Source organism: Oncorhynchus masou, chromosome 21 (assembly GCF_036934945.1).
Source record: "Oncorhynchus masou masou isolate Uvic2021 chromosome 21, UVic_Omas_1.1, whole genome shotgun sequence".
NCBI lineage: Eukaryota > Metazoa > Chordata > Actinopteri > Salmoniformes > Salmonidae > Oncorhynchus > Oncorhynchus masou.
The window spans coordinates 46,631,882-46,702,465 of record NC_088232.1 but is presented as its reverse complement, the minus strand read 5'-3'; the positions used below and the strand labels follow the sequence as shown (position 1 = coordinate 46,702,465).

General features: G+C 42.1%; 6 protein-coding genes and 1 non-coding gene across 13 annotated transcripts in view; 4 read left to right on the top strand and 3 right to left on the bottom strand.

Moving 5' to 3' along the window:
• The first annotated feature begins 368 nt into the window (after positions 1-368).
• LOC135507420 (cannabinoid receptor type 1A-like) lies at positions 369-3,421 on the top strand. Its single transcript, XM_064926962.1, has 2 exons — positions 369-592; positions 1,604-3,421. Exon 2 carries the CDS (start codon positions 1,648-1,650, stop codon positions 3,043-3,045), a length of 1,398 nt encoding a protein of 465 aa, XP_064783034.1. The 5' UTR covers positions 369-592; positions 1,604-1,647; the 3' UTR covers positions 3,046-3,421.
• Positions 3,422-7,188: 3,767 nt separating this feature from the next.
• LOC135508422 (akirin-2-like) lies at positions 7,189-9,882 on the top strand. 5 transcript variants are annotated; one of them, XM_064928590.1, is made up of 6 exons: positions 7,189-7,327; positions 7,648-7,846; positions 8,351-8,485; positions 8,780-8,929; positions 9,043-9,114; positions 9,270-9,882. In XM_064928590.1, the coding sequence occupies exons 2-6, from the start codon at positions 7,672-7,674 to the stop codon at positions 9,278-9,280; spliced, it is 543 nt and encodes a 180-aa protein (XP_064784662.1). In that variant the 5' UTR covers positions 7,189-7,327; positions 7,648-7,671; the 3' UTR covers positions 9,281-9,882. The 5 variants fall into 5 exon arrangements, with proteins under 5 accessions (XP_064784662.1, XP_064784661.1, XP_064784660.1 ...); XM_064928589.1 differs by having other exon boundaries at positions 7,189-7,403; XM_064928588.1 differs by having other exon boundaries at positions 7,189-7,527.
• A 5,248-nt stretch (positions 9,883-15,130) lies between these two features.
• On the bottom strand, positions 15,131-23,694 carry orc3 (origin recognition complex, subunit 3). Its single transcript, XM_064928584.1, has 20 exons — positions 23,531-23,694; positions 23,265-23,319; positions 23,041-23,138; positions 22,626-22,770; positions 22,262-22,366; positions 21,987-22,147; positions 21,693-21,832; positions 21,192-21,351; positions 20,814-20,927; positions 20,478-20,611; positions 20,303-20,366; positions 20,086-20,202; positions 19,892-19,971; positions 19,609-19,742; positions 19,431-19,516; positions 19,196-19,293; positions 18,910-19,051; positions 18,550-18,666; positions 16,495-16,574; positions 15,131-15,307 (listed from the first exon to the last, which is right to left on the bottom strand). Exons 1-20 carry the CDS (start codon positions 23,549-23,551, stop codon positions 15,202-15,204), a joined length of 2,157 nt encoding a protein of 718 aa, XP_064784656.1. The 5' UTR covers positions 23,552-23,694; the 3' UTR covers positions 15,131-15,201.
• Positions 23,695-24,106: 412 nt separating this feature from the next.
• LOC135508420 (zinc finger protein 292-like) lies at positions 24,107-36,527 on the bottom strand. The gene is made up of 8 exons (XM_064928583.1): positions 36,233-36,527; positions 33,187-33,341; positions 32,792-32,870; positions 32,398-32,533; positions 32,064-32,266; positions 31,550-31,686; positions 31,063-31,204; positions 24,107-30,962 (listed from the first exon to the last, which is right to left on the bottom strand). Exons 1-8 carry the CDS (start codon positions 36,380-36,382, stop codon positions 24,828-24,830), a joined length of 7,137 nt encoding a protein of 2,378 aa, XP_064784655.1. The 5' UTR covers positions 36,383-36,527; the 3' UTR covers positions 24,107-24,827.
• Positions 31,823-31,892, top strand: trnaa-cgc (transfer RNA alanine (anticodon CGC)). Its single transcript has one exon. It is a non-coding gene; the product is annotated as a tRNA-Ala (tRNA).
• Positions 36,528-41,961: 5,434 nt separating the features above from the next.
• On the bottom strand, positions 41,962-44,308 carry LOC135508419 (glycoprotein hormones alpha chain 1). Its single transcript, XM_064928582.1, has 4 exons — positions 44,206-44,308; positions 43,964-44,076; positions 43,538-43,725; positions 41,962-43,335 (listed from the first exon to the last, which is right to left on the bottom strand). Exons 2-4 carry the CDS (start codon positions 44,055-44,057, stop codon positions 43,261-43,263), a joined length of 357 nt encoding a protein of 118 aa, XP_064784654.1. The 5' UTR covers positions 44,058-44,076; positions 44,206-44,308; the 3' UTR covers positions 41,962-43,260.
• A 22,556-nt stretch (positions 44,309-66,864) lies between these two features.
• LOC135508418 (heterogeneous nuclear ribonucleoprotein Q) overlaps positions 66,865-70,584 on the top strand; it is an 8,167-nt gene continuing 4,447 nt past the window's right edge. The window contains exons 1-6 of one of the 3 annotated variants that reach the window (XM_064928579.1): positions 66,865-67,013; positions 68,479-68,638; positions 69,380-69,498; positions 69,927-70,034; positions 70,161-70,274; positions 70,517-70,584. The exon at positions 70,517-70,584 is cut by the window's right edge and continues 109 nt beyond it. In XM_064928579.1, the coding sequence (XP_064784651.1) occupies positions 68,491-68,638; positions 69,380-69,498; positions 69,927-70,034; positions 70,161-70,274; positions 70,517-70,584 (557 nt within the window). In that variant the 5' untranslated portion in view covers positions 66,865-67,013; positions 68,479-68,490. The remainder of the gene's footprint in view (positions 67,014-68,478; positions 68,639-69,379; positions 69,499-69,926; positions 70,035-70,160; positions 70,275-70,516) is intronic. The other 2 variants (XM_064928580.1, XM_064928581.1) reach the window with 2 other exon arrangements.

Sequence of the window (70,584 nt, the reverse complement as noted above, 5' to 3'; positions counted from 1 at the left end):
CATACGTACATCATACATACACACACATACACACACCCGGAGAAGCTGGGAGGAGGTCATAATTGCTTATAGGTTGAAGTGAGAGTCTAAACTACAATAGTAATGAAAATACGTCTACGAAATAAATTATAGTGTTTTAACATTAAATAGAATAATAGTTTCGTTTTCCTGAATCACGCTGGCCGATGATGATGGGGTATGGGTTCAAAATGATGGAGTGTCTCGTTACTGAGTGAGCGTGAATGTAGGATGCGATGCGAGCGCACGACTCTGGTCCAAGGCGCTGTGGCACCTCGGAGCACGTGACACAGAAGCGCACAAAGCGAATCCTTATAAAAAATAATTGCGTAGCTCAGACAGACAGACAGACACATCGCTGTTACTATACAGGGATGCGAGGCTCATTATGACACATTCACTCTGCTAAAAATAATTTTCAACGATTTGATACACTTTGATCAAAGCAACTGTTGACATCAATATAATACAATTCCTGAGATTGGATTAGTGGACACACTTCCTCTTGTCTTTATGTCATAAATTAAATCTGGCATAGGGAACAACGCACATTCTTTGTGCAAAGAATATGAAGGTAAGAACTATTTTTTGTTTACTCAAATGGAATAGAAATGTGGCATTAATGCATAATCTATTTATTTGTTGATTTTGCTGTACCCTTAGTGAGAGTTTATCGAGTCTAATTACTTGCTTGCAGCCTCTCCATAACCTTCCTTGTTGTTGGTCTGTTTTACTAATTCATAAATGGGACAAGGGGCATCGTCACATTGTTGTATAGCCTCCATCACTACCAGATTTTTTTTTGCCTATCTATAAACAGGGTTATGCGCCGCTTATCTATGTGTTTTGCGTTTCGTTAGTCGTATGGACGGGATACGCATGGTATACATCGAAATGCTTACTTGCACGTTCCTTTTCGACAATGCAAAAACAATAAGAAATAATAATAGAATACGAACAAAAAGTAAATAGCTCAGTAGAATAGGATAAACATTTTAGCATACGTATAATAGACCACATGCTAGGTTATAGTTATAGTCCAAGGTTTACTCTTGTATTGGGGATGGGGGCAGTGAATAAACTGAGCCATATAATAAGAGTCTGAGAGAAAATAATAGTCCTGTCAAAAATCTATAGATTGATTCTACAAAATCAATTCACTCTTCTCTTGAGAGAATATAACTACCTCCTTTGATGCATCATTCATTGAATCATTATTTTTTTTTTAAACCTAATCCTGTATTACCCCTTAATTAATAGGAAAGATTGACCTACATTGGCATCTTAATACAATGTTTTTGTTCTGGGGGGCAGCACAGAAGGTTAGATATGGGTCTCAATCATTTGTCATTGACTGTTAATTCTCTCACCATTGTCTGAGACACATCTGCTGTAGAGTCAGCTGGCTGGTACAGGGATACCAATAACGTCACCCAGCAACATTCCTATATCACCCACAGTTAAAGTTCCCCACAGTTAAATACATACGCATTTGCCTACCCCCACATTTGTCACAATTAAACTGACCAAATAATAGAAAGTATTAATGATTTCAAAATGTTCTTGAACTCTCTTTTCTGTCTAGACACGCATCTAATGCTACATAATTTACCAGTCAGCTGAGTAGCCATGAAGTCTGCTCTGGATGGAATAGCTGACACCACTTTCCGAACAATGACTACTGGTTTGCAGTATCTTGGCTCCAACGATGTGAGCTATGATGACCCGTCCATTGATTCTGGCTTCGCCAAGACTGGATTCCACTTACAGAAGACTCACTCTGCCCCACTTAGTAACTCCTTCCCTGTACAAGTACCTGGGGACAAGGAGCTCATCTATAATGGCAACTCCATTTACCCGACCAACTTCTCTGAAATGCTTGGCAATGGGACCCGATGGGAGGTCGGGGGTTCTCTCCAATGCGGGGAGAACATTGTGGACATGGAGTGCTTCATGATTCTGACCCCCAGCCAGCAGTTAGTAGTAGCGGTCATGGCACTCACCCTGGGAACCTTCACAGTGCTGGAGAACCTTATCGTATTGTGTGTGATCCTCCACTCCCACATCCTGCGCTGTCGGCCCTCATACCACTTCATAGGAAGCCTGGCTGTAGCCGACCTTCTGGGCAGTGTCATATTTGTGTACAGTTTCTTGGACTTCCATGTGCTGCACCGGAAGGACAGTCCCAATGTGTTTCTATTTAAACTCAGTGGAGTCATCGCCTCTTTCACTGCCTCTGTGGGAAGTCTCTTTCTCACGGCCATCGACCGCTATATCTCTATCCACAGGCCGATGGCTTACAAGCGGATCGTCACCAAGAACAAGGCTGTCATTGCCTTCTGCATGATGTGGACTATCTCCATCGTCATTGCGATTCTCCCCCTACTGGGCTGGAACTGTAAGCAACTGAACTCGGTGTGCTCAGACATTTTCCCGCTCATCGACGAGAAGTACCTGATGTTCTGGATAGGGATGACCAGTGTGCTGCTTCTGTTCATCATCTACGCCTACATGTTCATCCTGTGGAAGGCCCACCACCACACTGTGCGCATGATGAGCCGCAGCTCCCAGAAGAGCATCATTGTCTACACGGCAGATGGAACCAAGGCTCAGACCATGCGACCCGAGCAGACTCGAATGGACATCCGCCTGGCCAAGACCTTGGTGCTGATCCTGGTGGTCCTCATCATCTGCTGGGGCCCTGTGCTAGCCATCATGGTCTACGACCTCTTCTGGAAGATGAACAACGTTATCAAGACGGTCTTTGCCTTCTGCAGCATGCTCTGCCTGCTCAACTCCACCGTCAACCCCGTCATCTATGCACTGAGGAGTAAGGACCTGCGCCGGGCCTTCCTTAACATCTGCCGGACGTGCAGGGGATCTTCTCAACCACTGGACAACAGTGCTGAGTCTGATTGCCATAGCAGGAGCATCAAAGGCACAGCCTACAAATCCACGGCTAGCTATGCAAACACCACTGTAAAAGTGGCCAAAGTCACCCTGTCGGTCTCCGCAGAGATGGTCTGAGAACCTTTCTGCCATCATGTGACTGTGAAGGTATCGACTGTGAAGAATTCATCTAGAATAGACACTACCCCAATTAGCGCTGCCCAGAAAGTTAGCCAACAATGAACTTTAAATTGAGCTTTGAAGTCTATGTAGCTGTAGCATAAAATAATGTGGATTATTATACTGAACAAAAATATAAATGCAACATGTAAAGTGTTGGCCCCATGTTTCATGAGCTGAAATAAAAAATCCCAGACATTTTCCATACACACAAAAACCTTATTTCTCTCAAATTTAGTGCACAAATTTGTTTACATCCCTGTTAGTAAGCATTTCTCCATTGCCAATATAATCCATCCACTTGAGAGGTGTGGCATATCAAGAAGCTGATTAAACAGCATGATCATTACACAGGTGCACCTTGTACTGGCGACAATAAAAGGCCACTCTAAAATGTGCAGTTTTGTCACACAACACAATGTCACAGATGCCTCAATTTTTGAGGAAGCGTGCAATTGGCATTTTGACTGTAGGAATGTCCACCAGAGCTGTTGCCAGTAAGCTGCCTCCAACGTTGTTTTAGAGAATTTGGCAGTACTTCCAACAGCCTCACAACCGCAGACCATGTGAACCACGCAAGCCCAGGACCTCCACATCCAGCTTCTTTGATGGCCACTGGCACGCTGGAGAAGTGTGCTCTTTGCGGATGAATCCCGGTTTCAACTTTACCAGGCAGATGGCAGACAGCATGTATAGCATTGTGTGGGAGAGCGGTTTAGTGATGTCAACGTTGTGAACAGATTGCCCCATGGTGGCAGTGGGGTTATGGTATGGGCAGGCATACGCTACGGACAACGAACACAATGGCATTTTATCGAAGGGAATTTCAATGCACAGAGATACCGTGACGAGATCCTGAGGCCCATTGTCGTGCCAGTCATCATCACCTCATGTTTCAGCATGATAATGCATGGCCCCATATCGCAAGGATCTGTACACATTTCATGGAATCTGAACATTTCCCAGTTCGTCCATGGCCTGCATACTCACCAGACATATCACCCATTGAGCATGTTTTGGACGATCTGGATCGACATCGTGTTCCAGTTCCTGCCAATATCTAGCAACTTCGCACAGCCATTGAAGAGGAGTGAGACAACATTCCACAGGACACAATCAACAGCCTGATAAACTCTATGCGAAGGAGATGTGTCGCTCTACATGAGGCAAATGGTGGTCACAGCAGATACTGACTGGTTTTCTGATCCACAACCCTACCTTTTTTTAAAGCATCTGTGACCAAGAGATGCGTATCTGTATTCCCAGTCATGTGAAATCCATAGATTAGGGCCTAATTTATTTATTTAAATTGACTGATTTACTTATATGACCTGTAACTTAGTAAAATCTTTGAAATTGTTGTATGTTGTATTTATATTTTTGTTCAGCATAATTCAATGTTTTCAGAACCACTTCATTAATTTATTTTCATAGGGAAATCGTGACAATAAGCATTGTTTAACTGTACAGTTGTGTATTTAGTGTCATGCTGATCTGCCCTGACTGTATGGTTTGAGCCGTTAAAATGCTTCTAGGTGAAATTGGCTGCTCTTTCCACTGTAAATTATACTGTAAATTATTACATTGTGATAGTTTGTTTTGTGAAACTGTTTTGATTGCCTTATTTTTTAAATTATGTATAATTGAGGGTCAGGTTATTCCATACAAGAGTAGATAATGTACATCTTTTCAATGAGTCACATTATTTCAACTAACTGGGAGACAGATTTCCCCAAAGAAGAACCACAACCATAAAGACATGTAATGTATTAAATACGTCACGTCCCCCCGTCCATCTCTTCATATATGTTAAGTATTTTTCTGTGACTGAACATCTTAATTTCTGTTTTGATTCAATAAAAATATTCAGGAAAGAACCTTGTGAACTTATCTCATGACACTCCAGAGAGAGAAAAAACATGTTGTATTTGTGTAGTTACTCATCTTATTTATGACCAGACTAATTTAGTAATAAGCAATGTATGTATATCATGTACACAAATGCTTTCATCTGAACACATCAATAGAAAAACAATAGCCATTGTATTCTATTGCAGCTGTACATATAGCAAAAATGTCATCATCTACACTACATTACCAAAAGTATGTGGACAACTGCTCGTCAAACATCTCATTCCAAGATCATGGCTATTAATATTTAGTTGGTCCCCCCCTCTGCTGTATAACAGCCTCCACTAGATGTTGTAGCATTCCTGAGGGGACTTGCTTCCATTCAGCAATAAGAGCATTAGTGAGGTCGGCACTGATGTTGGGCGATGAGGCCTGGCTTGCAGTCGGCGTTACAATTTATCCCAAAGGTGTTCGATGGAGTTGAGGTCAGGGCTCTGTGCAGGCCAGTCAAGCTCTTCCACACTGATCTCAACAAACCATTTCTGTATGGACCTCGATTTGTGCATGGGGGCATTGCCATGCTGAAACAGGAAAGAGCCTTCCCCAAACTGATGCCACAAAGTTGGAAGCACAGAATCATCTAGAATTGTATTGCAGTATAAAGATTTCCCATCACTGGAACTAAGGGACCTAGCCCGAACCATGAAAAACAGCCCGAGAACATTATTCCTCTTCCACCAAAATGTACAGCTGGCACTATGCATTCGGGCAAGTAGCATTCTCCTGGCATCCGCCAAACCCAGATACATCCTTTGAACTGTCAGATGGTGAAGCATGATTAATCACTCCAGAGAACGAGAATGGGTTTCCACTGCTCCAGAGTCCAATGGCGGTGAGTGTTACACCACTCCAGCCAACACTTTGCACATGGTGATTGTGTGCGGCTACTCGGCCATGGAAACCCATTTCATGAAACTCCTGACAAACAGTTATTGTGCTGATGTTGCTTCTGATCCAACCGAGGACAGACAATTTACAGAGGACAGATGATTTTTACGCGCTTCGCTTCCTGTTCTGTGAGCTTGTGTGGCCTACCACTTCTCGTTGTTTCTCCTCGACTTGACCAGGGCAGCTCTAGCAGGGCAGAAATTTGACAAACTGACTTGTTGGAAAGGTGGCATCCTATGATGGTGCCACGTTGAATGTCACTGAGCTCTTTGATTGTATACATCTGTCAGCAACTAGTGTGGTTGAAATAGCTGAATCTGCTCATTTGAAGGGGTGTCCACATACTTTTGTATATATAGTGTTTCACCAACCAAGAACTGTCAAATCAACAGAAGATCTTTAAGTAAGTATAAAACCAGAGGAATTAGAATTTTTCAGTTGTCTCTGCTAAGATAAAAAATGAGCAAATATTGCATGTATAATTTATATTCAAAAGTATTGTGGTTTCCCCATTCAAACACCTGTGTATGGTTTGGTTTCCAAGCTTCTGAATAAAGTCAAATTTACACAATACTCATAAGGCATGTACGATATCCCTGAGCTGACAAGGTAAAAATCTGTCCTTCTGCCCATGAGCAAGGCGGTTAACCCACTGTTCCCCGGGCACCGAAGACGTGGATGTTGATTAAGACAACTCCCGCACCTCTCTGATTCAGAGGTTTTGGGTTAAATTAATGAGGAAGACACATTTCAACTGAAGGCATTCAGTTGTACAACTGACTAGGATCCCCATTTCCCTTATATTCAGATATGGGCTTTGGTGGTATGTTTTTCAGTCTCTGGAGGAGGAGAAAGAGTTGGCAGTGGCACATGGGACGATGTGCCGTGTGTTGTGTGAGGTACTTTACTGCCCTCTTGTGGAATCAGAGTATAGTATGATGGGGCTTGTTAGAAAGGTAAAACCACAACGTTTTTACCCCAAGTGAAAAAAATGTAACAGAAAAGGCAAAAAAACGTATAAGTGTAACAATCCATTTTACATTATGGGCCCATGGACTTGCAGAACAAAAAGTGGCAAAGGCTATCAAAATACATTAATTTCCAATAATGTAACAATAATGTGAATGAAGAACAGGCCTACTGCTAATGTTTATAGATATAGCAGCGCAAAATCATGGCAGCACCAAAAAATTATAGCAGCGAAAATGATTAAATGTGATTTCGAACCACACAAACCACCACCTCTGTCTTGACTGCACTACAAATCCCACCATCATCAGCGCATGCCCACCGGCATGCGCTCCAATTTTTTGACGTCTTCAACCCTAGAACCAGACCGCTCGGAGATCAAAAACAAGAAGCTAGCTGGCTTTCAAGCTGGTAGGCAGGTTGTTATAGCTTCGTCTGCATTTATAACGTAGCTAAGGACATTCGAATAGAGGTAAGATATAAGTGAAACAAACGTCAAAGACACACGAGCGTCGGATAGGAACGGAGGGCAACTTTTCCCCGGAAAGGTGGGAATTTGTTTTCATTTGATTTTGTTGGCTAACGCTAGCTTAACCTAATAACGTTATACTGTACGTTAGCCAACAACAGTCGCAAGACTCCTTCCTGGACTTGTCGAAGTTGCAAAGCTAGGTAACTAGCCAGCTAGCTGAAAATACATAATCGGTATAATAAGCTCCTTCCTATCTCGAAAGCCATTTTCTTTTGTTTCGCAGTAGCTACTATACACTGTTCCTCGTTCGTTCTTTGTAGCTGGACCCTCCTTAAATCAAAATCATGGCGTGTGGCGCGACCCTGAAAAGAACCATGGAGTTTGATCCATTGATGAGTCCAACGTCGCCTAAAAGGAGAAGGTGTATCCCGGTTTCCCCATCATCCTCCTCATCCCCACGGAAATACCTTCGCATGGAGCCGTCGCCATTTGGAGAGGTGTCGTCAAGACTATCAGCTGGTAATTAACGTTAGTTAACTAATTTACCGGATGAACCCAATTTGGTACCATACATCTAACGTTAGCTACCCAGGCCAGTGTGCTAGCTTTCTGCATTGCCAGCTAACCATTAACTTAGCATACTATTTTCCAAGACCACATTAGATGTTAGCCAATAGTTAGGTAGATATGCTGCAATAACATGTGTAACTATCTTGAAAAGATAACATGATGTCGATATAGCATGTTGACATTGGGAAGATCTCAATTGCATACTTCTTGCAACCTCTGAAACCGCAGACTTTCTCATCCAATGGGTTTTGAGAAGGAGACGAGGAGAGAGGATGCGAGGTGTATGCAATTGAGATCTTCCCATGGTGTCATCTTGACCCTTTTTGTGTTACACAGCATAATAGGAGCTATAACGATTGCACTATAACGTGAGGCCTCCATTAGATGTGACAAGTTGTTTGACTAACTTCCTCCCTGAATGATTTTGACTCATGCTGTGTACTCTCATTCAAGAGACAATTCTGAACAACATCAAGCAGGAGTACAAGCGCATTCAGAAGAGAAAACACATCGATGGAGTTTACCAACAGACAGAGGGTTGCTACTCCCCAGAGGCTCCACCCCCTCTAGGTGGATCCAGTATGCCAGGTTTGTTGTAGTGTACTGTTAGCCTAGCCAGGTTCAATGTCGGTCCTTGAGGGCCAAAAACACTTATTGTTTTCATCTTCTGCTTCTGAGAGACTAATTCAGACCTGGGACACCAGTAGAGTGCAATGAACTACCAGGTAGAAACAAAAAAGAGGTGTTTTGGCCCTCCAGGACCGGAATTGAACAGCTCAAATCCTAAACCTAGGTGAGGAGGGGAGATCCAGAGTGCAGGATGAACTAGACCCCCCCCTCAACATGCAAATGACCTCATTTCTCTCCTCGTGTCATCTGCAGGCACATCGGCTGGAGGTTCTTCTCCATCAAGGAAAGAACAGCCCTTATTTACTCTTAGACAAGTTGGAATTATTTGTGAACGTCTACTGAAGGAGCGTGAAGATAAAGTTCGGGAGGAATATGAGGAGACCATGACTTCCAAGTTGGCAGGTGTGGACTGCAAAAATACAGGATTCAGAAAGTGCAACATAAGGTGGTATGTGATTTTTACAGTTAGACTTATTAAACCCCTCCCTCCCTTTCCTCCCACATTTCTATTACAGAACAATATGACACTTTTGTGAAGTTTACACATGACCAGCTGATGAGAAGATTTGGAGAGCAACCTGCAAGCTGTGAGTTTTATTTTCCTCTCCTTTTTATATAAGATTCTCAGTGCATGTACCATCCCATTGTGGAATACAAGAAGGCTACCGTTACACCTGAATGGAAAACCTCTAAAGGTTATGGTAACATGGCTGGTTTTCTGTTTTTATCCCTTCTTCGCCAGATGTTTCCTGAAAGCGTCCCAGTCTGCCAGGTGACCTGTTGCTGCAAGCTATCAAGTTTAAGTCTTGGGAAATCACCGCAAGAGATTTGGTTTATTTAAACTTTTCTTACTGTGCCATATTTCTCCTTTGGACAAAGGTTTATAAGCCGTTGTCAGTGGTTATCACTCTCTCTCGCAAGCAGCTAGGTGCTTCCTAATGTAAATGTATAGGCCCTCTCTACCAGTGGCCTACGTTTCTCCTGCTGTACTTGTATCGATAAGGCCTCACTCTTACAAGGAATTCCAAACTTTATTCATTGTTTTATTTCTTTGTTACATGTATATATATCATATAGATATATGTATATGAGATAAAGCAATGTAGAAATCCATGTAAGGTTTGCTGGTCAATCTATGAGCAAGTGGAAGATGCAAGTTAGTACAGTTTGGAGGAGAGAATATGCGGATGCACCAGTTACTTTTTTTTGTATGGGACTTTACAAAGTGTAAGTTAGATTATTATTTTTTCCCCTTTCAAAATGTTTATTTTATTTTGTCATTTTTGTTTTCCTGGTATTACTTTCAAACCTATGTACTTAGTGGAAAACCGAACAATAAAATGTTTTAAGGCTTATGATTTAAGTTTCATGCTGTCACAACAGGGTAATGCTCTAAGTCAAGTACTACCAGTGTTTCCCCCATACGGCACACCGCCGCTGCTAAATTGTGACGCCACTGCAAATTAAAGTGCAACTCTCTTTAAAACCATGAATGCCTTTGGCCGTTTTCAACGTGGCCTTGAAATAAATCAGAAACCGTTATTCTAGATCCAAAGGCTACGTGTAAATAGGTTCGTTTGGTCAAAGTCTCATCTAAAATGTGAGTTTGGTAAATGAAGGTTGGGTTTTGATTTGACGATGTCTATTTGCCCCCTAACATGGGGTGAACAGTTGCGTTAATGGCTCTCTATCCAATAGCATAGACCGTATGAAAGACCTGCACAGCAGCTCCAACTGTTTACATAAGACAACACGTTGCACACTTTTTTTACTTGAGAAATACTGCACCAAACACCCTAGTTAATGTAAAATTGTGCTACTAAAATGTCAATTAATTACAGATTTTGAGTTCTCTTAAATTCATTCTGGGGGTCAGACACTGACGTTTTGCTTCCTTCGCCCGCTTTGAGGATAACACTGTGCCACTGACGCAGCCTGCTCCCAAGGTCTGTGGGTATACAGAAGATAGCCCTATTTGGTAAAATACCAAGTCCATATTATGGCAAGAACAGCTCAAATAAGCAAAGAGAAACGACAGTCCATCATTACTTTGAGACATGAAGGTCAGTCAATCCGGAAAATGTCAAGAACTTCAAGTGCAGTCGCAAAAACCATCAAGCGCTATGATGAAACTGGCTCTCACGAGGACCGCCACAGGAAAGGAAGACCCAGAGTTACCTCTGCTGCAGAGGATAAGTTCGTAAGTTACCAGCCTCAGAAATCAGCAATTAACTACCTCAGATTGCAGCCCAAATAAACGCTTCACAGAGTTCAAGTAACAGACACCACTCAACATCAACTGTTCAGAGACTGTGAATCAGGCCTTCGTGGTCGAATTTCTGCAAAGAAACCACTACTAAAGAACACCAATAAGAAACACGAGCAATGGACATTAGACCGGTGGAAATCTGTCCTTTTGTCTGAGGAGTCAAAATGTAAGATTTCTGGTTCAACGGCTGTGTATTTTAGAGACGCAGAGTAGGTGAACAGATGATCTCTGCATATGTGGCTCCCACTGTGAAGCATGGAGGTGTGATGGTGCTTTGCTGGTGACACTCCAGTGATTTATTTAGAATTCAAGGCACACTTAACCAGCATGGCTACCACAGCATTCTGCAGCGATACGCCATCCCATCTGGTTTGCACTTAGTGGGACTATAATTTGTTTTTCAACAGGACATTGACCCCAAAACACGCCTTCGGGCTGTGTAAGGGCTATTTGACCAAGAAGGAGAGTGATGGAGCGCTGCATCAGATGACCTTGCATCCACAATCACCAAACCTCAACCCAATTGAGATGGTTCGGGATGAGTTGGACGGCAGAGCGAAGGAAAAGCAGCCAACAAGTGCTCAGCATATGTGGAACTCGAAGACGGTTGGAAAAGCATTCCAGGTGACTACCTCATGAGACTGGTTGAGAGAATGCCAAGAGTGTGCAAAGCTGTCATCAAGGAAAAGGGTGGCTACTTTTAAGAATATCAAATATTTTGAATTGTTAAACCTTTTTTTTTAACAACATGATTCTATGTGTTATTTCATAGTGTTGTCTTCTACAATGTTGAAAATAGTCCAAATTAAGAAACTGTTGAATGAGTAGGTGTGTCCAAATTTGACTGGTACCGTATTATTACTTTTAGATGTGTTGTTGTGAATTGTTAGATACTACTGCACTGTTAGAGCTAGGAACACAAGTATTTCACTACACCCGCAATAACATCTGCTAAAAATGTGTGTGACCAATAACATTTGAGGTGAAACCTCATTAACCAAACATGGAATCGGTCAGGAAACACACCTTCAAGACTGACATCTCGTTTTTTTCTAATGAGCACAGAAAAACACGCCAATTGACATGTGCAGTGGTTCTTTAAAGAAAAGAGGACAAAGCAATGCAACATTTAATTATAGAAAACATTTTGGGGATGGTAAAATGTTTTCAGTGTAAACTTAAAAAACTAAAACCAGATAAAATATGTAGAACAGATAATGGAGCAATTATTCTTAAATGGAACATTTTCGAGAACTGAAAGTCACAAAACAAATGGCATGGGGTCCCCATTGATTATGTTTGAGTCACTAATATAGCATAAGAACAAGGCAAAATGTGTATAATTGCAGGAAATTTAATTTAAAACTGAATATTTTCTCTCTGCTCCATGGCAAAATGTGTAGAATTGCAGGAAATGAGATTTGAAACTGCAATTAACTTTGACACCTAGGGGAAACACTGGCTAACTAATTTGTTACATGTCACAAAAAATCCTAGACCACCTTTACTCCAGATTCATACAAAGCTCTCCCCCGCCCTCCATTTGGCAAATCTGACCACAATTCTATCCTCCTGTTTCCTGCTTACAAGCAAAAACTAAAGCAGGAAGTACCAGTGACTAGCTCAATACGGAAGTGGTCAGAAGACGCGGATGCTACACTACAGGACTGTTTTGCTAGCACAGACTGGAATATGTTCTAGGATTCATCCAATGACATTGAGCAATACACCACATCAGTCATCGGCTTCTTCAATAAGTGCTTCGATGACATCGTTCCCACAGTGACTGTACGTACATATCCCAACCAGAAGCCATGGATTACAGGCAACGCATCGAGCTAAAGGCTAGAGCTGCCGCTTTCAAGGAGCGGGAGACTAATGCAGACTTTTATAAGAAATCCCGCTATGCCCTCAGATGAACCATCAAACAAACCATCAAACAAGCAACGAGTCAATACAGGATTAAGATTGAATCCTACTACACCGGCTCTGACGCTCGTCGGACATTGCAAGGCTTGAAAACTACACAGGGAAACGCAGACGCGAGCTGCCCAGTGATGCGAGCCTACCAAACAAGCTAAATGCCTTTTATGCTCACTTCGAGGCAAGCAACATTGAAGCATGCACGAGAGCACTAGCTGTCCTGATGACTGTGTGATAACGCTCTCGGTAGCCGATGTGAACAAAACCTTTAAAACGGTCAACATTCAAAGTCGCTGGGCCAGACAGATTACCAGAACGTGTACACAAAGCATTGCGAACCAACTGTTAAAACTTCTTAGGGATAGAGTCTAGTTTCCTAAATTTCCACCTGACTGACGTGCCCATAATAAACTGCCTGTTACTCAGGATATGCATATAATTGGTAGCATTGGATAGAAAACAAGTTGAAGTTTCTAAAACTGTTAAAATAATGTCTGAGACTATAACAGAATTGATATGGCAGGCAAAGATCTGAAGAAGAACCAACCAGAATTATTTTTTATTTTTTTGAGGTCCCAGGCTCTTATAATGGAAACCTATTGTTACTATGTAAATCCGTCTAGATGTCAACAGTCTTTCTTCAAGGTTTCAGGCTTGTTTTTTTTTTAAACAAGCAAGAATTTGGAGTTTTGGTGAGAAGGGCTGGTCATGGCTCACATCAACAGCATCCTCCCGGACACCGTAGACCCACTCTAAATCACATACCGCCCCAACAGATCCACAGATGACGCAATCTCAATCGCACTCCACACCGCCCTTTCTCACCTGGACAAAAGGAACACCTATGTGAGAACGCTGTTCATCGACAACAGCTCAGCGTTCAACACCATAGTGCCCACGAAGCTCAGGACTCTGGGACTAAACACTTCCCTCTGCAACTGGATCCTGGACTTCCTGACGGGCCACCCACAGGTGATAAGAGTAGGCAACAACATGTCTGCCACGCTGATCCTTAGCACTGGGGCCGTACTTAGTCCCCTCCTGTATTCCTTGTTCACCCACGACTGCAAGGCCAAACACGACTCCAACACCATCATTAAGTTTGCTGACGACACAACAGTGGTAGGCCTGTTCACAGACAATGACGAGACAGCCTATAGGGAGAAGGTCAGAGAACTGGCAGTGTGGTGCCAGGACAACAACCTCTCCCTCAATGTGAGCAAGACAAAGGAGCTGATGTTGGACTACAGGAAAAGGCGGGCCGAACATGCCCCCATTAACATCGACGGGGCTGCGGTGGAGCGGGTTGAGAGTTAAGTTCCTTGGTGTCCACAACAAACTATCATGGTCCAAACATACCAAGACAGTCGTGAAGAGGGTACGACAAAACCTTTTCCCCCTCAGGAGACTGAAAATATTTGGCATGGGCCCCCAGATCCTCAAAAGGCTCTACTGCTATGCCATCCTGATCGGTTGCATCACCGCCTGATATGGCAACTGCTCGGCATCTGACCGCAAGGTGCTACAGAAGGTAGTGCGAACAGTACATTACTGGGGCCAAGCTTCCTGCCATCCAGGACCTATATAATAGGCAGTGTCAGAGGAAAGCCCATAAAATTGTCAGAGATTCCAGTCACCCAAGTTATACTGTTTTCTCTGCTACCGCAGGGCAAGCGGTACCGGAGCGCCAAGTCCAGGACCAAAAGGCTCCTCAACAGCTTCTACCCCCAAGCCATTAGACTGCTGAACAATTCATTAAAATGACCACCGGACAATTTACATTGACCCCCCTCTTGTAAACTGCTGCTACTCACTGTTTGTTACCTATGCACAATCACTTCGCCCCCACCTACATGTACAGATTACCTCAACTAGCCTGTACCCCTGACTCGGTACCCCCTGTATGATGTTATTCTTGTTACTTTTTATTTTAGCCTACTTGGTAAATATTTTCTTCTTGAACTGCACTGTTGGTTATGGTCTTGTAAGCATTTCACAGTAGTCTACACTTGTATTCAGCACATGTGGCAAATAAAGTTTGATTTGATGTTAAAAAGCTCATGAGTAATCAAGTAGATAAAATACCTACGATAGAAATGTCAACTCAGTCATTTCTGGCATTGCATCACAACTTGGCTCCCTGCCAGCAGTATGGAGTTACCAAGTCCCAGTTAACACCTCATCTTTGATTCAGCCCTGAAGTGGTGGAATGATCACCTTGCAGCAGTAGTCACCCATGAGGACACATCTGTTCCCACAGCATCTTTACAAATTAATGTACCCCTGGCTACTTGATAAGACTGATGGTGTTTCATATAATATTGTATACACTTCTTTCAGAGTGTTTGTTACTGGAGTTAACCACTTGCATTTTCCACACCTTTTAAGAGCACAATGAGCAAATCATGGTACTCAATTGAAATCACATTTTATTCAAAAACAATTGACATGTACTATACAACACAAGCTCCCAGACGGTGAATCAGCAGCCTCCCCAGGTCAGCCGTGACACATGGTCCGTCTTCTGTTTGGTGGATTTGATGAATCCCAGGAACTCCAGCTCAGATACCGCCTGGATAAAACGAGCACTTATAGGAGTTGAGGAACAACCGTGAAAAAGCATATTTTAATAATTTATCAAAACATGCATACACATATTTCTATTCCTTTCTCGAGCACAGAGGGGCTGTCAACAGTTTAATACAATTTGTGAAAACATGTTACTATTGATGTTCCCGGACAGATTTCACTTGGTTTCCAAAACTAATCATTGGGTAGCTGCAGGAACAGGGTTGGAGAGCCCATGGCATACAGAATATCACCTGTCGCACAGCAAGAGGCTGGCTGCTGCTCAAACAGTGGTTAATGCATGGAGTGAAATAAGGGTTCTTACAGGCCCAGACATTTCTACATGCAACTTGCCACTAAAAAAAGGATCCCAGGTGCTACTATATTCATTTCTCAGCTGCTACTAAAATAATCTGCCCCTTTTTTCCAATTTTTTTGCCTAAAATGACATACCCATATCCAATGAACCATTGCATTTCTGTTAAGAATTTTATATCAAAACTGCCCAAACGTGTAATTGTTTAATTAATAACTTTTTAAATTCAGAACTGTGCACTCAATAGATTGACATTTTTTTCACTAATGGCTACTGTAAATTAGTGCAGTTAGATTAACAAGAATTTAAGCTTTCTGCCAATATAAGATGTCTATGTCCTGGAAAATGTTCTTGTTACTTACAACCTCATGCTAATCACATTAGCTCAAGCGTCCTGTGAATTAAGCACATTGCTCCACTGTAAAACCGTAGTAGTATACACGGCATGATTGAAAAAGGAACCGGGAAGACACAGCCTCCATTCACTATTCAAGTGCATATGGACGACATGCGTTTTTTCCCCTGCCACTGTTCCTGCCAATTTCATAACGGGACATTCTAAATAAATGTATGTCTTTACTAATATAAGATTAAATTGAGAATAGTCTGATGTGTTAAAATACTGTACAAAACATTAACATCTTCCTAATATTAAGTTGCATACCAGTTAAATTGAAAGTGCTTATGATAGGATACTTGTCTATTCTGAGTATTTTACATTAGCCATTTAGCAGATGCTCTTATCCAATAAGGGTTAATTGCCTTGCTCAAGGGCAAAATCCCCCCAAAAGATCTGCCGCCCCATGCAGTGCTTGTTTATTAAACATCTTACAATATATTCAAAAGTAGTCACCATGAAGCATTTTAAGACATCCAACAATTAAAGGATACTGTTTGAGTTCATCCACTTTGCCAAAGTCAGCAGAGTCAGGATCCTTACCCTCTGCAGCCGAGACCACAGTAGCATAAGCCTGCAGATACATGAAAATTAACACACTCGTTTCTCATTCAATATACCAGCATCAAGGCATACGTTTCTACAGAGGTATAAACCCAAAGAGACACAGTTGAAGTCGGAAGTTTACATACATTTGGGTCATTAAAACTCGTTTTTCAATCGCTCCACAAATTTCTTGTAAACAAACTATAGTTTTGGCAAGTCTGTTAGGACATCTACTTTGTGCATGACACAAGTACATTTTCCAACAACTGTTTACAGACAGATTATTTCACTCTATCATAATTCCAGTGGGTCAGAAATGTACATACACTAAGTTGACTGTGCCTTTAAACAGCTTGGAAAATTCCAGAAAATGTCATGGCTTTAGAAGCTTCTGATAGGCTAATTGACATCATTTGAGTCAATTGGAGGTGTACCTGTGGTTGTATTTCAAGGCCTATCTTCAAACTCAGTGCCTCTTTGCTTGGCATCATGGGAAAAATCAAAAGAAATCAGCCAAGAACTCAGAAAGAAATTATAGACCTTCACAAGTCTGGTTCATCCTTGTCAGCAATTTCCAAACACCTGAAGGTACCACGTTCATCTGTACAAACAATAGTATGCAAGAATAAACACCCAAGGGACCACGCAGCCGTCATAGCGCTCAGGAAGGAGACACGTTCTGCCTCCTAGAGATGAACGTACTTGTGCGAAAAGTGCAAATCAATCCCAGAACCGCAGCAAAGGACCTTGTGAAGATGCTGGAGGAAACAGGTACAAAAGTATCTATATCCACAGTAAAACGAGTCCTATATCAACATAACCTGAAAGGCCGCTCAGGAAGAAGCCACTGCTCCAAAACCTCCATTAAAAAGCCAGACTACGGTTTGCAACTGCACACGGGGACAAAGATTATACTTTTTGGCAAAATGTCATCTGGTCTGATGAAACAAACAAAAGAATAATTGTTTGACCATAATGACCATTGTTATATTTGAAGTAAAAAGGAAGAGGCTTGCAAGACGAAGAATACCTTCCCCAACCGTGACACACAGGGGTGGCAGCGTCATGTTTTGGGGGGTGCTTTGCTGCAGGAGGGACTGGTGCACTTCACAAAATAGATGGCATCATGAGGTAGGAAAATGTGGATATATTGAAGCAGCATCTCAAGACATCAGTCAGGAAGTTAAAGCTTGGTCGCAAATGGGTCTTCCAAATGGACAACGACCCCAAGTATACTTCCAAAGTTGTGGCAAAATGGCTTAAGGACAACAAAGTCAAGGTATTGGAGTGGCCATCACAAAGCCCTGACCTCAATCCTATAGAACACTTGTGGGCAGAACTGAAAAAGCACGTGCGAGGAAGGAGGCCTACAAACCTGACTCAGTTACACCAGGAGGAATGGGCCAATATTCACCCAACTTATTGTGGGAAGCTTGTGGAAGGCTACCCAAAACATTTGACCCAAGTTTAAACAATTTAAAAAGGCAATGCTACCAAATACTAATTGAGTGTACGTAAACTGACCCACTGGGAATGTGATGAAAGAAAAGCCGAAATAAAATCAGGGCATGGACTCTACAACGTGTTGAAAGCATTCCAGAGGGATGCTGGCCCATGCTGACTCCAGTGCTTCCCACAGTTATGTCAAGTTGACTGGATGTCCTTTGGGTGGTGGACCATTCTTGATACACACGAGAAACTGTTGAGCATGAAAAACCCAGCAGGCGCACCTGTTCAAAGACAGGTGCGCCAAATCTTTTGTCTTGGCCATTTAACCTCAATGGCACACATGCTGAATCCATGTCACAAGGCTTAAAAAATATTATTATTTAACCTGTCTTTTCCCCTTCATCTAAAGAAGAGGATTTAATAAGTGACATCAATACAGGATCATAGCTTTCACCTGGTCAGTCTCATGGAAGGGGCAGGTGTGTTCGTAATGTTTTGTACACGCAGTGAATATGATACCAATAGTATTTCACTTAATTCTTTATTAAACCTACCTCCAGCCAGTCATACAGGTTGATGAGTCTCCCACACTCCAGATGCAGCTTGTACACAATGCAGATGTCAGGAGCAGCATTGGAGACTGTCCCGTCCTCGGCCCGCAGATCTTCATTCTGAAGCACAGATTAGCATCAGTATGAGCTACTGTTTAACACTATAAACTTTGGCTGAGTTGTCTAAAGACAGGGAATGCGGTAAGTCTCATTCGTCGGCACTGATCTGAAACAATTGTGAACAGGTAAAAGGCCAATAATGGCAGCCCACCCATCAAATTTTCCAGATTGGTGCAGATAAGGATACAAAGAACAGCGTTCACTAGACACTTTTGAGACAGCCTCTCAGTGGTAGCTATTTACTTTCAGGTAGTGGTAGGGGTTGCTGAGCGCGGTCTGGATGGAGGTGCGTGGCGTGGCGTTGAGGTGGCGTCTCAGGACAGCAGAGGAGCTGTAGTAGCATACCTCGTACAGTGGTTGGGATTCGGGTGGGGCCAGGTGGGACCTGAAAACACAAAGGTGAGCAGCACCATCAAATACTGTGCCATCCATTTACACCGAGCTCATCTAAAAGAATGAACTTAATCTATCCAGCCACTACTGAGTCAGTCAATTGATTAGGTTGTATCATTACTGTATACTACTTCACCTCACAAGGCTGTCAATGAACTCCAGGGCTTGGTCTCGGAGTATCTCGAACGGACTCATTTTCTTGGTTCTTCGAGATTTCTTCATCTCCAATAGAGTCTAAACAGAGAGGACAGTAAATGCTGAGGCCCTTCATATCACAAGCACGCCTTAAAGAGGCGTAGATCCATTATATATCAGAAGTGTATGAAACCGTTTGAGCAAAATAACTATCCGTTATAGCAGAAAGTTGTTACCTTTTGCAGTTGGAACAAGTCTGTTTTCTTCTGGAGGCCTTTCCCTGGAGAAGTGAGGTCCTCCCCTGCTGCATTCTCAACAAGATCTGATTGGGCAGAAGCAAGAGAAGCACATTTCAATGGGTCAGGAAAGCATTTGGTGAAATGGTAAACTGTTACAGCCATCATCACTACTTACCGCCTGGCTGGTCAAATTTGGAGAGTAAATTGTCCAGTTGAAGCAGTGCAGCCCTCATTTTCTTTGTCTTGACAGATTTCAGGATCTCAGCACACTTTTGCAGCGCTGAGGTGAGCTCGTCTTTGGCCATCATCCTGGAGTGAAAAGTTGAGCAAACAAACTTAACTTTATCTTAGCAGGTAAAATAGTATGACAGCTTGAATATAAAACTGTTTTGCTAAGCAATGTTTATCCTTTATATCAATGATTTTGTAATTAATAAATGTATAATCTCCTTTATCACCTCAGAAGCTGCATGGCAGACACATACTCATCATTCTCCCATACATTCTTCTCCAGACAGGATATGTGCAGCTCTCTTATCTAAAAATAGAGGCAAATGTGGAACAGGTGAGACAGTCCGTGCCATGCTCTACAATTCCATTCCTAATGTATGTATTATTTCAATGGCAACCTTGACAAACAAAATGTTCCAACCTGTTTTCCCAGAGGGTATTTGGGCAGAGAAGCCGTCAGAATGTGGAGACACCTCAGAGTGGGGTAGTAGTTCTTGTGGTATTTGCAAAGATCTTTCAGTAGTTTCTGACACACTTCCTAAAATAATGGTAAGGACACGCAATCACTCAAGACCATTTTTGGTAAGCTCATAATTCATGTCAATATACGGTTCAGAACCTCTCGACTCAATATTTACCTTCACATGGTCATCACTAGTCAACAGCTCCACTTGCTCCTGGGGACCCTGTTCCTCTACGTACCTGGGTGAAAGGGGAGGTAAACATCGACAAGTTTTTAAACAGACAAATCACACAACATTCTGATAACGTTCTCCACCATCCTATGGGTAGAAGAGTGTGAGTGACAGTCACCTCATGAAGGAGGGCAGCTGTTGGATCCTCTCTACATCCCTGTGGCTGAGCTCAGTGGCGTGGATCAGGGCCGCCTCCTTCTTACAGCACAGCACGCTCAGAGGCTGGCTGTGGAAGTGCTCCAGCAGAGCCAACTGAGGGGGCCCCACCAAGATCAACACACAAATTCACAGGAATACACAGTCCAACATAATACAACCAGCAAGCGTATCTCAAAGTTAGTCTTTGAAAGCAGGTACAGAGCACAACCAACATTGTGGGTTAAACATCACTTAAAGGAGAATGCCCTTTAAACACATTTGACAGTCACCCCAACAATCAGAGGGCAGTACTCACCTGCAGGCCTTTGATGAAGTTGCGTACAGAGAAGTCGTGGTAGAGGAAGATGCTGACCAGCACTTGCAGCACCTTGCCATTGGGCTTGAAGGGAAACTGGGAAGTTAGGATCACCTGGAGAAAGAGAGGGAAAACAATACTCAAACTAAAATCTGAATCCTAACTTGAAATAAACATGAGTAACTCAAGACAAGTCAGCATCATTGGGGGTCTTGAGTGAAAATGTCTGTTGACATTTGCAAACTGCAACTTGAGAACCCTGTTGGGTTTTAGGAAAAGGGCACAGACAAGCATGCTCACTATGTGTCCAATACAACTACATTCACAAAGTGAATGGATGGATCCATGATAGCTACAGACTTGTTTTTAAGTACCTACCTTGTCTATGACAGAAGCCAGGTGCTGGGTGCAGGACAGTGACTGGAAGAGCTCGATGCCCAGCAGAGAGGACACAGAGTGGGGCAGCATGTGTTGAATGGTGCTGGGAGACGTGGCAATGCCAAAAACGAACATCAGCGGAAGCTGGTCAACGTACCGACTGTTTAAGAGAATGGGGAGATTATGCAGCATGGAATGCATAAACAGTTTTCATGTGAGGTGCCCTCACACAGCTACGAGTGTACTTTCAGATTATGTATATATTCAATCAATATTATTATTTATTTTTTCAAATTTAACTAGGCAAGTCAGTTAAGAACAAATTCTTGTTTTCAATGACAGCCTACCAACAGTGGATCAACTGCCTTTTTCAGGGTCAGAAAGACAGATTTTGACCTTCTCAGCTTGGGGATTCAATCCAGCACTTTCAGTTACTGGCCCAACGCTCTAACTACTAAACTACCTGCTGCCCCTAACAGAGATGGAGGTTAGAACTCTTACCTGCAGATGAGGATGAAATCTTGCAGCACTTTAGGGTTGAAAGCCTCTAGGTCTTTGAAGATCACTACAATAGGAGGATGCTGTTGCATGTCTTTGCCAACGGAAGTACGCTTTTTTCTTGCGGTGCCGGAGGCAGCTTTCTGAGAGGAGCAAATTATTTACACAGGATTCATGATTTGTAATGACAAAAGCTCATAACTTTGATGCAGAAATTGTAAGGTCAACATCTATACATTTGACAGTTGTACATAAAAGCATCATAATAGTCCTTACATCTTTGCAGTAGCTACATACCTTTGTCACAGTCTTGTACCAGTTACAGAGTGTGATGAGGGAGCAGTGCACCCTCTTCTGGTTTACATTGGTACTGCGCTGCTCAGGCTCTTCCTCATTATCCACAGACACACTAGTACCCATCAGTCTCTCTAGAACCCTCTGCAGCATGTGATTCAGGGCTGAGGACAGAACAAATTAAAATATTATTATTTGAGTTAGGTATCCACGTGTCATAATACAAAAAGGCTAATAGCAATTAGGGAAATTTCTCAAGTACCACACACAGGACTGACCTACACACTCTGTGGCTTGTACAGAAACCACAAAGGGAGTCACCGACTGCTGCAACTGGTCAGAGAGGCACTGGAAGGTCATATCATGATCTGGTACATTCACTCCTACACAGGTAGAGTTACTTAGTTAAGATACACCATTGTAAATAATAATTTGTTCTTAACTGACTTGCCTCATTAAATAAAAAGAGAACGTTACAAATATGCCTTACATACTTTCTTTCCTCCAGCCAAAACGCTCTATACTAGTGCATTCTCTGTCTGTACTGTGGCATTTATCAAAATACACTCATTTAGGCCTATATCATGGGCCCAGGTCATACCAAAATATTTTTGCATGTGCATCGTCTGTTGAGCCACATACCAAGCACTAGTGCTGCTGTCGGAATCTCGTGGGCTCTCATACGCGACGCCCAGTCATCCGTGCCACGCTGAAAAGTGGAGACACTCTTTCTGATAAACGCCAAGAGGCTGTCTAAGATTTTCCTGTTCAGCTCATCCTGCAGAAGCTGTAGAAAGCAAACAATGTAAACTGTCATGCCTGACAAAAGCTCCTAACTTTGATCTGGGGTATATTCGGTGAAGTGAAATGTTCACAACGTTACAGAGAGAAATGTTGCAAGTAAAACTAGCACAATCCCCTATTCTGCATGACAGACAGAATTATATTAAACGATATGGTGGTCTGTCTGAACATTCCGTAGCATCCTGGCATGAGCACAATGATGGCAATGCCCAAAGTTGGGGGAATGATGAAAAAGGTGCAGATGGACTCTCACCTCGGTGTCTGCCTTCATTTTCTCCCATAATGTCTGACAGTTTCTGAAACGTAGTTTGCCGTTCTCCGTGTCCTCACAGCCATGAGTGAAATAATCCTCTGGAGAACACACGATACTGATAGTCAATGCTACCCGATACTTTATTTCTTGAAACTGAATATTCAAAGTATAGATATGATTAAATATGACCAGCGACCCAGCTAGTTATCTATAAGATCACTCACCCACTGTTGGAGTCTTCTTTCTCTTTTTGGCACTGGGCTTGAACACAAAGCAACCCTAAACGGGGAATATACAGATTATGATGACGCAATCATTGGAACAATTAAATGAACATGCCAGCAAATACTTAAATTATGTTATTTGCTATTAGGGATCCATTGATCGCCCCTCCTCAACTAACTTCCATCGTGGTAAAATTACAAATACAGCACTCACTCCAAATACGCTAAGGAAATCGCATTTCAACAATTTGCAGTCGTTTGCCTACCTTTGACACCGATGAAGTCATTTCCAGCAGAACTGTGACAATCCCATATATACTTTCTTCATTAAAATATATTTCTTCTTTTACCAAACGATTGACAGAAACAAAAACTTTGTTAGCCGGATGTAACCATTCCACACTTCCTCTATTTTCCCGCCGTTGTGACGTCTATTAATTTGTTTATAGACCGTGAGTTCATTCAATTATAATTTTATTCTTGGCTGAGTGTTTCAAGATTCGTGTGAACGGACATCGGTAAAACAAGCCAACAAAAAGGGTGAACTGTCTAAGAGTTATTTTGTTTTAAAAACCAAACAAATGAACTGCGTAAATCGTGAGCAACATATCACAACCGGCCGGCAGATGGCGCTGTTATTAATTTGACATCGTTTGCCATTGACAAGACGTAAAATGAATAATAACGCCATCTGCCGGCCGGTTGGGATATGTTGCTCGCAATTTTACAACAGTGAGTTGCAATATATTGCGGAACTTGAACAGGTTGCAAGGAGACCGATAGGGGGAGAGGATCGCCCAATTTGGCTCACAACTTATAACAATAACACGCTGAAAACCATGTAGAGACCGCTAGTTTATGAGACAAGAGGGGATAGTAAAATAACAAAATTACACCAAAATGCGCCAGGGTTCAAACTAATACAGGTGTGACTGAATAAATACATCCATGGCAAATTAAACGTCAGCTCTTATGGATACAATAAGGGTTATGGCTGTCTTGAACGTGATGCGTCTTAAAACCAGCTGCGACATTTGACGCCAAATAGGCTCTCCACAGAGTTGCTTTATAATAATGACATAATGTAAATAAATAACTTGCAAAACAAAGTTCTGTACATCAACTTTTATAAAAGCAAACAGTTACATTTTATTGAACACTTTGTGGAAGACATGTAAATATTACAGATAGTGTTTAAAAAATAAAATAAATACAAACAAAAAATAAAATCCCATAGGGATATATAAAAACTTTTGTTTTTCCTTAAAATCATCAATTTAGCAAAAAACAATTTTAGTACTAGAAGCCTAATAAATACAAACATGTTCTAAAGTCTATGTTCCCTACAGATTACCTGGTTCTTATATGAGTAACATACATTATCCAAACTTAAAATCAACAATAACATGTCATAAGTAGAAAATACTCCATCTTCAATTGTCTAATGGTCAAAACTGTTTACCATTGGATATCTGATACAATATTAACAGATCTGTTTGCAGCATGTTACTTTTCTAATCCTGAGTTAGTCGAAAATAAAAGCATCAGGCTGTGAGCAATCCATCAACTATAAAGCCACTTTTGTATTATAACCATGGGTCGCATATCTTGAAGTTGCTTTAGCAAAAGATCAGCACCATCGGAAAAGGTTTTGTCCATTACAATCTTCACATTGTTCACGGATTGAAGATTTTGAGGATTTCTGAAGTCTACAAGGTTTTGACAGGCTCCAATAACTTCATCAGGTGTTGCGGACATAATATTAGCGGTCTTCTGCTTAAGGGTACGCTGCCGTTTTAATGGCAACTCACTCCTTGAACCTCCACTAATTTTTCTTTTGGGAGTGTGGGTCGATGGTGAAGTATCCAGGAACTTCGGGAAACTGTCCAGTGCAACACCGCCCTTGCTTTCTTCCTCTTGAGAAGCAGTGGAGCCCTGGTCCGAAGCCTCTGTCAACTGGTGAACTTTATCTGCCGGCCGATTTCTCAGAGTCAACCTTCTGTCGGGACAAGCTAATGCTCTCCGCTCTGATTTTCGGGGGCAACCCCTCTTTTTGACCTCTGAAGTAAAATACTGGGATTCAGAAATCTCCTCAGTTGAAAGTTTAGCCTCTGCTTGAATATCACCATCCAACACTTCTTCCCTCTGACAGTTGGTCTCTGAAGTCTCAGGCTCATCCACGTCAGGGTCCGTCTCCTCAGAGGAGTCTGTTGACATACCCTCGGATTTGTTTGCATCTTTGACTCTTGAGCGTGGGTACTTTTTACAGAACATAAACTGGCTTCTCTGATCCTCTATATATTTCTCGGTGAGGCCATGTGTGGTGTAATGTTTGAATATATTCCGTTCAGTCCGTTCAACTGTGTCGCAGCCTTTTATCATGCATGGATATTGCAAAGAAAATTTTTGGGTGCAGATAGCAGATGCCTCATCCATAGATTTCAGAGAGGGTTTTCCAAAGTTAGTCCAGTGGTCGAGCGATCCGTCATCTTTCTTAGTGTTTTTCTTGTTCAATTTGACTGTGTTTTCAATGTTCTCTTTGCCATTGTTGGGATTGACGCATGTTGTTCTCTGTTGCTGTGTTCTGGGAATATAAATTAAATCATGCTTTTTCATCTCATGACGAAGAAGGTTAGACTTTGTAGTGTAGACCCGGTCACAGCCATCATACCCACACTTAAAAGTCTGATCCACACTGCCTCTCTCAGAGATGTTTATTTCCTTGTGAAAGTTTTTGATGTGGTCAATGTATTTCTCCACAGAGGTGAAGGAGAGTGTACATTCTGACCGGTCACACTGGAATGTCCCTATATTGAGGCTTGACATCATAGCAGTGGTTTTATCTCGAGTGAATTTATGAAGCAATAGGTAATGCTGCACCAAGGTTGTAATCCCTGGAAATATCCTTGAACAGTCTTTCACTTGACATCGGATTTCATTATTCTCAACTTCAGCAGCTTGTTCACCAGTGACAGCCTTTACAGTATCAAGGTCTCCTGAAGACAGGGGAAGGGATGACTGATGCATAGCCCGAGAGTGAAGGATCAGATTTTGCTGGATGGTAAAGGCTGCAGCGCATCCTTCATGAACACAACGGTAGGGCCTATATGGGCTGAAAGAATTGTCAGCGTCACACAGTTGAAGCCCCAACCTCTTCTGAACCTTTTCTTTCCTTTGGAAATAAACCTCATCTTTGGATATTGTGTTTTTTGAACAACTTGCTTTTTCTGGTGAGGGTTTCACAGCCTGGCTGGATGCCGCCTCTGTTGCATGGCTAAAAGATCTAGCATCGGAACATGCAGCTGGCCTTTCCGCAGTGTCACCTTGACCTAATTTCTGCTTCAACACTGGAGTGTGGTTAATTTGTGAGGCTGTCATTAATGTCTCATTCTTGGTATATCTGGTCTTTGATGGTGATTCTAATTCATAAAATGACTTGTCCAAGTCATCCAAGGTATCTTGTGGTGATTGCACTCTCTCAACTGTTAATTGATGCATGGAATCCTCTTGAACTGCATCTCCAGCTGTAATGATCTCAGAGGATTGTGCATGACAGTCTTGATTTGTGCTTTGAATTGAACAGCCAGTGTCAATATCAATTGGCTCTTGTTTGATGAAAGTTGACACAACTGAAGATCCAGTTCCATGACTACTCTCTACCTCTGTTTCAATATTGGGGTTGCGTGACCTTTTTTTGCGATTTCCGACCTTTAACTTGTTCATCTCTGCCTGCGTCAGGTGGTGGACTTTTTCATAGTGAATTCTTAGGCCTGTGGTTCTGGTAAATGTTTTTGGGCAAATGTAACAAGGATATGGAGAGAATTTGACTGGGGTTTTCTTGAGTTCCTCAATCATCTCAATGGTGTAATCATGAACTCTACCAAGGTGTCTGAATAATGCCTCTTTTGTCATGAACCCATATTCACAATAATCCATTTCACACTTGAACGGCTTGGGGCCATTGTCACGATTCTGGTCTTCCTTCTTGACAATCGTTTTTGTTGTCGTGTTTTGAACATTATCTTTTTGCATGACATTATAGCTTGAGATTGCAATGCTTTGGCTGCCACTGTACTTTGAGGAACAAGTTTCCTGCAAACTTTTCTCATGTGCAGCTTCAACTAAATCCAACATTTGTAGGGCATTTTGAATTTCTATAACCTTGTCATCTTGACATGCCGCAAAGGAAGTTGCACTTGACCTTTTTTCAGCAGGACTGCCTTTTGACTCCCCATCCTGCTGACTGCCAGCATGATTCTTTGACTCTTTCAATTCTATCCACACTGTTTTATTTGGGCTGACTTTGGATTGTCTACCGGCAGAAACTGAAGGAAAAGTGTTTGATGATTGAGAATCCAGTGGTTTTTGGGCTTCCTTTTGTGACAAATTAGAAGGATTTGGCGTGGAGGGATTACCAACACCTTCCTGTGGGAATTCACCATTTAGTATGTTGTATATTGATCCAGTTTCAGGAACATTTGGGTCATTGAGAAAGTCGAGAAATGACATAGGCAAATCAGCCGTTAAGTCCATTTCAACTAATGGCTTGCACTGGGAGCGTTTTGAAAGATGACCTCCGAGAGACTTTGTGCTTGAGAATTCTCTAAAGCATCTTCGGCAGATGACTTTACCATCCTTTATGATAGCAGGCCATTTCGTTCTCTTGCTGAGTCTGCAGCGTTTTACTTTCTGTGTCTCATGATCAGCAATCTTCTCATCTGCAGGGATAGCTTCAGATTCTGCATGAGTGTCCTCATTGTACGATAAATCTTTTTGGATAGAAGCATGCGGACTAAGAAGCATTTCGTCTACAGAGCTGCTCATCTGATTCTCATAATTGGGCGATGTAAGATGAGTTACGTCCTCCATGTTGGTCATCTCCACTGTGTTTCTTGGTGCTACTTGGCCATCATGGCTCACTGCATTGCTTGGAATGTCTATTGATGCCCTTGAATTAAGGACATATTCATTTGGGATATATGAAGCATGGGAACCTCCTGCTGACAAATTGTTACTTTCTTGGCCAGACATACTGGAATAGTTTTTTCCCATTAGGGAAACATCAACATTATCCCCAGAATGAGTTATCCCATAGTGTTGTCCTCCATTATCCAGCATAAGAGAGCTTGACACATATTCCGACATCTGATTCATCAGACTTGACTCCGATTTAATGGGTTGGATGGCAATTTCATGCATATTTGCTGGTGTATGTTCTCTGCCCCTTTCTAACAGTTGATAAGGTTCTGATTGCCAAGGAGTTATGCTCTTATTGGGGTATTCATTCAGATGGAAGACCTCTGCATAGCAATCGTTCAATGTAGATGTCCATGAGTCACCCATCTCGGACTGCATTAGACCAGTCTGGTTTGGGGGGGTTTCCCAAACGGGGCAAATTGCAGGTAAATTTGAACATGCCACCGGATATTCAAACTGCTGTAATCCACTATTGCTGCATAGTGGTGCTTGATGAAGTAATGTTTTGTTCTCTGGGTCCTGTGAAGTCTTGTTCACTGATGGAACCTTTCTCGAAGTTATTTTGACAACTTTCTTGTACTTCTTTGCCAGTTTCCAGTCTTCAAAAATGTCTGGATGGTTTTTCTTTACATGTCGGGAGAGACTTTTGGAGGTACTGTATTTGCGGTCACATGCTTCAAGTGGACAACTATACTCATCCTCATCTCTACCAGTTATTGCAGGAGTGTTTTGATATGGATGTAGAATAAATGGGGGTTCACTCTTAATTTCTCGTGGAGGAAAGGCCTGTGGTAACACATTCTGAACAGCTTCAGTTGGTCTGTTATTCTGCTCCTCTTTTGGGCACACTTTCAAAGGATTTGTTCCACAGTGATATTGGGGATCCACATGATTTGCTATCATTTCTTGGCATGGGACGACAGGAGATAGTTTTGCATTCTCCAATCCCAGCTTAGTTTTGATCAGTGGAACATAACACTTACGAAATTCCTTTCTGGGATTGACAACAGAACTGCTCAACATACTCTCGACTGAATGTTTTATTTTCATTGGGCATTTTGGGTTCTCGGGAACTTTTGACGAACCTGATTTAACCACATCTTCCGTCACATAATCCTGTGCCGTCTTCTGATCTAGATTGACAGAGGCAGAGCAGGTTTCCTCTTGCTTAGCGGAGCACTGGGTGGAAGGTTCTATTTCAGGTATAGGATTGTTCTCACTTGCGACGGGCATTTCATTAGTGTCATGGTTCTGCTGATGCAAATTTAGCTGGGACTGTGAATAGAAAATATTCCCACAATTAGCTATTTTGCAAGTGAATGTAAGGTAATGTTGTGCCTCATGATCATACAACAGGTAGGCCTCGTTGAAAATCCTTCCACAATTAGGAAACATACACTGTGACTTAAAGTCAGTGTGTTGTTTTTTGTGCATGAGAAGTTCCGAATTGCAGTGAAAGCTGGCTGTGCAATTCAGCTGTATGCAATAGTATGGCTTAGCGCCACAGTGCATTTGCAAATGATCATTGAGATGTCTGGAATTCACAAACTGCCGACGGCAATACTGACACACAACCTTCTGTCGTTGTATCTCCAGAAAACGTGTTGCTTCCTCGTCATTTTTGTGGGCTTTTACATGCGTTACAAGACTCCGAAAAAACTTGAATACCTTCTGACAGTATGTAACAGGGCAGACACAATCCTCAGTAAATTCTGCTTCATATCTAGTTGGTACAGGCTTTTGAGGACTGACTTTAGTTTGTACAGGCTTTGGAGGACTGACTTTGACCGTTTCAGCACTGTTGCAATTTCCATCCAGAGAATGAGCATCATTTGGACTGACAATGGTCTCTGCCTCAAGCTTCACCACAGCTCCGTCTTTAAAATTATTACAATGACTACTGGTAGATTGCGTTGGCTTGGGCAATTTCCTTGTTGCTTTCATAGCAGCAAGTCGCTCTTTGCAAGACTGCTTCACGTGGGATGCTACATGTGGCTCAAGAATCTCCTTAGTGTCAAAGCTGTCAGCACAAATTGGACAGGTGTAGACCCCATCTTTAAAATGCTTCTGTGCATGGCGGACTATCCTGTGGCCAAGGAACTCTTTATCACATAGAACACAATACTGCATATAGGCTCGCCAATTCCTAAATCTTGCAGATACAAACCCTTTCTCCCTTAATTTCTTAGCTTCCCTATTTTTCTCTTTTTCATCTGCAATTTCATTCAATTCATTTGTAGTATTCAAAATAAAGTCCTCAAGGTCTTTGAATTCTGGACCTTTTTCTGCTGCATCATCCTCAAGTCCCTCATCTGCGTCATTGAGAGTGTCGATAGATGACACAATGGATCCCTCCTCACCCATCAATGCCAAACAATTGCGCTTCAAGGTTCTCCAGTCCCAGAACTCTGGATCAAAAGGCCACTGTGTCTTCAAGGCCAACAGTAACTCACAGCGTAGTGAGTTGGGTACTGGAAGATTCTCGTCCTCAAGCTTTTCATCAGGTTCATTATAGAGTGCTTCAACAGCATAATATGAGTCCACAGTTGGCTGAAAGAGGAACTCTGTTAGTTGGCATGCCCGTTTCACCTCAAAATCAGTGGGCAAAAGGCAGGAAATAGTTTTGCAGATGGTGGTCCTGCTGTCCGTGTTGTCACTGGATGCCATTTGTAGAGCTTGAATGCACATTTCAATGCACACCGGCAGTCCCACTTCTCCAACCTGAGAAAAAATAAAACCAAAGTCAGTCATGAGAATATATATCGTTACATGGTATATCCAAGCAGTAACCTATACAATTTTACACATTCAAGAATTTCACCTCCGATTGGATAACCTTGATGAGGAAGAGGATATGACAGACGCTCCTGGAAAGCAGAACCATCTTTCTGCATTGACCAAGAAATGCATCAGCTGAAGACTCTGACCGCATTAAAAGCTTGCTCCAGAATAGTGTGAGCTCCCTGTAAAAAGAAAAGTATCATCATTGGTCTGTCACACATGAAGGGCTTTACAAGAGATATGGATGTCTTATGTCGACGACAAACTTTAGGAGATTGGCTCACTTATTTTTGTCTCCTTTACATACTAAATGTATTATTACTTTTCTAACTCTGTAATATGATCATAATGATCCATACTTAGTATTTATGTACCTTTCATATAATTTCAAGAAAAACATTTAGAGAAATGTATATTGTACCTGTTACACCCCCCCACCCCACAGAAAAAAATAACTAAATACAAATTACGTCACATCCACATTAAACAAAGCAAGTGGAAAATGGAAATTAGAGGGCAATACTCACCAGGCACAATACACATCTCCCTGGAGAAGCTGCCGCTTAAGGAATGCAGAGCACAAACAAAGGGCTCCTTTTTCATCCCCATCCGACTCCAGGTTACAAATCATCTCCAATCCATCCTTACAGTCTACCTGCATGATCTGACCCAGAGATAACATGTCATAATTATGGTATTCTACAGTCACCCACAGTTGATGATTTTCCATCAGGGTTATTTTTCATTCATCATTATCCAACGGGAGTTTGTCATTTCATTTCTTCATAAAAACTCCATCAGTTTGGCTCAGTTGGTAGAGCATGGGGCTCGCAACACCAGGGCTGTGGGTTCGATTCCCACTGGGGACCAGCATGAAAATGTATGCACTCACTACTGTAAGTCATTCTGGATAGGAGCATCTGCTAAATGACTCAAATGTTTATAAAAAATTGTTTTTTAAAGACAAGCCCTTGTTCAACCTCCTTTTTTGAACGCACTAGTCTGTTAAACGACTTGATGTAAAAAATGCTATCCACTCACCTCTTGCATGAGTTGTTCTTGTGTTGTCGTCATACCCAGGCAAACAAGGTACGTCTGCTTGAAGTTCCCCTTTCCTTCATACTCTGGATACTCTGAGCACATCTTCGCTAAGACAGCTGCTTTCTCTGCTCGATTCTGTTTGATAAGGTGCTTTATTCGCATATTAAGGAGTGTGGGACCTTCCATTTGCAGGAACTCATGAACTGGGGAGTAGAAAAAGGGAACACGATTACAAATAACACTACTGAGCAGTCACCACAACATGTAAAAATCAGTCATCTCATGTGTTCAAAGTTCTTGCAACAAAAAACTACACAGGTAGGCTAAAACTAACCTCTGTCAATTTCAGGCATCTCATTAGACAGAATGCTGCACAGAGTGGTGTTGGTCCACACGCCAGGCTCCTGTGCCATAGCTGATAGCATGTGAAGCTGTGTGTTCCCATGTTTTTGCAGAAGGCTGTGTGCCGACTGTAAAGGAGAGCATATAACTTAATACTTTAGAGCTATGCAAAATAAAAAAAACTAAACTTTTCAAAACATAGGCCTAGATTAACTAATTATGTCAAACAGGGTGATATGTGCATGTTTCAATGCATGCACATATCATATTTTTTACTTTGATTGGGTCACCTAGTCATTTTTCAAAAGATAATTGGCATAATAGGCTCATTACAAACATTGATGTTCTAAGAGCAAAAGAAAAATAGAGCAGCACTGGAGACTAACCTTGACACAGGACTGGAACTCCTCCCATAAGGCACCAGGGACACTCTCATGCAATGAGAGCAGGAGCTCCACACAGCTCCTGCAAGTAAAACAGGGTCATTCAATGAGTTTGTTTTGGTTCATGCTAATGACGCTACAGTTGTGTGCAGATTACTAAAATTAAAGAAGCACTACCCCCTTCTGCCGCAGCTCATATACGCAAAGCCTAATTTATTTATCTTGTCAAATTAGTGGGGCAATGTACAGTTGTATTGGTCACTAGCGCTAATAAAACTGGAATGCTCACTGTCATTTAATAACATAGGCCTACCACCATCTGAAAAACTGCACAGCTGGTTCCATGAAGCATTCATGCATGTAAATCAGATATTGACGTTTTATCTTTGAGTACTCACAGTCCTAGGTTTTCAAGTACGAGTGGCACATTTTCACATTCGGAGGAGAGACAGGTGATGGCCTTTGCATAACTGAGTATGGCCACTGTGTACACCTCCAGTAAAGGCAGTGGCTCCTCCTCAGCCTTCCATCGACCTGCATGTTCCACAAGGATCTGCAAACAAAAGCATGGCAAGCTGATTAGTGCCTGCTATTAAATGAATGTATTTCTTCAACTAGCTAACTCCTTAACAATTACCATACAAATAGTGTAATTTCACAATTGCATTAATTATTAGTCCTTCTAGGTAAATTATGCTACATTCCATTAAAATATAAAATTGAGAACAGCAAATAATACGATTCCTAGTGCAGTCTCCTGGTAGGAATATTTATGTCAATCACCAATGTAATGAAGACTGTTGGACTGCTAACAACCTCTTTATATCTGTGATTATTTTATTTTTTTAAAGTAAGATGAACCAACATCGCTCGACGACAATGGTGTAAAGTACGTAAGTAAAAAACACTTTAAAGTTATTTTTTTGGGTATCTGTAGTTTACCATTTATATTTGACTACTTTTACTACATTCATTAAGAAAATATTGTACTTTTTACTCCATACATTTTGCTTGACACCCAAAAATACTCGTAAAATTTTGAATGCTTAGGACAGGAAAATGGTAGGACAGGAAAATGGTCCAATTCACACACTTAGCAACAGAACATCCCTGGTCATCCCTAGTGCCTCTGATCTGGCAGACTCACTAAACACACATGCTTTGTTTGTAAATTATGTCTGAATGTTGGAGTGTGCCCCTGGCTATCCAGAAATTAAAAAAAAGAAAAAAAAAAGAGAGAAAATGGTGCAGTCTGGTTTGCTTAATAGAAGGAATATGAAATGATTATAATTTTACTTTTGATACTTAAGTATATTTAAAACCAAATACTTTTACTCAAGTAAAATTTTACTGGGTGACCTTTACTTGAGTAATTTTCTATTAAAGGTTTCTTTACATTTACTCAAGTATGACAATTGGGTACTTTTTCCACCACTGCTAGACGAGCAGTATACGGGATGCTGCTTTAAATTCTATAAGTCGGGCTGCTGAATCAAGGCTATAGTGAGGGCCAAATGGAAGCCATGCAGTAGCCTATAATAGGCTAAACCACACCGAGTAGTGAGTAGGCTAACCATGTAGGATGCAGGCCTAATATTCACAGTTGAGTGAGACAAGCTTGAATACTACAAGTACTGACAACCTTTTCCTTGTCCGTCATCCCTTCTCCCATTCAAGGGGAAGCCTAATCTCTTCTATAGTTACACTTTGAAAAGGTGGCGATATGTGAACGCTTCCATACAGTTGTTACACGGTAGATAGTGTAAAGCATAGCACAGAGAATTTGACCAACATTTGCGCAGAAAAAAATACTTTCTAACTTCCTGACTTGGAAGACAACATGTCTGCTAAACGTCCATGTCTAGTTGCAGTGGGTTAATTTGAATTTAGAAGAGGCTCCGTTATTAAATTCAATGAATTTTTTGCTCCATGAAGTAATCCAACAATGTGTACGCCACCATATTGTCTATTTAAAATCTTCTCATTGATCGAGAGAGACGAATGTAATCATGATATGAAACACTTCGGGGTGGACACCTACCTGTCTCAATCAATGTGAGAAGATTTGAAATAGACACGATGTTTCACCAACTCGGTCCTGCACTTTTTAGTTTTCACCCTAGCACTATGCAACTGATTCAAATAATCAAAGCTTGACAATGAGTTGGTTATTTGAATCAGCTGTGTAGTGATAGGGGAAAAACGTGCACCCAGGTGAGAACCCAGGACCGAGTTTGGGAAACCCTGCTTATTAACAAACACTTACCTATAAGCTGTATGGAAGCATTCACATATAACCGCCCTTTCAAATTGTAGCTAGGCCATCAAAGTGTGGCTATTGCTAAATGTAGGCTAAATGTAACATGGAATTTCAATGCATTGCACAACACATGTATATAAAAAAAAAAAAAACACTTGATAACACACAATCTTGAAGTGACTAGGTATTTTTTCTGCAACTGTCTAAATACCATTTCTTAGTAAGAAAACATATGGTACAAGGCTATCTTATGTGTATATTGTTACTAATCTGTGTCAGATGATTAATCATCATTGCAGTTATCTCCAAATTTGACCTGATAGTTTGAGATTGTGCTTCATGCATCATCACTAACATAATCATCCCCAGCTTCCAATTGGCTCATTCATCCCCATGTCGTTGCTGTAAATAAGAACGAGTTCTCAGTCAACTTACCTGGTAAAATAAATCAATAAATTCATCACTTCGCACTGGAGGGGTTTCAAACAAGGCCCAGCAGGTTTGTCATACAATACACAGAACCGAATAAACCTACCAACTGACAGGCTGATGAGTTAATATTGTTTTTCTAACAATTAAAACCTTGCAACTCATAGGTTAACTACATGTGTATGAAAATAAATACTACCTAGGTATTTGGTAGGCCAGGCCTATACATTAGACTTTTACAGGCACACTCAATATTGATCCACTAACACAATGGACGAATGGAAAAACGTTAATTTGCCTTAATTTCTATTTTAAATATGCACATTTACATGGATGAAATTCGTTTCGTGTCGTGCAAACCTAAAACACCGGTGCATTTGAATGCAAATCCGCACAAAAACCAAGCTAGCTCTTCTCAGCATGAAGGAGCCTGATCTACTAGCTAACTAGCCAACATTCATCTAGCAGCTAGCTAACGTCAACTAGCAGGGGAAAATGAGTGATGATAAGATATCATGCCAAAGTAATAGATTAAACTACATATCGGAAAAAACGAATGTTTATATTTTACTAACTACAATAATCAAACGGTAAAACAGGGAGTAATAGTGTGTGTTTATATATCTGTTCTGATGTGGCTAGCGCGAGCTAGCTAGCTACATTGTTGTAGCTAACGTACACGCGCATCATCAGCCAGGAAGCTGGATGGAAGGCTGCAAACTAGCTAGGATGGGTAGTTGGAAAAACATGCGGACCTGGCAGAATTCCTGGCAGAAACGCAAAGAGGCGTCCGACGGCGATTCCGGGCTTTCTTTAAGTGTTGTAGTCAATTCCTGGAACCGTTCTCGGAGCCGCTCGATAGCTTTTCTTGTGGCATATTCCTTCTCTGTCTCTCCCTCCGCCATCTTCACAACACAATCACGACCGCGTACGCACAGATGTTACGCTGCCAGAATCGCACACGCACACGCAAAGGGGGGGAAGGGAGAGATGAGGGTCTGCCTAAAAACACGCCACTTCGAAGTGACTTTTCGCCAACCCTAAGAGATGGGTCGAAATTTACCGAATGGTTACCGTTAGGAAAATGGGGGAGGGTCATGCTTTTTCCTTTTCAGTCAAGGGGAGGGTTTAGTATTATTATTTTTTAAATCTAGTCCAAGGGAGGGTCATGTAATTTGTAATTGATGAAATGTCGATTTTTCTCAGCGTTTTACAATTAGTTACTTTTTAGGCTATCTATGGATGTGTGCCTGGTGCTGCCCCTCTGATTCTGTACTGGGCCGCAATATCAATTGCGCCTATAGGCTATTGATTGGTGTGGTCTCAATCAAGTGATTCATAGCCTAAAGCTACGAAGTGCATGCTTGGAGAAGCACAGTGCAAAGTTATATTTCCAAGATAGAGGCTGGTAAATACAACTAGGCTCCATTACACACTGCAATGGATGTTCCAACCCTGAGCCCCTGCCTGCTCTGCTCTTGCAGAATACGTTGTCGTATTCTGCCTAACCATTGACTGTGTAGTCTACGGTGGCAGTTCAAATGCTTCAGAATTGTTTGTTGCTGATTAGGCCTAATCCCTAAAATAGCCTATATTCTGTTCAATTTGAGAAGGAGAGCATGAAGCTTTTTATTTTATTTTATCCTTATTTTACCAGGTAAATTGACTGAGAACACATTCTCATTTACAGCAACAACCTGGGGAGTAGTTACAGGAGGATGAATGAGCTACTTGTAAACTGGGGATGGCTAGGTGGCCATGAAGGCCAGACTGGGAATTTAGCCAGGACACGGGGGTTAACTCTTACGATAAATGTCATGGGATCTTTAGTGACCACAGAGAGTCAGGACACCCATTTATCATCCCATCCAAAAGACAGCTGCCTACACAGGGCCATGTCCACAATCACCGCCCTAGGGTATTGGGATATTTTTTTAGTCTAGATGAAAGAGTGCTTCTTACCATCCCTACAACACCACTTCCATCAGACTCCCATCCAGGGACTGACCAGGACCAACTCTGCTTAGCTTGAGAAGCAAGCTAGCAGTGGGATGCAGGGTGGTATGCTGCTGAAGACTGGATGTCAACTTTGATAGCTTGCTTCTACTATCATTTATTTTATTAAAAACAATATGTTTATTGCCTATGATGTATTTATCAGTGTTATTGACCTCACAATAAGACAGATTCAAGTAACTGTCATTATGGTGATCAGTGGCATTTTTAGCATGTAAATCTTGGTGAGGCAAAACAAATAATATGTTAGATGCATGCCAGCAAAGCCACTACACACAACACAACACTAAACAATACATTAATTGCACTATAAAGGTGACAAACGGTGCCCACAAACTGTTCGGGCCCAACAGCAGTCCCAACACTTTACCACTAATACACCTGGCTATCAGCGGAGCCTTGTCAGGCAGCGAAACAGTTCATTCAGCCACATTTACTAAAAAAAAACATAGCTGAGATGGCTGACTTGCTTAAACAAATGTGGTTTCTACTGACAATTGAGATGTACAAACTATGGCATAAGGCAGGCCTGGGTAAAGGCCTGCCTGGGGCAATATGCGGCCTGCGATTTGATTCAATGTGGCCTGTGAAATTATGCTCAGATCACATAAAGAATTTGAGATTGAAAAATTTAGAAAAAGTGTATTTGTTATTCAAATTAAAAGCCCAATGAATACTCGCCTTTATGCAATGATTTAACTCCCACCGCCTGGGGGACATTTATTTTGAAGGCACGTATAAATAACAACTGCACGAGGACAGATAGTGACTGACAGGCTGACACAGTCACAGTTATAAATAGTAACTCGCTCGAAATTGCGCAAAAAAAAATGTTTTTCAAAGATTTTAAAGAAAAGGAAAGTAGACAATGAATGTAGGGTGTTCCTCCAGCAAGAGTGGACATCGAACTATTTATTTATTAAGGTATCAGGGAAAGCTGTGTGCAAAGAGAGCATCGCTGTCTTGAAAGACTACAACTTGTCCAGCCATTTCCAGACGAAGCATGCAGAGAAATATAGGAATACGTCTTCTGAGCAGAGGGCAAGTGCATCGAAAGAGTTGCTTTCTCAGTTGCAAAAGCAGCAAGGACATTTCACAAAACTGCATTCAGCAAACAACGGAATTGTGAGAGCTAGCTATGTACTGTCCCACAACATTTCTAAACTTAGCAAGCCATTTGCTGAGCGAAAATTCATTAAATAATGTTTAATTGACTCTGTAGCAATACTTTGCCCCGACAAGAAATAGCTGTTTGAAAATGTTTCCCCTTCAAGATGAACAGTGAAACGGCATGTTGGAGACATCGCAGAGAATATGGAACAGCAATTGAGAGACAAGGTAAAGGATTTCACCTATTTCTCCTTGGCCCTGGATGAGAGCAGTGATGCCCATGAAACGGCACAGTTGTTGATATTCTGACGAGACATAACCCCAGACTTTGAAATTACAGAGGAGCTTCAGTGCAGTCAATGAAGAGCACAACCACAGGGAAAGATTTATTGGAGGAGGTTAATAAGTGTGTGGTAAAGCTGGTACTGAGTTTTGAAAAGTTATCCAGTGTGACCACTGATGAGTGCCCAAATTTGACAGGAAAAAACGTTGGCCTTTTGAAAAGGATACAAGATCAAGTAGCTGAGCTGAAGCCAGATCAGAAAATTATTTTCCTGCATTGCATCATACATCAGGAGGTGCTCTGTAAATGTGTTCTGAAAATGAGCCATATTGTGGATACAGTCACTAAAGCGGTAAAATTCATAAGAGCAAAATCTTAAAACCACAGGCAATTTGTCTCACTGTTGGGTGAGACAGTCATGCAGCTCTCCCCTACCACACAAACGTGGTGAGATGGCTGAGTTTGGGGAAGGTACTTATAAGGGTGTGGGACCTGAAGTCGGATATTGCTGAGTTTTTGCAAATGAAAGGAAAATATTTGGATTTCCCTCAACTGCAAGATAAAGAATAGTTGGCTGATTTTGCCTTCACCGTGGACATCAAGGCCCTCATGAATGAACTGAATTCCAAGCTACTAAGGGAAGGGCCTTTCTGCACATCGGATGTACATCCTTGTCAAAGCCTTCAAGGCAAAATTACTCCTCCTGACCCGCCAAGTAGAAGCCAACAATCTCACCCACCTTCCGACACTACTAGTCTGTTCCCTAACAGATGACCAGCGGGAGAAGTATACATTGCTGCTGCGTGCTTTGAACGGTGAGATTTCTCATCATTTTGAGCATTTCAATGTGTTGGAAAATTACATGCTGTTGGTTTCCTCTCCTTTCACCATCAAGATAATGCTCCCAATGACCTGCAAATTGAGCTTATTGATCTTCAGTCTGATGCAGTGATTGGAGAACTATTCAAAACAATGGCACTGATGAGGTTCTATGCATCTCTCGATGAACAAAACTTTCCAAAGATTAGGAGTCATGCTCAGAAGATATTTGTACTGTTTGGGTCAACCTATGTATGTGAACAGATATTTTCAGTGATGAAAAAATAACAAGTCAAGGCACAGATCATCTCTTACTGACTCTGACCTCTCAGAAATCCTGTGCATAGTGATGTCAGAAACTATACCTGACTTCACTGCTCTAGTCAATGCCCATCAGAGACTTCACTCCTCACACTGATGGAGTAGATTAAATGTGATGTTAAGCTCTCTCGCTTTCTTGGGTTTTTGTGCATAGCCGTTAACAAGAGTTCTGTCCGTGGTGCTGAATGCACAGTGTACTTTTCCCTCTGTGTAGTTCATTGAATGTTTGATAAGGAAAATACCTACCAAAAGGAGAACATGGATGTGGTTCATTTCTTGCCATGTTAAAAAAGTAAAATAAGTAGTATATCTGGATGTGATTTACAGTAGATATATCTGTCAACACAGTCATACACATGATGTATAATCCTGTAATATGATTCTGGCCCGCGAAGGCAAATATATATTCTAACGTGGCCCTCTATGGAAAATAATTGCCCAGTCCTGGCGTAAGGGGACGACAAGCGGATAAGAGGCCATCTGTAATTTCTATTAAGATATTAATGAGCGAGATAGGACGGACGTAGGATAAATAAAGGGGGAATATAAGCAGACAATGAAAGCTCTTACAATATTCAATGATTACGTTTCTCAAAAGCGGGTTATAGGCTACATGTGCACCACCAAGTTTGGGGCAGCAGGTAGCCTAGTGGTTAGAGTGTTGGGCCAGTAAACGAAAGGTTGCTGGATTGAATCCCTGAGCTGTCGAGGTAAGACATATGTTGTTCTGCCCCTGAACAAGGCAGTTAACCTACTGTTCCCTGGTAGGCTGTCATTGTAAATAATAATTTGTTCTTAACTTATTTGCCTAGTTAAATAAAAAAGTCAGAACAGTAGGTGAAATTAAGAGGTGAAAATAGACCCAATTATTAGGGTGGGACACATAATATTACTTTCTTAGCTACATATGCATATTACGTCATTTATGCAGCAGCATTGTTGTGAACAGGAAGGTGGCGTGGCGGTCCTTCGTGGGCAAATTTTGTTATCAAAGTCTGTCATTCCAGTCTGTCTGGATTTATGGTGCTTTCAAGACAACTGGGAACTCAGGGGGAAAAAAGTTTGGATCATGATGACGTGAGTGATCTTCAGGTCGTAGCTCAAGAAAGAGGCCCGAGTTCCCGATTTACAATTCCGAGTTGGATGAGAGTTCAAAACCTATTTTCCCAGTCGTAGCTCGTTTTTCCTAAATTTCCAGATGTCTTGAACTCACTAATGTCAGATTTTGCAGTTCCGAATTAACAGTTGTTTTGAGCACAGCACAAATCATGCTTCAGAGACAGCATGGCCAATGTTGAAAACAAATCCTTAATCTAAGATTTGGGGCCTCACAGCCACTCCACTGAATGGCAGGCTAATGATTGCTTTGCAATGCTTGCAGTTAGCCACTGATTCCTTCCAAACCACTCATTATTGAATTTGAGATTTCCAACTTGTGTAATATTTATGTCCAATTGTTGATGAGCATACGTTTTATCTATAATTTCTCTTCATTATTTCTCTTCATATGACAAGGATTAAAAAGGATTTGCCAGTAGATTGTCGCCTTGATTCATGATGATGACTGCGAGCCAAGATTTTGAACGCTACTGAATATATAACATGATTTGACGTAATTTTATCTGTGGCCTATGAACTGATATATTGCACTTATTCATGTCAAAATAACATGCCAAACAGGCACGTTTCAGCACCATGAACTGTCCATTTCTGATGTATTTTGCTGCGGCTCCTGCTTCAAGATTGACCACCACCAGTGGCAGACTGTCATTCAGGGACGGTGGGCCAGAGCCTACCTGTTTGACAGACAAAATTAGGCTATAGGCTGTTAAAATCATAGATTTAGCGGTCAATTCCTCCACCCATCATGCATTCTTTAAATAGCCTACCTCTGTGTCAAGGCTGTTAAATTAAAACTCGAATTGAGAGATGGTATGCCATTGGCCTACAGTTTATTAAAGAAAATGGCAGAAAACACAGACTTACCCCTTGTTAGCTTAAGATTTTGAAGAAAATTAAACAGATCTGATTAAATAAAGGGACCTATAACAGTTCTTTGATCCACTATGCTTTATGCTAGAAACAAGGATATCATTGTTTAGTTTCTTTGACACTCAGAAGCTGAGCTATAACCTTCCATAACTGAGGAGACAAAAAATTGACTTTGCTTGCGAAGTAATCTAATTCTGTCACTATCAATTGATTAAGCTATTCACTTTCTGTACAATAGAAGGTGTTTAAACCCAGACAGTTTTTAGGGAAACACTTGTGACCTTCTCTTGTTGGGGTAATCCACGGAATAAGAATAGACAGCAGTTAAAGTCAAATTCTGTTATTTTTTTCCCCCACTAATTTTGTCTTTTGACTAATTTAATTTATTATTTTTTATTTTTTTTAAATTGTACCTTTATTTAACCAGGCAAGTCAGTTAAGAACAAATTCTTTATTTTCAATGACGGCCTGGGAACAGTGGGTTAACTGCCTGTAATCACATCAGATCTTTTCAGATCATATTTTTTTCAGGGCTGATCTGATTGGTCAAAAAACAAATTAACAATACAAAATATTATCAGAATTGGGCTGCCTGTGTAACAGCCTTCTAAGCCTACCTGAGGCAGCTGTGTGAAGATAAAATCCTGAGTTTTGATCCATAGGTTATTGAGTATGGTGTGGCTTGGGAGAGAAACTATTATTTGTTTTACTTTTTCGTAAACCCATAAATATTGGTTTTACTTCAAGGCATCAGTTGCTCAAAAAAAGAAGTAGAGGACACAACGTAATAAAATACTGAAAAACATTTTAATCAGTATTCAATTCATATAGTAAAGTCTACATTTGATCAACACAGTAGGCTACAGGAATACAACTTCATAATTGTGACAGTAATATATTAAGAGCACTATAAATATTCTCAGCAGACTATCACCTTTTGTGGATGACATTGGCTGGGTTTATGCAGGCAGCCCAATTCTGATATTTTCTTTACCAATTGGTCTTTTGATTAATCAGATCAACCCTGGAAAAATATCTGATGTGAGAAGAGTTGAGGTGTATGGTCAAAAGACCAATTACTGGAAAAAAATAACAGAATTGGGCTGCTTGTTTAAATGCAACCAATGTCCTCTTAATATGTGATTTCTCTTAAAACACTTCAGGAATAAGTTGTGCAAAATGCCTAGTATCTGTTGCCAAGCTTTTACTTCTGCGATAAGGATATTTCTGGCCTCAGACAGTTTATGACTTATGGTGATAACAGGTGTTGCACCAACACTCTGTGTGGTTCGTCAGCTTGATGTTGTCCACCACCACCTGAGAGGGGAGGAGAAGGAGAAGAAGAATCAAGAGCAAGAGAGATGGTTTGAAAAAACACATTCTGGTTCATTCTAGTTCTTGTTAGATGTTACATTTACATGTTATGTGCATGACACTAGGAATGTCGTCATGTCAGATGATCAAACTGAGGATATCAATCCCAACTCCTACACTTAATTAGCTAAATATATTGTCTTACCCTTTCCCCTTCTTTTGCAACGCAGCATGTGGCTTCAGAGGTGATGTTCTTTGGGACCAACATGGCCTTCTTAGACTGCAGTGGGGTTGGATAAGCTCTGGAAAAGCAGCAGCCTGTACACTGGTAGACAGGGGCGCCCGGGTTTGAGAATAGTTTGTTCTCCTTCAGTTTGCATTCCTCACAGCCCACTGTGAAGATAGTGAAGACATAAATTAATTGAAAATCAAATGAACAATCTGATCTGTAAACTTTATTCACCTTGTACCGCAAATGTGTGTCTCTCATCCTTGTAAACACACACTGGCAATAAGGAGGTTATGTACCAATTTATATTCTCTAATGACAACAGTAGGCCATCTCCAAGAACAACTCACTGGTCATTTGGACAAAAACAGTATTTTCACGGTAATGTAACGTAAAGTTTACCGTTTGTCATGTCACTGTTTGGATAAGAGTCTGCCATGTACAGAAGTATGGACAGGATGAGGGATACTCCAATTGATTTCAACAAGCACATCATAGTGGCGGGTGGCAATAATCTGACAAGAAAAATTAACAAATCATTCAAAACCAACATATTAACATATCAGAAGTTGATAGCTGATAAACACAAAAAAACTGTAAAATATGCATTGGAGAAACAACATACGGAATGGAAAAAGCATTACCTGTTGTGTGTTTCTCTTGGTGGAAGCCTGTTCAGTGTTCAGTGAAGAGCATACTGCTCCCACCGTGAACTTTTATACTGCTGTCCCTCTGCCCATGTGCTCAACCGGGATTAGGTAAACCCCTCCAACCTTATCAGTGATCTCTTTGTGCGAGTCATTGGCCACTTAGCCACATGCCTCATAATCCTTGAAATGAAAAAAGGAACTGCACTGCAGTCAAAAGACAAAACAAACTTCCATCCTGACTATGGATGGGAGCTTCTAATCCCTTAAACAGATGGGATGTTACTAGGTAACTGTTGTTATGCAACTGGGGGCGAGGCGGGATCATTGGTTCATTAGTTTACCTTATGTTCATGGTCTTTTGCTTTGTAAATCATTACAAAGGCCTAGTGGTTAGAGCGTTGGACAAGTAACCGGAAGGTTGCAAGTTCAAATCCCCGAGCTGACAAGGTACAAATCTGTCGTTCTGCCCCTGAACAGGCAGTTAACCCACTGTTCCTAGGCCGTCATTGAAAATAAGAATTTGTTCTTAACTGACTTGCCTAGTTAAATAAAGGTAAAAATTAAAAAAAACATCTAAGGTCATTTTTAATACTTTGAATATCTGATTAGTCTTTCGATGGTGGATTATAACCCCAAAAATGAGTAAATATGTACACACAAAAGTGAAAGATTTCTCATGAAATAAACAGGGTTTCTAAAATATACCATGAGGGCTAGACCCTGGCCCTGATCTAGAATCCTCTGCGGCAGTGCTAGCATGTGTGCAAGCAATAAATACTGTATGTGAAATAATGTTACCCTCACAGAGAGCCAAATCCTCAATTGACTCAAATTATGTAAATTAGCCTATCAGAAGCTTCTAAAGCCATGACATCATTTTCTGGAATTTTCCAAGCTGTTGAAAGGCACAGTCAACTTAGTGTATGTAAACTTCTGACCCACTGGAATTGTGATACAGTGAATTATAAGTGAAATAATATGTCTGTAAACAATTGTTGGAAAAATGACTTGTGTCATGCACAAAGTAGATATACTAACCGACTGGCCGAAACTATAGTTTGTTAACAAGAAATGTGTGGAGTGGTTGAAAAACGAGTTTTAATACCTCCAACCTAAGTGTATGTAAACTTCCGACTTCAACTGTAATTACAATAGGTAATGACAATTCCTGAATGCTTGAAGAATAATCAGGAATATATCCATCTATCCACCTCTGAAAGTTGGAAATGTAAAGGATGTATATCAAAGGGAAAATAATTGTGGACATTTAAATTAATTATATATACCCAATGATTCTTGGAAGACTATAACTTATACATGCCTCATGAGCTTAGCTCAACTGTCGTACCCCCTCAGAACCCAAAATATAAGCTTGTTGTACTCCATTGTTATACTCAATGTAATTGTAAACAAACACTTTATTACCTAAAAACATAGATAAAACTATAATGTTGATCATGTATCTATTGCATCTATTGTTGATTATGAATTTGAGTGGTTACATTTCCCCAGCACCATCTTTTAGCTGTGCCGAAACAGTGGTGGGGTGGGCTTTGTTATTGATTTAAATTGCAGATTGCCCCTTTAAGTTGCGGAAGTATCTCTTCATCTTTCCGTTTACCTGTGTTTTTAAGTCTCCCGGCCTTGGTTGCGTTGGACACTAGGCCCTGGCAGATGTAACTCAATAAGCATGGAGGATGGCACATGAAATCTCTGAGCATTAAAGGCTCTTCTTAGCTCAGCAACAATGTCATGAGTCATAACTTTTACTCCACTCAGTAATTGTATTATTGGATTCAAAATGTTAATTCTATAAGCTACTGTAAAGCATTAAGACTAATTGCTTTTAGTATTTTATTACTTTTGTTTTTATTAACATATCGTCAACTAAATGCAATGTATATACTTATTGTAAATTATCTGTTTAGAACTCTTCTGGATAAAGGAACAATACAATTGTCTCAGTTAGAATGAAACCAGCTTTTATTCCAAAAGAAAATGTATTCTTCATGTATAAAACATATGGCTTCTTTAATATATTGTTTACAGCCAATCAACAATCAGCCCAGGGGGCCTCCCAGGTGGCGCAGTGGCCCAGGGCACTGCACCGCAGTGTGCCACCAGAGACTGGGTTCGCGCCCAGGCTCTGTCGCAGCCGGCCGCGACTGGGAGGTCCGTGGGGCGACGCACAATTGGCCTAGCATCATCCGGGTTAGGGAGGGCTTAGCCGGTAGGGATATCCTTGCCTCATCGCGCACCAGCGACTCCCGTGGCAGGCCGGGCGCAGTGCACGACACATTGGTGCGGCTGGCTTCCGGGTTGGATCTGCGCTGTGTTAAGAAGCAGTACGGCTTCGTTGGGTTGTGTTTCAGAGGGCGCATGACTTTCTACCTTCGTCTCTCCCAAGCCCGTACGGGAATTGTAGCAAGGAGACAAGATAGTAACTACTAATAATTGGAAACTACGAAATTGGGGGAAAAAAGGGGGTAAAAAAACCCCAAAAAACAATCAGCCCAGACATATCCAAGATAGCAGTCATATTTGCACTCGTTACACCTTCTGGTCCTGACATGCAGTTTATTTAAACTCTTAGGCTCCAGAACTATCTACCATACTCCTCGTTCTCCATTACTATGTCTGTGTCCCTAATCCAGATCCTTTTCTCTCTCTTACTACCATGCTTTCCCTACCATACTCTCCCTACTGTGCCTTCCCTTATATTTGGAGCCACTGCGAAGGGGGGAAAAATACATAATTATTGGTTTATTATTTTTGTGTGACAAAACATTGATTATAGTATATTATAGCACGATACAGGTTATTTGTATTCAAAATGACAAATTTTCTCAATGAGTAGATCACTTCTCCACACGGTGGCAGAAATGATCAGGGAATCAGTGATTCACGGTCATATTGGAGGCTGTTATGCTCAGCATAGTATTCTGTGTCATTGCAGCCCCATGACATCAATGTCAAGTCAATACTCAGCATGAAGCTCTAAATATAATCCTTTTGCCCCTAAATTCAATTTAGGAGCATAGGGAACACTCAAGACTTTATTACTGCCTACTAGGGAGTAGCTGGATGTTTTGCATACGGAGGCAAATTGGTTTTTCATGAAGGCCATGTTAAAAAGGACCAATTTCAGTCAGAGACACTTCCAAACAGCTGTTGATCCCAAAAAAAATATGAAAAGAAAATTTAATTGACAAACATATCTAGAGTCTGGCTTATTTAAATGGCTGCAGATCACATTACTTATGCAAATGGTATTACGGCTTTGTCATGCTTGAACAACGGACATACAATGTTTGTGGGATGAAATACAAAAAGCATTCTTTTCATTACTTCCATGGGCATCCCTGCTCAAACCACAACACAGGGATGGGTCTGTCACAGTTTTTAATTGGAAAGGCAATTATAAGCATTTCAAAATGTAAATATCTTGAACGTAAATGTCTAGCCTGATGTGTGTGCATCCATTGAGAGAAGGAAGCCTAACATGAACAGAATTCAAATAGTTTCATGTTCAGCCATTTCCTTTTCAAATTAAGTATTTATATCCATCACATGCAATCAGTGGTTCTTCAAATAATTTAATGTTGTCTTTCTATAACTTTTGTCAGTTCAACTAGTGGCTCTTCAGGTTTAGCCACCCAGCTGACTAGAAATAGCCTACCTGTGCTGTTATCACATCCTGTGGCTTAAACTTTCGCTTTGTCAAGTAGTGGCTGAGCTGAGTTATACACCAAAATTATTTAAGTTTGGAAATCAATCAAAACCTGTCTTTGGGATAACAATAATGGTAATACTGTGCCACATACTCTGTGGAGCATTGTGTCCATACGTGACTGGCATGTGACTCAGCCATTCCTGCGCTAAAGGGATCAGTCATACAAGGCCATCACCCTTCATCCTGTTGTCCGTTATTCCATTGCTCACTCACTCCCATTGATAAATATGAAATCTTTGTGCTGGGTGTTATTTGTCCTTTCCTCAACTATTTTTCATTTTCACATATTGAACATACAGTTGTTTTGACTTGTTATAGTCTTAAAGTTTACGTTTGGGGCATGCACCCCAAGTTTTTAAATTATAGACTTTGCAACACCTGCAGCACCTGTACCTGGTGTCCTGATATCTCTCATTAAACTCAAGAAGCTAATTTTATTAGCTAGGTTATTAGTTACAATTTTCCTCTTGCAATGCCATAATGCATTCAAAGATTAGATGAAGAAGCAAAACAAAAGCATTAAAATGGAAGCTGGTCCCTATTAATGACCAACATGTTATTTGATAATATGATAGCCTATCATAGCCTCGGTATGATAAAATGAAACTATCCTTAAAAAAACCACATAAAAAATAGGTTATAGCCTATGGTATGCTACCAAAAATAATGAAAGAGCAACCAACATATATCAGGCTATAAATGTCACAACACATACTTTGAAAGTATCCAAATAAATGTTTTTTTTTTGTGATGGAACTCTCAAATGTGTCTGAAGTCAGCAGTATCGTCTAAGGACAGGTCAGATGGACCTCCATCACTTCAGAGGAATGCACGAGTGCGCACGGCGCGGGAGTTTGGCACTGTCCAATTGCTGCTCAATAAGGGAGGCAATTTATCGATTGGAGTGACAGTAGGCTTTCTCTCTCCTGGAGAATTAAAGGTGACATTCCTCCATGGCGTGGGAGGTTAACAACATGGGCACGTTTGTGAATTGGGGACAGACGGAACTTTCCCGTCATGCCATACAAGTATATGCATAATACAGTAACCTATGTGTTCCTATGCGCAGTGCACGCACATGCATGGAATTACTATAAATGACCATACAAAGACTCCCCACAGGCTAATTCGGATGAAAACACACATTGGCTATTTCCCAGCAGTAGAAAAGAGATTCAACCTCTTCAGTCAATAGTGTGCAACTACATCCTACTGTATAAATGAATATGGCGACCACTAATGAGATATAAATTGTCGCTGGATGAGTAGCCTACTTGTGTGGGATTCTTTGCAATGTGGGTTTTCTGAGGATATTTGATGAATAGAGTTTCTCCATTTCTTTTAAAATAAGTTGAAATTGAAAAATATAAGAATTGTGCACCACACCTTGTTATTGGATTTTTCAAAATTTCACCAATAAAAAATGTCTAAACAGAGTTTAAAATTTTTAAGATAAATTGCATGGATGAAATTATTGGCACCCCAGAGCTAGTACTTGGTTGCACAGCCTTTAGCCAAGAGACCTGCAGACAAACAGCCACCAATGAGCTTGCTGCATCTTTCTACTGACAATTTGACCCACTTTTCAGCCACAAACTGCTCTTCAATATTTGAGGGGTTCCCTACCCCAAATGCTTTTTTCAGATCTCGCCATAGGTTATGGATGTGATTCAGACCTAGACTCTTCGACGGCCACTCCAGAACAGTCCAGCATCTCTTCTTAACCTGTTAAACTCTGAGTGGTTGTTTTGTGCCCTGTACAGAGCCCAGGGGGTTTAGGGGGTACTGCCACCCAAAAAAGTCATCATAAAATATAAAGTGACATACACTTCATGACCAAATGTATGTGGACACCTACTTGTCGAACATCTCATTCTAAAATCATGGGTATTAATATGGAGTTGGTCCCCCCTTTGCTGCTATAACAGCGTCCACTAGATGTTAGAACATTGGTGGGCAGACCTGCTTCCATTCAGCCACGAGCATTAGTGAGGTCTGGCACTGATGTTGGGCGATTAGGCCTGGCTTGCAGTCTGCGTTCTTGACTGGCTCTGTGCAGGCCAGTCAAGTTCTTCCACACCGATCTTGACAAACCATTTCTGTATGCACCTCGCTGTGCACGGTGGCATTGCCATGTTAAAACAGGAAAGGGCCTTCACTAAAACGGTTGCCACAAAGTTGGAAGCAAAGAATTGTCTAGAATGTCATTGCTCGATTTTATACACCTTTCAGCAACGGGTGTGCCTGAAATAGGCGAATCCACTCATATAGTGTATATCTTTATCACTCCAGTATTCCTGAACATTGTAAATATGGTACTGAAACTGACTGACCCTGTATATAGTATGCTTACTTACTTTATCGTGTTCTTCTTATTTTTATATCCTGTGTGTTTTTGTTCTGCCTTGTTATCTTTAGTATTACATTGTTATTGAAAACAATGTTTTAACATTCTGTCATTGTTGGTTAGAGCTTGCAAGAAAGGCATTTCATTGTACTTGTACATGTGACATTGAAACTCGAAACATGATTAGCACGAACAGCCAGAGGGCAAGTGAGATTAGTGATTCATCACTCTAACATGATAGGGTGCCATTTTTGTCTTGCATGCCCAATCATTCCTCTACATGTAGTTACTTTCCCTTGCCAGATGAATGCCAGTTTACTTCCACGGACAGGACCAGAGTTGTGGTTTTTATGAACACTGGGAGATTTGTGTGTGGTCAGGTCACATAGAATGCAATAGTTAACATGTTGATATGGTCGGAAATAAATACATTTTTGTGTTTCATAAATAAGCACTGGGTCTGAAACCCTTTACTTTGTTTTCGATCAGATGCTCTAGGATGATAAATAATTCCATCCATCCCCTTATATGATGCAATCTATTGAACATCTTTTTCTCTTGTCTCATTGGTGGTTAGGAGGATACAGTAGTTCAATGTGGGGCCTTTTTGAACATTGTCCATTTTGATTGGACCATTAAGTGTCTGTCGCATTAATCAATCTTATATTATGGATCATTCCACGAAATGAGTGCCTTTAGTGTCCCTTTGATATTGTTTGTGGAAATTGTGCACAAATATTGAATTTTAAAAGCATGTTATATTAAATTAAGTTCCCTTTAATATAGACATGGAAAATTCAGTAAATCAGATTGTAATATGAATAAAGACTTCTAAAATGCCACAATTCAGCATTTTGACATTTCCTTCGGTGCATGCTATGTGTCTTCCAGGAAGATTTTAACCCACTTAACCCTAACATTTCTCCATGTTTTCACCATCATTGTAAAGTCCTAGTTATTTTGTTGCTTTGACAAAGTAATTTCTGAAGATTCCTATTTATTTAATGTTATTAGTGATTCATTTTAAGGTGATTCATTTTAAGGTTGGTGGTAGATGGATGGCCGTGTTGCCCAACAGTCCTTTGTCCTTTGAAGAGTGTCTCTGGAGGTGAATGGGAAACGTTGTAGTGTCGTCGTTGGGTGGTAGATGGGATAGTCTGTCTGTCCTTTCCTAGCCCACGTTTTTAGCTGTTGTTGCTAACTCAACGGCTAGCAGGTATCACTTCTGTAGTTAATAAGAGTTCAAAGTTAATACCATTCGCAACCAAAGCTCACGCTGAGGTTGGCTTCGTTCTGTAGTTATTATCTGAACCATTCTGACATCGGATCGTCATCCTAACGTACCCGGAACAGGAGGTTACATTTTCGTCAAGGCTTTATATAGTGGAGGGAGAAGGGTGTGTTTTCATAGTTTTATAACCCATGTCTGTTCACAGGGGCGGGCCACTGATTGAGTAGAGCCCTAACCTTATGAAAACCCAAATCTCTCATTTGGAAGCTAAAATTACATTTAATCTTTTCACCAATAATTTTATATTCTATCATTTAAATTGAACAACAATTCCATGTGAATCTGATAACTATAATGTGTTCACTTTCCACTGTAGAGTTTATGTCACCCTATCATTGATGAGAATGTCTCAGATGACAACCGAACTGACATCATATTCATTAAGTACCCACGCATATGTTCAACTGGTCGGATTACAAAAATATGGTTAATTTCCCCCCACTTTCTGATGTTAACCAAGGGATTTTCAAATGTCACATCAGTAGGGTAGAGAGAGGAAAGGGGGGGGGGGGGGGAATGTTTATGACTGTCATAAACCTACCCCCAGGCCAACGTCATGACAGCACTTTGTGACATCGGCTGATGTAAATAGGGCTTCATAAATACATTTGATTGAAATTTGATTGATTGGAGTAGAATAGGTGGAATGGTATAAAATACAACAAACACATGGTTTCCATGTGCTAATCCATTTGCTCTGTTCCAGCCATTATTGTGAGCCGTCCTCCCCTCATCAGCCTCCACTGATTGTGATGCATAATTCCTAAGGTTACTTGGAAGGTCCAGTCAATGAGCATTATCGGTGTAAGGAACTCATTCTACAGATGTGTTTTACATCACTTACTTTGTGACAGCATGGTATCCCAGGGATACCGGACATTCCAAAACACAAAAACAACAAAAATTATACAAAACACAGTGGAATGTAAAGTTGCCAGTACCATGTGAGAGGACGACAAGCTTCTTTTGAACCTAAAATGTAGAAAATCTATCATACCGCAGCTGAGAGGATTATGGTATTATGATCTAGATTTTTTTACACTAGGCTACCAAAAAAGACACTCTATTTGTAGAATGACCCAGTTCTATAAACCTCTCAAATGAAAATAAATAGTATCAACAAACAGACTAAATAGAGAACTTTCAAAGCTGTCTGCTTTCATGTCATAAACACCTACTATGAGGCTAATTGTGATGATGAACATTACAAAACCCTGTCTCTCTGCAACATCATGTTGTGGTTACTCCTGCCCCTCCCAAAGATCTTCTCCCAAGGCCTCATTCATTGGCTTCATATGTAGGATCTTAATTTGAGATATTTTGTGACAGTAGGAAAATAATCCTGCAGCAACAGGAAGTTTGAATGATTATGTGGATTATAATTAACAAACATTTTTGTAGGGGTTGATACATTTTTCGTTCGGGCAAATCAAGTTTGAAATTTCAAAGTGGAAATGACAAACTTTTTAGAAATGTTTTAAAGCTCAAATACACTACTAGTCTCCATTTCCTGCACTACAGGGAAATTCTCAAACAAAATAGTAATCAAATTAAGATCCTACATCTGTAGGTCTCCAAGGATTTGGCTGCATAGAGTGTCCATGTACTTGTCCATGCTTGATTGAGGCTGTCAGTGGGGGAAAAGGGGAAAATAGCTAACCTCTAATTTTACATCACCTCCAGCCAGAGAATAAAGGACTCAAATGCGAAATCTCATACATCAAACTGTTTCAACAGCCTTTGCCTCAAATTCCATACACGTCCTTTCAGATGATAAGTAGAGTTGTGATTTATTCAATTAAGGGAAGCTTTTGTCCTCTACATCACAGCTTTCACTAAGCTCAATGATAGTGTCTACTTATGTTTCACCTCATTGGGTCTGAATGAAATTAGTAATTACATGTATTGGTATTTTTGCCAAAGTCATGGAGAACAAATACTCTATGTCCTATAACTGTGAAGTGGACATTAGCACGACCACGAATCTTGTATCTTAAAAAGGCTTTCATCTCCTAAACAAGGTATGCTTCAACTTTGTTGCTTGCTAATGTTGTGCTTGGAGAAGGTTACAAAGGCAGCCCAACTCACAGGGACATCATCAGAGGTGTGAAAATAATGCTCGATGAATTAATCTGGTTTGGCTTCGTTCTGTTGAATACATGGTTCCCTACATCCAAAATGTTATCCAGTAAATCTGAGTACTGGTGGAGGAGACACAGTATAGAGTTATGAAGTGGCCTATCATTCTGCCAGCACATGGAGAGCCTCTTTAGATAAAGAAGAGAATATGCTTCCCTTGCCAGGAACGGCCTGTTCCTGATGAAATCTAGTTTGAGTTGTGTTCGTACCTGTAAAGCCAGGTGCCATTTAATAGTGGATGGCAGTTGGCCATTACATCGACATCAAAGTACCAGGAGCTTTCATTCGAAAGTCACCTGAGAAGAAATTCTAAGGTCACCTGTGATTACACAAGTGCCCCCCCCCTCCCTGGGACTGGCCATTAGCTAGGGTAAACGTCTGGTCCTGACATGGAGACAACAGCACTGCCTCTGGCTCCCAGACTTCCAAAGACTTTCTTTGATCAGTGAGGTACTGCCAGTATGAAGCAGGACAGGCTCTCATCCCTTAATATGCCCACCAGTCAGCAGAGCTTTTGGAGTTGCTGGAACTAAACTCTGTTGTCTTCGATCACTGTCAGAGCTCTTCTTTTAAGAGGTGTTCTTTGCATCATTGACCATGGACCAGGGTGTCACGACTTCCACCGAAGTCGGCTCCTCTCCTTGTTCGGGCGGCGTTCGGCGATCAACGTCACCAGCTTTCTAGCCATCGCCACTCCATTTCTCATATATCCATTTGTTTTGTCTTGTTCCATTACACACCTGGTTTTCATTCCATAATTTCTGCATGTATTTAGTCCTCTGTTCCCCACCATGTCTTTGTGTGTAATTGTTTATTGTTATGTGCATTTTGTCAGGCACTATACTTTTGCTATGTTCTGTGTTTTTGGCACGTTATTGTTCATATATGCTGTCATTTTTGGACCGGAATTAAAGTTTGCCTGTTTATTACACTCTGCTCTCCTGCATCTGACTTCACCTCCCGTACAAACCTCTGACAGAATTACACACTGAACCATGGAGTCAGCAGGAGCAGGGACCCCGTTTAGAGGAGTCTATGAGCGAGTCCAGGAACATTCGGCTATGTAACATCATCTTGGTGCCATGATGGATCGCGTTGTCCAGACTATGGACCGCTGGGAGAGACAGGAAGTCTCCCCAGTGCCTCGACCAGCGCAACCGGGGTTACCTCTACCTGTCTGGTCCAGAACCAGTCCCTGTGGGATGCATCTCTCCCTTCCCAGGGAGTATGATGGGACGGCAGTACAGTGCCAGGGATTCCTGTTACAACTGGACCTCTACCTGGCCACTGTCCACCCAGCTCCCTTTTAGAGGGAGAAAGTGTCTGCCCGAAAGTGTCGCTTCCGGGCCGTCTTTGACCATCCACTCGAAGGTAGAGCAGCGGGGGAACAGCTCTTTCATTTGAGGCAGGGGACGAGAAGGGCTATGGAATTCGCCCTGGAATTCCGGACCTTGGCCGCCGGAGCAGGCTGGAACGGCAGGGCCCTCATCGACCACTATCGGTGAAGCCTGCGCAAGGACGTCCGACGTGAGCTGGCCTGCAGGGATGCCACCATCTCCTTTCACCAACTGGTGGAATTGTCCATCCGGTTGGATAACCTGCTGGTCACCCGCGGACGTCCAGAGGGGGCTCTGTCGGTGCCATTTTCTAGCAACCCTGCTCCGGTACCTATGGAGTTGGGAGGGGCTGCGCGTAGGGAGACTGGAGGAGGAACCATCACGTGAACCATCTGTGGCCGCAGAGGGCACACTGTTGGTCGGTGCCGTGACGGTTCCTCTGGGAGTAGAGGCAACAGGCAGGGCACTCTGGCGTCACCCCAGGTGTGTCTGCACCACACTCATCCAGAGTCCTCTGTTGACCACCTGTTTGTACCTGTTTGTTTCCCTGATTTCCCCCCCCCCCCCCAGCATTCCCAGCATAAGGCGCTCGTCGATTCAGGCGCAGCTGGGAATTTTATCGACAGAGCGTTAGCCCTCAGTTTAGGGATCCCCATTATTCCTGTAGTTAGACATTTCCCAGTTCACGCTCTGGATTGTCAACCATTAGGGTCCGGGCTAATCAGGGAAGCCACCATCTCCTTGGGCATGGTGATGCAGGGGGGTCACAAGGAGAGAATCAGTCTCTTCCTCATTGACTCTCCTGCGTTTCCTGTGGTACTAGGCCTTCCCTGGTTAGCTCAGCATAACCTCACTATCTCCTGGCAACAGAGGGCTCTCACAGGGTGGTTGTGAGAGTGCTCGGGGAGGTGTGTAGGGGTTTCCGTTGGTGCTACCACGGTGGAAAGTCCAGACCAGATCTCCACCGTGCGCATCCCCCCTGAATATACCGATTTGGCTCTCGCCTTCTGTAAAAAGAAGGTGACTCGATTATTACCTCATCGACGGGGTGATTGTGAGATAAATCTCCTGGAAGACGCTGCACTTCCCAGGAGTCACGTGTATCCCCTGTTGCAAGCGGAGACGATGGCTATGGAGACATATGTCTCTGAATCCCTGCGTCAGGATTACCGTATTTGATCCTCCACTTCACCTACCTCCTCAAGTTTATTTTTTGTGAAGAAGAAGGATGTAGGTCTATACCAGTGCATTGATTATAGAGGTCTCAATCAAATCACAGCGAGGTACAGTTACCTGCTACCTCTTATCGCCACTACGATTGAGTCAATGCATGGGGAGTGCTTCTTCATGAAACTGGATCTCAGGAGTGCGTATAACCTGGTGCGTATCCGGGAGGGGGACGAGTGGAAGACAGCTTTTAGTACCACCTCAGGGCATTATGAGTACTTAGTCATGCCGTACGGGTGATGAATCCTCCATCAGTTTTCCAATCCTTTGTAGATGAGATTTTCAGTTACCTGCACGGGCAGGGTGTGGTGTTGTATATCGATGACATTCCGATATACTCCGCTACACGCGCCGAGCATGTGTCCTTGGTACGCAAGGTACTTGGATGACTGTTGGAGCATGACCTGTACGTCAAGGCCGAGAAATGCCTGTTCTTTCAGCAGGTCGTCTCCTTCCTAGGGTATCGCATTTCCACATCAGGGGTGGAGATGGAGAGTGACTGCATTACAGCCGTGCGTAATTGGCCGACTCGCACCACGGTAAAGGAGGTGCAGCGATTTTTAGGGTTTGCCAATTACTACCAGAGATTTATCTGGGGTTTTGGCCAGGTGGCTGCTCCCATTACCTCACTGCTGAAGAGGGGTCCCGTACGGTTACAGTGGTCGGCTGAGGCGGACAGAGCTTTTGGGCAGCTAAGAGCTCTGTTTACTTACTGTTTCCCTTGCTGGCCCATCTGGATCCCTCTTTGGCATTCATAGTGGAGGTGGACGCGTCTGAGGCTGGGATAGGAGGCGTGCTCTCACAGCGCTCGGGTACGCCACCAAAACTCTGCCCCTGTGCTTTCTTCTCGAATAAGCTCAGCCCAGCGGAGCGTAACTATGATGTGGGGGGACCGGGAGCTGTTGGCTGTGGTTAAAGCGCTGAAGGCGTGGAGACATTGGCTTGAGGGGGCTAAACACCCTTTTCTCATCTGGACTGACCACCACAAACTGGAGTACATCAGGGCAGCGAGGAGACTGAATCCTCGTCAGACAAGGTAGTCCATGTTCTTTACCCGTTTTGTGTTTACCCTGTCCTACACACCAGGTTCCCAGAATAAGAAGGCAGATGCACTGTCCCGGCTGTATGACACAGATGAGCGGCCCGTGGATCAGACTCCCATACTCCCGGCCTCTTGCCTGGTAGTGCCGGTTGTGTGGGAGCTGTACGCGGACATTGAGCAGGCGTTGCGTACAGAGCCTGCTCCCCTCCAGTGTCTTGTCGGGCATATGTACGTTCCGTCTGCTGTCCGTGACCAGTTGATCTATTGGGCCCACACGTCACCCTCCTCTGGTGAGGGTTCATGTTTCCTCCTGCTCGGTGTGTGCCCAGTGTAAGGCTCCGAGACACCTGCCCAGAGGTAAGCTACATCTCTTACCCATTCCACAACGACCTTGGTCACACCTGTCTGGAGATTTTTTAACCAATCTTTTTTAACCGATGTGGGCAGGGTTCTGTGGTCCTATTGCCAGGACCGGCCGGGGGAGTGGGCGGCGTTCGTGCCCTGGGGTGAGATGGCACCGTAGTGAGGGTCTGGCTCTCGACCCAAAACCTGCCCCTCCGCCTGCTATGCCGGAAGCTGGGTCCGTGGTTTGTGGGGCCGTTAAAATTCCTGAGGAGGGAGAACAAGGTGTGTTACAGATTACAGCGTCCCTCAGATTACCGTATTAACCCCTTATTCCATGTGTCTCTCCTCAGGCCGGTGGTGGCTGGTCCGCTCCAGGAATCTGAGGTGCGGGAGGTCCCTCCGCCCCCTCTGGACATCGAGGGGGGCCCGGCGTACTCCGTTCGTTCCATCCTGGATTCGAGGTGTCGGGCAGGGGGCCTTCAGTACCTCGTGGAGTGGGAGGGGTACGGTCCGGAGGAGAGGTGCTGGGTTCAGGTTGCGGATGTGTTGGACCCCGAACTGCTGTGGGAGTTTTCACTGGTGTCGACGCGCCGCTGGAGCCGTGCGTCAAGGGGGGGGGGGGCTCCTCTCCTTGTTCGGGCGGCGATCGACGTCACCGGCTTTCTAGCTATCGCCGCTCCATTTCTCATATATCCATTTGTTTTGTCTTGTTCCATTACACACCTGGTTTTAATTCCATAATTACTGCATGTATTTAGTCCTCTGTTCCCCATCATGTCTTTGTGTATTATTGTTATGTGCATTTTGTCAGGCGCTATACTTTTGCTATGTTCCGTGTTTTTGGCACGTTCTTATGTGCTGTCATTTTTGGACCGGAATTAAAGTTAGCCTGTTTATTACACTCTGCTCTCCTGCATCTGACTTCGCCTCCTGTACACACCTCTGACACAGGGTTCTTTAACCTTAGATAAATCCTGCTCCGCCATGTTCCCAGTCTCACAGCTCTTTAAAGTAAATACCCCCACAGAGCCTCAAAAGTCAGCAGACAGCTTGGGGTTGGTGATTCATACAACTGCCTTGTATCTGGTCCAAAGCACAAGCAACAGGCTATGATTAGGGGTAAACTGGGACAGAAAATTGGCCCTACGCTGGCAAAAAAAATCCTTGAGGCCCCTAAACAACCCATTTATTTCCTTGAGAACACCATTATACTTTTTCTCAAAAACCCAAGTTAGACAGGCCCACTAGGCTTAAAATGGATTAGCCCATCTAGCATTTGCCCGAAATTCCAGATGGCCAGTCCACCCCTGGCTATGTTGTCATTATGCAAAATCCTAGATGCACTCTCCCCATAATTGTATGTGATTATTATTTTGCTCCAGACATTTAAAAAAATTCAGCTGTTTGGTCAATTTCTATTCCAAATATGTTCCAAATGGGTTCCCCTTCTCTGACCAAATTAACTCATGACTCAATTATGTTTTATCAGCCAGGCTTTTAACTTCTCAATATTGGCCTATTGCATCCGACATGGAAACAAACAATAGTTGGTGATGATTGATACCAAAAGAGTGCAATATAAAGGGTAGGTAAACAAGGGTGTAATGAAGACCAGGTGTGACTGATGACGGTTGCCAGGTGAGTGTAAAGATGGCTTGCCAGGACCGGTGGTTAGTAGACCGGTGACGTCGAGCACCGGAGGAGTGGATGTGACAGTACCCCCCCCCCCCGACAAGCGGCTCCAGGCGCAGGACAACACCGGCCAGGAGGACGGGCCCGAGAGCGAGGAACGGGCCGGTCCGAACGACAAAGGTGGAAATCTCGGCTGATGTTGGGATCTAGAATGTCGTCCACCAGAACCCAACACCGCTCCTCTGGACCGTGCCCCTCCCACTCCACCAGGTACTGGAGCCGACCCCCACGGCGTCGGGAGTCCAGGAGTGATCTGATGGCAAAGGTGGGGCTCCCATTGATGTCCAAGGGAGGTGCGGTGGTGTCGTCGGGGTTGAGCAAACACCGGCCTGAGGAGGGAAACATGAAAGATCCGGTAGTTAGTAGGGAGTTGTAATCTGTAAATTACCTCGCTGACCCTCCTGAGGACTTTGAACAGCCCCACAAACCAGGGACTTGGCTTCTTACAGGGCAGAAGAAGAGAGGGAGGTTCCTGGTGGAGAGCCAGACGCAATCACCAGGATGAAACACGGGAGCCTCGCTGCAGTGGGAATCCGCCTGCTCTTTCTGACCGCGGACGGCGCACTGGAGTCTCACATGGGTATCGTTCCATACCTCTCCTGTGCTCCTGAACCAATCATCCACCTCAGGAGCTTTGGTATGGCTCGGATTTGATTTGATTTGAGTCCACGGAGCCAGGGATGGCTGATAAAGCAGAACACACTGCACGGGAGTCAGCCCGGTGGAGGAGTGTTGCAATGAATTCTGGGCATATTCAGCCCAAGGAAGGAATCAGGCCCAGTCCCCCTGCTGGTCTTGGCAGTGGCTCCTCAGGTACCTCCCCAGTTCCTGGTTCATCCTCTCCGCTTGCCAGTTAAACTGGGGCCGGTGCCCAGAAGTGAGACTGACCATGACCCTCAGCTTCTCCATGAAAGCCTTCCATACACGTAATGTGAATTGGGGGCCACGATCAGAGACAATATCCTCGGGAAGGCCATAGTGCCGGAAGACCTGCTGGAACAGTGCCTCAGCGACCTGGAGAGCGGTAGGGAGACGAGAAGGATGAAACAAAAGTATTTAGAGAATCTGTCCACTATCACCAAAATGGTGGTAAAACCATCAGAAGAGGGGAGATCAGTGACAAAGTCAATGGACAGATGAGACCAGGGATGCTGAGGCACAGGAAGGGGAAGGAGTTTCCCTGCTGGAGCGTTCCGGGGAGATTGGGAGAACAGAACAGGAGTTGACATATCAAGTGATGTCCTGCACCAAGGTGGGCCACCGGTACTTTCCAGAGATGGACTGAATGGTGCGGGTAATACCTAGATGTCCAGCGATGACAGCTGTGTGCGCCCAGGTCAATGGCCGGTCCCTTATCCCTGTGGGAACATAGGTGCACTCAGGAGGACAAGTGGCAGGGGTGGATTCCCTCTCCAGGGCCTGGCGAATGTCCATATCTACATCCCAGAGCACGGGGGCTACGACTCGAGGGGGCGGGATTATGGGTGCACTCAAGACAGGAACCTCTCCCGAATCGTAGAGACGGGACAGGGCATCGGTTTTGATGTTGTTGTTTTTAACCTGGGTGATATGTCAGTGTGAAATCAAATCTGGTGAAGAAAAGGGCCCACCTGACTTGCTGTCGTATGTACATTGAGGATGGGAAATGGGTCCTGGGTGCCCTCCAGCCAGTGTCTCCACTCTAATGCCAACTTCACTGCCAGGAGCCCCCGATCGCCAACATCATAGTTCCTCTCTTCAGGAGACAGCTTTTTGAGTAATATGCACATGGATACAATTTTTGTGGATTACCTTGACATTTAAAACAGGAAAATGGTCCAATTAACACACTTATCAAGAGAATATCCCTGGTCTTCCCTACTGCCTCTTATCTGGCGGACTCACTAAACACAAATGTTTAGTTGGTTAATTATGTCTGAGTGTTGGAGTGTGGCCCTGGTAATCTGTAAATAAAAAAAATTAAAGAAATTGTGCTGTCTCGTTATTATTTATTTATACTTTTAACTTTTGATGCTTAAGTATATTTTTGCAATGACATTTATACTGAAGTATATTTAAAACCAAATACTTTTAGACTTTTACTCAACTAGTATGTTACTGGGTGACTTTCACTTTTACTTGAGTCATTTTCTATTAAGGTATATTTACCTTTACTCAAGTATGACGTTGGGGCACTTTTTCCACCACTGATCAGAGCTAACACATTCATTCAATGTAATAGAGCTGAGCTCTTTGACTTTCAGGTTACTATGTTTTTGAATGTAATGTAAAAGATTGAAGGGGACTTGAAAAGAAACCAAAAGAACTAGCTAGAGCCCTTCTTCCAAATCTTCATTTAAATGACAAATGCACAGCCTAAACTGTAAGTTACGGAGAGTAATGATCTAGCTAGTTAATAACACAGAATATCATGATGTTTGGAGGGAAACATATTAATCAAATCTACTTATCCTACAATACTTTAAAATAGTTAATCTCTCACTTTCTCTACACAACTGACTCGGTCATAGGTACCAATGCTTTGTAATAACTAGAGTATAAAACATAACTAAAGTAGTACAAACATATGTTTAGCTCCATTCGTGCAAGAATCCCTATTTCCGAGGGACAGTGGAAATCAGACCCTTGAATGAGAGATTGAGTAGATACGTGTGTTGTAGAGTCAGGTCACTATCAAGGTCAGCTTTCCCTGCCTATACATTTACCACTGAGATGTGGAGACATACAGTGGCCATATGTGAATATTTAGGAAGTTCAGAAACTTCTTCCAACCACCCCTTCAAGCTACGCAAATTGATTATGAGTCATCCATGGGTGACATATGCAGAAAGAATAGCATATTTTACAAAGATGGCTTGCTTAATTAATGCAGCATGTCCGGCTTCCGTCTGCCTAGTGAATTAATTAGTTACAAACCCATCATTCTTAGGGTCCCGTCTTATGGTGAGCCTAGAGCTCATAAATGACAAGGGTCCTGCACAATGACATTGGTCATGCCCTTTGCTCAGGCTCCACACCTTATGAATAAGCAAAGGGCATGCTCAAATGGCTCTGGCAAAATATGTAACTCTCTGGGCATTCAAGTCAACTTCTCATGGTTTGTGATCAGCTTGTGGTAGAGGATGTCATGTGATCATGACAGTATATAGGGGCTATGATACAAATGTGATACAGCCAGCCATTAGCCTACTGAGAAAAGGTCTCAGTAAGAGGATTTCAAAGCATAAGTGTGCTCACAAGTGCCGGTTTAGCAGCACAATCTTTAAAAAACCAAACCACAAGTTGTCTTGATTGACTGTTGTCAGAAGAATAGCAACTTTTGTTTCCAAATTTTTTAGGGCCAATGACTATCACAGCTATTTATCAACAAATCGAATTAAACAGTCAAACTATACAAGATTTCGTGATAAGAGTGGCGGTCTCTGGAATGAACACTGTTTGCCTGATCGCTTGTTTGGTTGAACTTCTTTGTTTACATCGGATGTTTGTGAGAACAGGCCAATGAGGAGGGTGACATGCTTTGGTGGAAAAGGGGATTGTCAAGGGTGTTTAACTACGGTTCTCTCTCCTGTCAACCAAGGATGATTTCAACTCCTCCCTAGAAGCAGGATCGTAAATTCATTAGGCAGCAAACAGATGAAAACAGACTGGAACCAGGAGGTATCTACCTGAACTTGTCCAATAAGAATCAATTGTTTTTATTTTCTGTTGCAAAACATTTAAAGTTTTGCACTAGTGAATACAACCCTGCATTACCAGGACAGTTAGACTGAGACAATAATATCGGCCTCTACACCTCAGAGGTTTGCAGGAATTAGTGTGTCTGATTATTCTTCAAAAAAATATTGAGTGAAATTCAATAGGATCTGAACTGTGTAGCTTAAAAACCTGACTGACACATACTAGTTACTATGATGTCTAAAAAATTGTAATTTAGTTGAAAATAGCTTATCCCAATAGTATCAAACACAGCCAACTAGTTTTTAAAAGATAATGAAAAGGATTGAGGTTAATTCCACTTAAATTCATGCATTTCAGTAATGGGATTGGTCAATTTACTGTTGATAATCAGTCATGTCTAGATGACACACACACTTTCACACTCACTATATATGCTGCTGCTACTGTGTATTATCTATCCTGTTGCCTAGTCACTTTACTCATATATACACATACATAGGTACCCCTGTACATCGACTCGGTAGTCATGTTATTTTTACTCATTATTGTTATTTGTTGTTCACTGTGTATTTATTCCTAGTCTCACTATTTCAACTTTTTTCTATATTTATCTTTAACTCTGCATTGTTGGAAAAGGAATTGTAAATAAGCATTACACTTTTTGTCTACACCATGTGACAAATAACATTTTATTTGGATTTGATTTGGGGTACAGATTTTGTCAAATTGACATCGTAAATAGATTTTTGGGGGCTTTCAGCTAACCCTAACCCTTTTCCTAACCAAATCTGCTACGCTAATTCTCCTAACCTGCTGTGTAAGTTATCCTAAACCTGCTATGAAAAGTCAATTTTGACAAAAGCTGCATCCCTTTTAGACAGAACTATGGAAACCCATTCCCATTTTTTTTTAGGTCAATACAATCTCATCATTTCAAGATACTAAGTAGAAATTTTAAGATACGCGAGTCAACATTTCGGGATACTATCTCAAAATGTTGAGATACTAAGTTGAAATTTTCGAGAGAGTAAAGCAGGGGTATTCACCTCTTACCCTGCCAGGGCTGGAGCCTGCTGGTTTTCTGTTTTACCTGATAATGAATTGCACCCACCTGTTGCCCCAGGTCTAAATCAGTCCCTAATTAGTGGGGTACAACTGGTTTCAAGGTCCAGAGTTGAATTTGAGGGTGGTAGAGCATACTTATAGGATATGTTTCTTCATTTGTAAAATTGTGTGATTTCAGAGGTGGCACCACAGGTCCAAGATATGGTGGGGGAGGGGGGTAATTTCAATAAACAGTCAGGATACATCATCTCACATTTTATAGTTCCTGCAATATGTGTTGTGCAGACAGGGGGGTCCTCGGGCCCAGAGTTTTTCCTGATCTGCTAGGCTAACCCAGTGGTTCTCAAACCTCTCCTCGGGCATCCTCAGCCAGTTCATGTATTTGATCTATTCCAGAACTAGCACACCTGATTCAACTTGTCAGCTAACCCTTGATTAGGTGAATCAGGTGAACATCTAACACAAAATTGTGAAAGTCCCTAGAAGAGATTTGAAAACCACTGGGCTAACCTAACCTTTATCTCCCTCACCAACTTCAAACATCAGCTATCTGAGCAGCTAACCGATCGCTGCAGCTGTACATAATCTATTGGTAAATAGCCCACCCATTTTCACCTACCTCATCCCCACAGTTTTTATTTATTTACTTTTCTGCTCTTTTGCACACCAATATCTCTACCTGTACATGATCGTCTGATCATTTATCACTCCAGTGTTAATCTGCAATATTGTAATTATTCGCCTACCTCCTCATGCCTTTTGCACACATTGTATATAGACTTCCCTTTTTTTTTTTGGTCTACTGTGTTATTGACTTGTTAATTGTTTACTCCATGTGTAACTCTGTTGTCTGTTCACACTGCTATGCTTTATCTTGGCCAGGTCACAGTTGTAAATGAGAACTTGTTCTCAACTAGCCTACCTGGTTAAATAAAGGTGAAATAAAAAAATAAAAAAAATAAAAATAAATAAAACCAGATAAAACTCTGGACCCTAGTTGGAGGGTATGATATAGTAATAAATCAGCTGTAAAACAGTTTTATATGGGCTATGATGGGACCAGATTATTTCTGACTAGGTCATATTGTTTAAAACATTTTTGGCAACAACTGATTGGAAAATAGAACTAACATGGCGGAGTTTGCTTTATGCAGGTTAGAGTCCTGTAGACCTTTGTTGCTGTAAGTTGCTCACACAGTATGTCATCACTATTTTGTCTATCTAATTCCAATCAATTTTTAATTTTTAAAAATTGAACCTTTTATTTAACTAGGTAAGTAATTTAAGAAAAATTCTTATTTACAATGACGGCCTATCAGGGAACAGTGGGTTAAATGCCTTGTTCAGGGGCAGAACGACCTATTTTTGCATCGTCAGCTCTGGGATTCGATCCAGCAACCTTTCGGTTACTGGCCCAACGCTCTAAACACTAGGCCCTGGATTGATACATTTTAATACAAAACCAGATTGGATCACATTCACATTTTCTATTAATGCGAATAAATGGGCCGATTTTAGGCTGTAAATACATGCTGCAATAGTTTGTGTCGGGGGGCTAGGGTCAGTTTGTTATCTGTTTGTTATATCCGGAGTACTTCTCCTGTCCTATCCGGTGTCCTGTGTGAATTTAAGTATGCTCTCTCTAATTCTCTCTTTCTTTCTCTCTCTCTGAGGACCTGAGCCCTAGGACCATGCCTCAGGACTACCTGACATGATGACTCCTTGCTGTCCCCAGTCCAACTGCTGCTCCAGTTTCAACTGTTCTGCCTGTGATTATTATTATTTGACCATGCTGGTGGTCATTTATGAACATCTTGGTCATGTTCTGTTATAATCTCCACCCTGCACAGCCAGAAGAGGACTGGCCACCCCACATAGCCTGGTTCCTCTCTAGGTTTCTTTCTAGGTTTTGGCCTTTCTAGGGAGTTTTTCCTAGCCACTGTGCTTCTACACCTGCATTACTTAGGCTGGGTTTTCTGTACAGCACTTTGAGATATCAGCTGATGTAAGAAGGGCTATATAAATACATTTGATTTGATGTTAACGCTTTGTTTACGGTGGGCAGAGGCAATCGGAGCGAAAAGGCTTTTCTTGCCTACCTGCAGCTTTGATTGTTCTCCGTAGGCTAATTAATTGAATCACAGATTAATTGTGCACGAGTTGGCAAATCATGTGACAAATCAGTCTCAATAGTCGTTTGTCCCTTTAATCAACGCGTGTCAATATTTTGTATTAAACTGAATGTTCAAGTGTTGGGGCATATGCCGGCTCGTCTGCCGACAGCGCTGCTGTGTTGATCTCTGCAGCATGGATAGATGGAAATCGCCACATAATACTACACATGAAGAAGCTATCTCGACATTTTTAGTTAGTATGTCAATGTTTAGACAGTAGCTATCGACGTTTTAAAAAAATCGTGGCGGAAATGGCCTTCCATACAAAACCTTGATCATCTGCCACTCTACTAGGCAAGCCCGTGCATGGGTGTCTAAGAAACCCCATCGATGAGAAACTCGCGGCGTGAACGGGTCTTCGCTAGTTACAACTGCCACAAAGTCATAAACCACGCCTTGTTCTATAATTAATCTTCTTAACATGTTTTTTGAACCTAAACCTAACCACAGTGCTAACCGGATGTCTAACCCTAAACTTAAATTAAACCCCAAAATCTGTTTTTCGTTTTAATTAATGTTTACGAAAGCCATTTTAAAATATATATTTTTTTACTTTGTGGCTGTGGTAACTAGTAGAAACCGCGTGAACGTGGCAGCCATTTTACATCCTCAAGAGTGAATGAGTGGAGCCGGACCAGTGCCGGGAGTTTTTACACTTTTTCCTCTTTTAATTCTCACATTTTCCTTCCGAAACAATCAACACCATAGAAGTTGGTGATCCATCGGCAGGTATGATGAATACTACTAACTGGTCACGTGATCATAGTACAATGTATAGCTAAAGTCTGTGAGCTTGTGGTGTTTCAAACAATGTGGAAACTGGTGGTTGGGACGGGTTCTACAGACCGGCTTTTTGAAAATGGACTCTCCCTATGTGGCGGCACGTTGACAAACCACGAAGCTAGCTAGCATACTACAAGAAGGCCTCTGTTAAACCAAATATGCTGGTAACATCAACCTATGACATTCGAGCCAAATTATGTCAACCAGCAAGTTACATATGAGCTATCATGTTTTTAATGTTGCTAGATAGCTAATTTAGCCAAGTGAGCTAATTCTGACAGATCAGAAATGACACATGTTCATTGTCACGGGCTAGCCCAGCCCGTGGCTAACCCAGCCTGCCAAGGAGCTATCAGCAACGCGTGAGCGTGCAAACTTCAAGATTATTGCCTTCTGCCATAGTTTTAATGCAACTCGCGAGCTAGTTCTTCAGCTAACCGATGTTGGCTAATAAAACATTTCATTTCATCCCGCCAACGTAGCAAACTGGCATGCTTAGCTAGTAAGGTTTGTTATTGCGTCTTGACAGCGTGAGGACAATCATTAGCTAGTTAGTACCGCATGCTATTATTTAGCTAACGTTGGTTAGCTAGCTAACGTTAAGTTGTTGGGCTATAGACAGTTTTTGGATAACGCAGCTAGCTAGTTGACGTTGGCTAACGTTAGGCCACAATGCTAACTACGCGTTTTTAGTTGATATAACTACTTAGCAACCCAGCTAAATGGATTAGTTAGATATTGGCTGCAATGAAGACTTGGCATGAACTGAAATAACCGGAGTTCAATTTGACTTACATTTATGCTCGCTGAGTTTGCTTACCAGTTAATACAGTGGCTTGAGACAACGTATCAAACATTTGTTATAACCATTGTTAATAGTTAGTCGACCACGTAGTATAGTCCTGTACACATGCTTGTTGACCGGTTTGCTAGCTACCGGAAACTGGTGGTAGTTACACTACCGAAGGAACACGTGTATCAACTATAACATTAGTTAGTGCTAAAGTCAGTAATCAGTAGACTAATTTATCATTTAGCAATCAGGCCAAGCCCTTGTAAATGTTAGTTAGCGTGTTCTGCAAATGTGTTCTTCAAACATATTCCAAAGGCGGGAAATATGTAATTGCGTGTACACACATTTTACCATGTAGCCTAGCTAACTGTCCTCACAAATGGAAATGAAATTAACGTATGCAGTTAAACTTTAAAAAAAATCATTGGTATTCATAAGTGTCAGCATTATCAAATTTGACAGACATGCAAAATCAAATATTGTAATTAAAATGTGACCTGATTCCACTGTAAGGGACCACATGGACCCATGTGTGCCTGTTGAACATGACATCCCCCAAAAGCTCTCAACAGCCTTGCACTTGACCCAGCATTAATTTGGCTCATTGCATTTGCACAGATTTCTGGAGACATGGCCACAGAACATATTAATGGAAATGGTCCAGAAGAACCAATGGATACCACTGCTGCAGTTACCCATTCTGAACACTTCCAGACTTTATTAGAAGCTGGTTTACCACAGAAAGTTGCTGAAAAACTAGATGAAATTTACATAGCAGGTAAGGCACACTGAATACCCAGCATATTTGTATACATAATTAAAAATGTTGCTATTGCATGTGCTGTCATGTATTACATTACATTTTGAATGTGGGAATTGGGATCCTCAAGCAACTTTTTGTGGTTTCCTACCAAAATGGGTACTGCAGTGTTATGAAAAAAGAGAATTTGGACACCACCAATATCGGTGTGAAATAAATGTCATGTCTACATTTCCGTTGTCTTAGAGGTACATCTGGGCAGAGATCACTGGCGACACGGCCAGTGTTGTGTTTAAGAATTCAAGTGTATCAGCACAGATGAGCGGCGAGTTAGGCCACAGTTCGGCGGAGGTCTCTCTGTACAGTCTCAGGCAGAGAATTCAGCCAGATGGGCGCATGCAAGAACAATGGCAGAAGCTGTCGGTGGCTGGGACAGGTGATGGGTCTTCCAAGAGCAGAATGTCGACACACTCATTAGGAACGCACAGTGCAGAGGACTGTTACATCACATCTGTTGTGATTAGTTCTGCAAGGGTTGAAGGTGCTGTTACTCAATGCACTTTGTCCCAAAAAAATCTGACGATGTTATCTGAAGTATGACTGCATTATTAAAAATTTCAGATATCCCCCAACGCAGCTATAGCCACAAAAATAAGAACTTTGATACCTCCAAACATGCATTGCGGCTAGATCCGTTTTGAGGAGATATCCCGTAGTTCTGTTCCTGCTAGTAATGGATGTTTTCTGGTGTCTCCTCAGGTTTAGTATCTCACAGTGACTTAGATGATAGAGCGATCGAGGCTCTGAAAGAGTTCAACGAAGAAGGTGCTCTGCAAGTTCTGTTGCAGTTCAAGGACAGCGACCTCTCACATGTCCAGGTATGTTTGGAGGGGGACGGCGTAGTAGAAGTTGGGTCAGCTGCATAATTAGTATGAAAATGTATGCTCACTACTGTCGCTCTGGTTAAGAGCGTCTGCTAAATGACTCAAATGTAAATGATTAGACTGCACTGTGCGTCTTTAAATTAAATGCTACCATTTCACCATCTAAAGCAGTGTTTCCCAACCCTGGTCCTTGAGTACCCCCAACAGTACACATTTGTATTGTAACCCTGAAGTAGCACACCTGATTCAACTTCTCAACTAATCATAAAGCCCTGAATGAGCTAAATGAGGTGTTTGTCCAGGCTACAATGAAAATATGTACTTTTGTGGGTACTTGAGGACCAGGGTTGGGAAACACTGCTGTATATGTATTGATTATTATTTTTATATTTTGTTAAATTTGTTATTTTTTTACTCAACAGAACAAAAGTGCCTTTCTGTGTGGAGTTATGAAGACATACAGACAGAGGGAGAAACAGGGGACCAAAGTCTCAGACTCCAGCAAAGGACCAGATGAGGCCAAAATCAAAGTATGGTTTTAACAAATATTCTTGAAATAAGCGATCATAGAGATTTTATAAAGGTATCATTATTTTATGACGTGCAGTTGTTCTCTGGAGGGTGTTTGACCTGAATTATGTTATTTAAATGAACAGGCCCTGCTGGAGAGAACTGGCTACACACTTGATGTGACAACGGGTCAGCGGAAGTATGGAGGCCCTCCCCCGGAGTCGGATCACTCAGGGACACAGCCCACGATCGGTACAGAGGTATGTCTCTACAATATTTAAATAGTGTTCGATTAGTGTGTAATAGTTTTCCTCGGTGTGGATGGTGTTTCTGCATTCTGTGTCCAAATGATGAAATCATGTACTTTTTCCTGGAGTGACTTCAGTTGCATTGATGGTTTACCGCTAAGATCTGACTGGACACATTAATTCTGTATTTTGGAGATTTATTTTAACAATGTTTCTTTCACACCAAGATAACCTCCATTTTGCTATCATCTCAGATTTTTGTTGGCAAGATCCCCAGAGATCTATTTGAGGATGAGCTGGTACCTCTGTTTGAGAAAGCTGG

What these genes read in the sequence shown, in the direction of transcription:
- LOC135508420 (XM_064928583.1), bottom strand. Translation starts at nt 36,382, where the DNA reads ATGGCGGAGGGAGAGACAGAGAAGGAATATGCCACAAGAAAAGCTATC. An exon ending in GATGCCTGAAATTGACAGAG is followed by an intron (nt 32,267 to 32,397) that starts GTTAGTTTTAGC and finishes TCTACTCCCCAG; the next exon opens with TTCATGAGTTCCTGCAAATG. An exon ending in AAGAACAACTCATGCAAGAG is followed by an intron (nt 31,687 to 32,063) that starts GTGAGTGGATAG and finishes TCTCTGGGTCAG; the next exon opens with ATCATGCAGGTAGACTGTAA.
- LOC135508422 (XM_064928590.1), top strand. Translation starts at nt 7,672, where the DNA reads ATGGCGTGTGGCGCGACCCTGAAAAGAACCATGGAGTTTGATCCATTG. An exon ending in GTCGTCAAGACTATCAGCTG is followed by an intron (nt 7,847 to 8,350) that starts GTAATTAACGTT and finishes CTCTCATTCAAG; the next exon opens with AGACAATTCTGAACAACATC. An exon ending in CATGACTTCCAAGTTGGCAG is followed by an intron (nt 8,930 to 9,042) that starts GTGTGGACTGCA and finishes TTTCTATTACAG; the next exon opens with AACAATATGACACTTTTGTG.
- orc3 (XM_064928584.1), bottom strand. Translation starts at nt 23,551, where the DNA reads ATGACTTCATCGGTGTCAAAG. An exon ending in CAGCTGCCCTCCTTCATGAG is followed by an intron (nt 20,367 to 20,477) that starts GTGACTGTCACT and finishes CCTTTCACCCAG; the next exon opens with GTACGTAGAGGAACAGGGTC. An exon ending in ACTTGTTCCAACTGCAAAAG is followed by an intron (nt 19,294 to 19,430) that starts GTAACAACTTTC and finishes CTCTCTGTTTAG; the next exon opens with ACTCTATTGGAGATGAAGAA.
- LOC135507420 (XM_064926962.1), top strand. Translation starts at nt 1,648, where the DNA reads ATGAAGTCTGCTCTGGATGGAATAGCTGACACCACTTTCCGAACAATG.
- LOC135508419 (XM_064928582.1), bottom strand. Translation starts at nt 44,057, where the DNA reads ATGATGTGCTTGTTGAAATCAATTGGAGTATCCCTCATCCTGTCCATA. An exon ending in AAACAGTGACATGACAAACG is followed by an intron (nt 43,726 to 43,963) that starts GTAAACTTTACG and finishes CTATCTTCACAG; the next exon opens with TGGGCTGTGAGGAATGCAAA. An exon ending in TTGCAAAAGAAGGGGAAAGG is followed by an intron (nt 43,336 to 43,537) that starts GTAAGACAATAT and finishes CTCCCCTCTCAG; the next exon opens with GTGGTGGTGGACAACATCAA.